This window comes from Coregonus clupeaformis, unplaced genomic scaffold (genome assembly GCF_020615455.1).
Source record: "Coregonus clupeaformis isolate EN_2021a unplaced genomic scaffold, ASM2061545v1 scaf0041, whole genome shotgun sequence".
NCBI classification, from domain to species: Eukaryota; Metazoa; Chordata; class Actinopteri; order Salmoniformes; family Salmonidae; genus Coregonus; species Coregonus clupeaformis.
Genome location: NW_025533496.1, coordinates 53 through 71638, shown reverse-complemented (window position 1 = coordinate 71638; position 71586 = coordinate 53). Strand labels below are relative to the sequence as shown.

At 42.1% G+C, this 71586-nt stretch overlaps 4 protein-coding genes across 5 annotated transcripts; 2 read left to right on the top strand and 2 right to left on the bottom strand.

The window, feature by feature from the left end:
* The first annotated feature begins 12127 nt into the window (after positions 1-12127).
* On the top strand, positions 12128-15821 carry LOC121552625 (proteasome subunit alpha type-6). Its single transcript, XM_041865595.2, has 7 exons — positions 12128-12304; positions 13007-13101; positions 13228-13309; positions 13514-13669; positions 13776-13954; positions 15220-15314; positions 15618-15821. The coding sequence occupies exons 1-7, from the start codon at positions 12229-12231 to the stop codon at positions 15673-15675; spliced, it is 741 nt and encodes a 246-aa protein (XP_041721529.1). The 5' UTR covers positions 12128-12228; the 3' UTR covers positions 15676-15821.
* A 1705-nt stretch (positions 15822-17526) lies between these two features.
* LOC121552951 (NF-kappa-B inhibitor alpha) lies at positions 17527-20035 on the bottom strand. The gene is made up of 5 exons (XM_041866063.2): positions 19712-20035; positions 19085-19193; positions 18542-18838; positions 18162-18419; positions 17527-17946 (listed from the first exon to the last, which is right to left on the bottom strand). The coding sequence occupies exons 1-5, from the start codon at positions 19957-19959 to the stop codon at positions 17914-17916; spliced, it is 945 nt and encodes a 314-aa protein (XP_041721997.1). The 5' UTR covers positions 19960-20035; the 3' UTR covers positions 17527-17913.
* A 21587-nt stretch (positions 20036-41622) lies between these two features.
* On the top strand, positions 41623-48134 carry LOC121552952 (heat shock protein HSP 90-beta). Its single transcript, XM_041866064.2, has 12 exons — positions 41623-41729; positions 43055-43198; positions 43305-43511; positions 43620-43779; positions 43958-44091; positions 44238-44546; positions 44739-44904; positions 45335-45525; positions 45944-46091; positions 46204-46472; positions 47104-47437; positions 47553-48134. The coding sequence occupies exons 2-12, from the start codon at positions 43055-43057 to the stop codon at positions 47663-47665; spliced, it is 2175 nt and encodes a 724-aa protein (XP_041721998.1). The 5' UTR covers positions 41623-41729; the 3' UTR covers positions 47666-48134.
* Positions 48135-61730: 13596 nt separating this feature from the next.
* Positions 61731-70624, bottom strand: LOC121552458 (adenosine 3'-phospho 5'-phosphosulfate transporter 1-like). 2 transcript variants are annotated; one of them, XM_041865395.2, is made up of 4 exons: positions 70395-70624; positions 69086-69297; positions 68680-68840; positions 61731-63720 (listed from the first exon to the last, which is right to left on the bottom strand). In XM_041865395.2, the coding sequence occupies exons 1-4, from the start codon at positions 70412-70414 to the stop codon at positions 62788-62790; spliced, it is 1326 nt and encodes a 441-aa protein (XP_041721329.1). In that variant the 5' UTR covers positions 70415-70624; the 3' UTR covers positions 61731-62787. The 2 variants fall into 2 exon arrangements, with proteins under 2 accessions (XP_041721329.1, XP_041721330.1); XM_041865396.2 differs by having other exon boundaries at positions 69107-69297; positions 70395-70623.
* Between the last annotated feature and the right edge of the window lie 962 nt (positions 70625-71586).

Here is a 71586-nt window from a genome sequence, read left to right as displayed (position 1 = left end):
TTGCAATTGATGAAATGTCAATATTTCTCTGTGTTTTAGAATGAGTTGCTTATTTGGCTATATATTGATGTGTGCCCAATGCCGCTCCTCATCTCTGATTCTCCGCTGGGCGCGCAATATCAAGTGCGCCAATAGGCTATTTAGTGTAGTCTCAATCAAATGATCCATAGCTTATAGGCTATAGGCTACGAAGTGCATGCTCTGAGAAGCACAGAGCAAAGTTATATTTCTAAGATAGCTGCTGGGATGATGTAATTAAAACTAGGCTGCATTACACACTGCAATGGATATTTCAACCCTGAGCCCCGGCCTGCTTTGCTCTTGCTGAACAAAAATGTTTTTGTGTGCTGCCTAATCAATGGCTATATTGTGTTGGGCAATGGTGGCAGTTCAGGAGAGTCAAAGGCTTCTTCTGTAAATTATTTTTTGATTAGGCATAGTCCAAAAAATGCAATATCTTGAACGCGGACAAGCCTGTAGCCTATGTTCTGTTCAGTTTAAGAAGGAGAGCAGGAAGATTAGGTGGACTGGAGGTCAACTTTGATAGCTTTCTACTACTATAATAGATGTTTTTATTTATATTTGTTATTTTTTGCTTATTATGTATTTATCAGAGTTATTGACCTCGGAAATGGACAGCTCATGGTGCTGTCCAATCCGAGTAGGCATAATTAATTTCAACGTCTTCATTTGAATTAGACTTAACTAACAACAAGAGGGCTTTGTGTTGGAGCTTAATTCTTCCTATTTAAGAAATAAGAGGTAGGCCTACCTGTTTGACAGACGAAATTAGGCTATAGGCTGCTATATCCACAGATTTGTCGGCCAATTCCACCACCCACCATGCACTCTTTAAATTACCTACCTCCACAATGAAGGGATGTTCAGGTAAAACCAAGACTCAAATTGAGGGGGTATGAGAGGGTATGCCATAGGCCTACCTTTTATTAAAGAAAATGGCAAAAAGCACAGGCCTACCCCTTGTTAGCTTAAGATCTTGAAGAAAATAAAACAGATTTGATTATATAAAGTGATCTATAACAGCGCTTTGGTCTGCAATGCTTTATGCTAGAAAACAAGCTGTAAAATACCCGGGAAAGACTTGACTCCGATGGATATGGGGATATCATTGTTTAGTTTCTTTGACATTCAGAGGCTGGGCTACAACCTTCTATAGCCGAGGAAGCAAACAAATGACTTTGCTTGATGATTAAGCTATTCATTTTCTGTACAATAGAAGATGTTTAAACCCAGACAACTTTTAGGGAAACACTTGTGGCCTTCTCTCGTTGGGTTAAGCCATGGAAGAAGAGTAGCCAGCAGTTAAATCTTAAATTTTTCTGCATCAGTAGGCCTACTCTGTCTGGGGTGGAAAGGTATGTATAATTTACCATGCTCACATTCCTAATGACGTGTCAGATTTAATTATTTGCAAACAGGGACAGTTTCGTTGCAAACAAGACACACTGATTTGGCATTGGAGAAATATGATAAGATAAACACATAGGCCTATCTCTGTCCATTCTTTTAAAAAGATTCTGCTAATATGTAAAATGACATAAAATTGCATGAAATGTTTATGACAGACTATTTTTTCTCAGACCTGCAAATACGATGATAGATTCATGCAATGCTTTTACTATAAAGGAGATATTTCCACCCCTACTCTTGTCCACGGTGGTCTGTGAACACACAACCTTCTGGCCCACAGCCCTGTGCGCTATCAAAATTCCTGCTTTGCCATGTAATGCTTACAGGACGAAGAACAGTTCCTAAAAGGCTCTGGTCTGTCATAGTGAGGGTAAACTGTAGGCATGTTCTCAGCTATCCACTTTATGTTTTAATTATTATTTTGGGTATAGGGGAGGGCCATCCATTTTCATTCCAGCGAGGTCAGATTCACTCCCTTATTAGATTCAACACAAAATTGCTCGCAAGACACTGAGTATGGTTAAGTCCCAAATGCCAAATGGCACCCTGTTCCCTATATAGTGCACTACTTTTGACCAGAGCTACTTTTGACAAGTGTACTATATAGGGAATAGGGTGCCATTTGGGACATAGCCTATATATTACCCTTCCCGCCAGGAACAACTGTGCTCTAGGATTAATCTGAAAATGTCTTAGATTAACACACTGAGCATGAGTATTACCCTTCCCCTATGGGTTTGTTTAAAGTGGTTTTGTTCTCTGATTTCAGCACAGGACTGGATGAGCAATGCAACGACTTCAGTATCAGAGACCCCCATGCAGTGGAAGCTGGTGGACAGGAAAATGGGGAGGATGGCTGGGCTCATTGTGATGGCACTGCCCTCAGGGTGTGAGGTCATCTAACAGTCAGAGAGAGAGAAAGAGAGTGACTTATACTTGCAGCAACACTTCATGTGTTACAGACGGCTATCAATGATGAGTGATTACGGACTACGGCCTGTCTGAATACGCCTGAGACCCAATGCTCCCTCTGGGGTTCAGAGGCTCTGTTGCTACTCTGACTAATTGTTTCTCATCCTGCAAAAAAAAGAGAGAGGGTGAGAGAGAGAGAGAGAGAGAGAGAGAGAGAGAGAGAGAGAGAGAGAGAGAGAGAGAGAGAGAGAGAGAGAGAGAGAGAGAGAGAGAGAGAGAGAGAGAGAGAGAGAGAGAGAGAGAGAGAGAGAGAGAGAGAGAGAGAGAGAGAGAGAGAGAGAGAGAGAGAGAGAGAGAGAGAGAGGAGAAGGAGAAAAGGGTTTTAGGTTTCCTGCTGCCCTGTGGCACAGCAGCACCAACGTTGTTTACTTCCTCAAGCAGTTTGACACTTGACGTAAATCTGTCAGTGAGAGAGGCATTTTGTTGACATTTTGAAAATAATTTGTTACACATGTACATACACTACCGGTCAGAAGTTTTAAAAAACTACTCATTCAAGGGGTTTTCTTTATTTTTAATATTTTCTACATTGTAGAATAATGGTGAAGACATCACAACTATGGAATAACACATATGGAATCATGTAGTAACAAAAAAAGTGTTAAACAAATCAAAATACATTTTATATTTCAGATTCTTCAAATAGCCATCCTTTGCCTTGATGACAGCTTTGCACACTCTTGGCATTCTCTCAACCAGCTTCACCTGGAATGCTTTTCAACAGTCTTGAAGGAGTTCCCACATATGCTGAGCACTTGTTGGCTGCTTTTCCTTCCCTCTGCGGTCCGACTCATCCCAAACAATCTCAATTTGGTTGAGGTCGGGTGATTGTGGAGGCCAGGTCATCTGATGCAGCACCATCATTCTCCTTCTTGGTAAAATAGCCCTTATACAGCCTGGAGGTGTGTTGGGTCATTGTCCTGTTGAAAAACAAATGATAGTCCCACTAAGCCCAAACCAGATGGGATGGCGTATCGCTGCAGAATGCTGTGGTAGCCATGCTGATTAAGTGTGCCTTGAATTCTAAATAAATCACAGACAGTGTCACCAGCAAAGTACCCCCACACCATAACACCTCCTCCTCCATGCTTTACGGTGGGAAATACACATGCGGAGATCATCTGTTCACCCACACCGCGTCTCACAAAGACACGGCGGTTGGAACCAAAAATCTCAAATTTGGACTCCAGACCAAAGAACAACTTTCCACTGGTCTTTGCTCGTGTTTCTTCGCCCAAGCAAGTCTCTTCTTATTGGTGTCCTTTAGTAATGATGTCTTTGCAGCAATTCGACTATGAAGGCCTGATTCACACAGTCTCCTCTGAACAGTCGATGTTGAGATGTGTCTTTACTTGAACTCTGTGAAGCATTTATTTGGGCTGCAGTTTCTGAGGCTGGTAGCTCTAATGAACGTATCCTCTGCAGCAGAGGTGACGCCTGTGGCGGTCCTCATGAGAGCCAGTTTCATCATAGCGCTTGATGGTTTAGGCGAATGCACTTAAAGAAACTTTCAAAGTTCTTGAAATGTTCCGTATTGACTGACCTTCATGTCTTAAAGTAATGATGGACTGTTGTTTCTCTTTGCTTATTTGAGCAGTTCTTGCCATAATATGGACTTGGTCTTTTGCCAAATAGGGCTATCTTCTGTATACCCCCCCTAACTTGTCACAACACAACTGATTGGCTCAAACGCATTAAGAAGGAAAGAAATTCCACAAATTAACTTTTAAGAAGGCACACCTGTTAATTGAAATGCATTCCAGGTGACTTCCTCATGAAGCTGGTTGAGAGAATGCCAAGAGTGTGCAAAGCTGTCATCAAGGCAAAGTGTGGTTATTTGAAGAATCTCAAATATAAAATATATTTTGATTTGTTCAACACTTTTTTGGTTACTACATGATTCCATATGTGTTATTTCATAGTTTTGATGTCTTCACTATTATTCTAAAATGTAGAAAATAGTAAAAAATTAAGAAAAACCCTTGAATGAGTAGGTGTTCTAAAACTTTTGAACGGTAGTGTATGCTGTATATATATATATATATATATATATATATATATATATATATATACAGTATATATATATTATTACATTGTTTTAGGTCCCGTGTCTCTCTGCATGTACTTAGTTTCAGTGCGCAGTGCAGTTACCCTTGTTTCTATGTAAAGATATATATTTTCATATATAACCAGCTGAACAGGCCTGCAATGATATAACACAGGGAAATGTGTTGGCAGACAATATATCTGCGTCCCAAATGGCACCCTATTCCATACATGGTGCACTAGTGTTGACCAGAGCCCTATTGGTCAAAAGTAGTGCACTACATAGGAAATAGAGTGCCTTTTGGGTCGGCCCTATGGCCTACTAAACTCGCCCACCACACTGACGTCTAGTGTTCCTGTGGCTTTGTTCATTTGTGTTGGATATTTTATTATGTGGGACCTTAAATGATGCTGAGCCCATCAGTCCATTGTGGCTATACAGTAGATAGCTTCCCTGAAGGGTTGTGTCAACGTCTGTCTGGGGGGTTTTCATTGGAGTTATTTAAAAGTTTTACTGTGACATTCATGGTAGGATATGTGAGGTAAACCACATATATTCCCCTCTATGGCTGGCCTATTTTTGCTGCCATCACCTGGTAGTTGGTACACAACATTAGCTCATTCATTCAAGCTGGGTAAACAGTGAATCTCTAACTCACATGCAAACAGAAACCCTACTCAGAGGTGATTCATGGTTTACTCACTAATTTCTCAGAGAAACCTGTTTAAGATCAGTTTTCGATCTGAAAAAGCAAAGATGAGGTGGGAGTGAGGGATAGATAGATAGATGTCACAGAAGGCCATAAATTCATCTCAAAGACATGTCCTTTTTTGATAAAGGGCCATGTGAGCCCACTGCCTAAAAGCCAGACAGGACTTGCCCTTTGTCTATTTGTGGTGAGGTAATAGACAGTGTTAGACTTCTGTTTTACCGTACCACAGTCTGGTTCCTAAGAATAAATTAACTTCTGTCTTTATTGATACAGCATCTCACATTAGCCAAGAGGCTATTGACTGTACCGGCCCAAGCACATTCCTTATTTCTGCTGAAATTCAGCCCTAACAAGAAAGATACCGGACACCTTGAAACACTGGAGGATGAGATGGATGTAACAGAGTACACTGACCCAGCTGGCACTAGCCCAGGTCAAGGAGCCGAAAACCCTGGCTGGGTTTACCAGGTATAGACAAAACCCTGAGATTTACTGCACTACAGATCCTCCAGGTCACAATGTACTGTTTACCTGACTCTGGCTACACTGTCGACAAATATGCCAGCCTTTGTTTGTTTACAAGTATCTTGGATGAGTTATGTTGGATATCAAATTGAATGCATTATAATTGCTATTACTCAACTTACTCAACATACTGTGCATTGAACACCTAACAACTACAGTGGGGGAAAAAAGTATTTAGTCAGCCACCAATTATGCAAGTTCTCCCACTTAAAAAGATGAGAGAGGCCTGTAATTTTCATCAATGGTACACGTCAACTATGACAGACAAAATGAGGGAAAAAAGTCCAGAAAATCACATTGTAGGATTTGTAATGAATTTATTTGCAAATTATGGTGGAAAATAAGTATTTGGTCAATAACAAAAGTTTCTCAATACTTTGTTATATACCCTTTGTTGGCAATGACACAGGTCAAACGTTTTCTGTAAGTCTTCACAAGGTTTTCACACACTGTTGCTGGTATTTTGGCCCATTCCTCCATGCAGATCTCCTCTAGAGCAGTGTTTTGGGGCTGTCGCTGAGCAAAACGGACTTTCAACTCCCTCCAAAGATTTTCTATGGGGTTGAGATCTGGAGACTGGCTAGGCCACTCCAGGACCTTGAAATGCTTCTTACGATGCCACTCCTTCGTTGCCCGGGCGGTGTGTTTGGGATCATTGTCATGCTGAAAGACCCAGCCACGTTTCATCTTCAATACCCTTGCTGATGGAAGGAGGTTTTCACTCAAAATCTCACGATACATGGCCCCATTCATTCTTTCCTTTACACGGATCAGTCGTCCTGGTCCCTTTGCAGAAAAACAGCCCCAAAGCATGATGTTTCCACCCCCATGCTTCACAGTAGGTATGGTGTTCTTTGGATGCAACTCAGCATTCTTTGTCCTCCAAACACAACGAGTTGAGTTTTTAACAAAAATATCTATTTTGGTTTCATCTGACCATATGACATTCTCCCAATCCTCTTCTGGATCATCCAAATGCACTCTAGCAAACTTCAGACGGGCCTGGACATGTACTGGCTTAAGCAGGGGGACATGTCTTGCACTGCAGGATTTGAGTCCCTGGCGGCGTAGTGTGTTACTGATGGTAGGCTTTGTTACTTTGGTCCCAGCTCTCTGCAGGTCATTCACTAGGTCCCCCCGTGTGGTTCTGGGATTTTTGCTCACCGTTCTTGTGATCATTTTGACCCCACGGGGTGAGATCTTGCGTGGAGCCCCAGATCGAGGGAGATTATCAGTGGTCTTGTATGTCTTCCATTTCCTAATAATTGCTCCCACAGTTGATTTCTTCAAACCAAGCTGCTTACCTATTGCAGATTCAGTCTTCCCAGCCTGGTGCAGGTCTACAATTTTGTTTCTGGTGTCCTTTGACAGCTCTTTGGTCTTGGCCATAGTGGAGTTTGGAGAGTGACTGTTTGAGGTTGTGGACAGGTGTCTTTTATACTGATAACAAGTTCAAACAGGTGCCATTAATACAGGTAACAGTGGAGGACAGAGGAGCCTCTTAAAGAAGAAGTTACAGGTCTGTGAGAGCCAGAAATCTTGCTTGTTTGTAGGTGACCAAATACTTATTTTCCACCATAATTTGCAAATAAATTCATTAAAAATCCTACAATGTTATTTTCTGGATTTTTTTTTCTCAATTTGTCTGTCATAGTTGATGTGTACCTATGATGAAAATTACAGGCCTCTCTCATCTTTTTAAGTGGGAGAACTTGCACGATTGGTGGCTGACTAAATACTTTTTTCCCCACTGTAAGGTTCCAATAATTAATATAGTGAACAAAATAATCATTACTTATGTTACCATTATTTTTTACACTAACAAATCTTTCAATGGATTGGAAAGTAAATGTCACTGAAGCATAATATCTCTCTTTAATTGTCCAATGCATGTAGCTCCACTCACTCAGATGTAGGATCTTGATTTGATCACTCTTTTGTTGCTGAGAAGGATATGCAAACTTGTAGTGTATTCAATGTTTAAAAAGGCTTCTAAAGTTTGTAATTTAAACTTTAAAATGTTAGACTTGATTTGCCTTAACGAAAAATAAATCAAACCCTACAAAAAATGTCCATGAATTATAATCCACATAATAATTTACATTTCCTGCTGCAGGATTATTTTCCTGCTGTAGCAAACTGGCTCAAATTAAGGTCCTACATCTGTAGTGCAACTATGTAGTTATATGGGATTACTAAAGAGAAGAATACTAAATGGGCCATATGTAATAAATTCATTAAAAATCCTACAATGTGATTTTCTGGAAAACAAATTCTCCATTTGTCTGTCATAGTTGACGTGTACCTATGATGAAAATTACAGGCCTCTCTCATCTTTTTAAGTGGGAGAATTTGCACAATTGGTGGCTGACTAAATACTTTTTTCCCCCACTGTATTTGTATCCCTGAATACATGCAGGTGGCTGTACACATTATTCTTAGCAGAAGGCACTGTGAAGTCACTGCAGGGTGAATTCACACCCCCAACAACACCATCCCACAGAGAAAGGTACAGTGGTGTAAAGTACTTTTTGACAAGTTTTACTTTTACTTCACTACATTCCTACAGAAAAGTAGGTAATTTTTACTCCATACATTTTCCCCGACACCCAAAAGTACTCGTTACATTTTGAATGCTTAGCAGGACAGAAAATGGTCCAATTCACACACGTATCAAGAGAACATCCCTGGTCATCCCTACTGCCTCTGATCTGGCGGACTCACTAAACACAAATGCTTTGTTTGTAAATGATGTCTGAGTGTTGAAGTGTGACCTTGGTTATCCATAAATGTAAATAAATAAAAAAAGAAAATAGTGCCGTCTGGTTTGCTTAATATAAGGAATTTTAAATTATTTGTACTTTTACTTTTGATACTTAAGTATATTTTAGCAACTACATTTACTTTTGATACTTAAGTATATTTAAAACCAAATACCTTCAGACTTTTACTCAAGTAGTATTTTACTGGGTGACTTTCACTTTTACTTGAGTCATTTTCTATGAAGGTATCTTTACTTTTACTCAAGTATGACAATTGGGTACTTTTTCCACCACTGGATAGGTGCTATGTCTGAGTGGCAGGCGTGGTGGCACAAAGCCAAGCCAACCCTCTCCATGTTCCTGGTGAGTTTAGAAGGGACTGCTCCTGTCCACAGGGAAAAATATGAAGAGACAGGGAGGTCAAAGCTCTGCTCAGTGTGGGTGGTAGTTAGGGGTTTGGGACTCAGGACCAAATGTAGCTTATCTTCAGATACCCACAGCGCAACACTCTGAGGCAGAGGACTGCAAACAGGGGGTTTCAATAAGGGTAAATCAGGGGTTCTCAACATTTACTGTTCCGAGGCCCACTAAAACGCTTTTTTTTTTAAAAGGCCCCCTGGTTGAGAATGACTGAGGTGAACCATCAAAACGCCAACCTTTTCACACACCTTTTTGTGATGATGACATTTTAATGAAAAGCACGTTTTAGTATTTCGCAACCGTGCCTCGATGCCCCACCAATCAAATACCTCTCCGAAAGTTTATTCTCTGAATAAATGCTTGTAATGAGTATCAATCTGTTGTATAATGATGTGACTTGCTGATAACAAACCATCAGCCGCTGTTGTGAAGGGACGGACATACATTTTGAAGGAAAATATTTTAAGTCTCAGTTAATCAAAAGTAAAAACGAAATGTGTAATTTAATCTCACTTATTAACCAATCTTATTTTTTATTGTTTTATCTATGTTCAAGACATTCTCAGAAACTCCTTCAGCGATCAATTTCTAAGAAAATATGTGGTAAGTGTACTGCACAAACATAGACAAGATTAGATTCTTATCTCAAGAAAGTATCTCAGTTCTTTGAGATTTCTTCAATAATCTTAATTTCTGTGGTGAACAAGAGTAATTTATGAAGAAGAACTATTCCTATTTCAGAGGAGATCCCCCAGCACCCCATGGGTAGGTCTGTGACTTTCTGTCCCACACATCACTACATGAGAAATGGGGGTGGGGGGTCTTTCCTCTCAAAAAGGGTAGGTAGGCTATAGTCTCCAATGAATGAAAATACTGCTTCCTTTGATATAGAAAGAACAGAAGTGAGAAGGACAGAATACAGGAAAGGGGGAAGACAGAATGAGAGGTACCAGGTCTGTTTGGTGGGTTATGCAGGTGGGGGGAACTGTCTGTGTACACTGTGAAATATTAAAACAAGGTGGCAGGTGGTGCTTTTCAACAGTCATTTTCTATTTCCCAAATAATATTTTTAACAGGATCTATTGCCATCATATCCTCTTTATTGCAAGTGTCTGGAGGTTTCTGAAAAGTAGTGTCTGACAAGTTTAGACCTATACTCTGACATTTTTCAAACACTTAAACCACTTCATATTTAAAACATTTAAACCACAATAGGGAGTCTGGAGTTGTGAAATCCTTTTTGGGCATTTCAGTCTTTCTAAATAAAGCCCTATCTCTCAACATTATTCAACCCGAGGCAACATTTAGTTACAAGGTGTGACTATGGCTATAGGCCTATGTGGTGAGCTTTGGGTGCGAGCTATTGAATGGTGTCTTACCAGCCTTACAACACCAAATGGAAGCCACCTTGGGATTTCTTGCTACTGTGTATTATCGGAAGAAGGGAGAAGATAAGGCGGTGGTGTGTGTGTGTGTGTGTGTGTGTGTGTGTGTGTGTGTGTGTGTGTGTGTGTGTGTGTGTGTGTGTGTGTGTGTGTGTGTGTGAAAGAGTGAGCAAGTGGCACGTGATGTCACACACATCTCAATTAAATGACAGTCCTCTCATCACTATTTTATAATTTTTTCAAATATATTTGATTTACGGGTTTGATTCATTGAGAACATATCAAAAGCATCCAAAACATTTAATCTTAATAGTTTTACTGGTTGTCAAACTATACTGTAGCTAGTCACCTGAGTCATTTGATCTGAATGTACCAGAGTAGTAACACATGCTGAGGAAGCAATTCAATCCAGCCACGAGCCTAACTTGCAGTTAAGTGGGACAAAAGGGAAATAACCTGCATGCCAAGTACAGTACAGATGTAGGAAAATAATCCTGCAGCAACAGAACATGTTAATTATAATGTGGATTATAATGAATGGACATTTTTTCTAGGGGTTGATACATGTTTCATTAGTGCAAATCAAGTCTGACATTTTAAATGGAAATTACAAATTTTAGAAGCCTTTTTAAACCTCGAATACACTACACGTTTGCATTTCCTGCTGCGCAGGTCCATTCTCAGCAACAAAAGAGTGATCAAATTAAGATTCTACATCTATAAATAGTCCAATTATTAACCTAGTATAATCCCTGTTCTCAAACACTCAGTCAGGCCTACCAGGAACAGGGAAAAGGAAAGTACTGTATGTTCTGGCACAGGGACTAGGCTACTTGTTGTTTATTGATGATTATGCACAAACATGTCATGAGAAAACGTTTCCCTTCAGCTATTGCGTGGTTTGCTTCCTTCAAATAAACAGTTTCTCATTGTCTTACGTCAGATGGCGTCACTCGTCCGTAAACCGATCCGTGCAGGCGGAATCGACGCGCTATCTGATTAAAGACAAAGCTGTTTCCTTTTTCTTTGCCTGATAAAATTCCTGGCAGGAACTCCCTTATATCTCTAGAGCAGCACACTGAGGCCAAAGAAGAAATAGTGCTTTCAACACAACTGGGAACTCAGAAAAAATAAGAGGTCAACTCATGACGTAAGTGATCTTCAGGTCGGAAAGTGGGTGCTCTAGAAAGAGACCCGAGTTCCCGACTTCCGAGTTGGATAACCGTTCAAAACGATTTTCCCGTGAACGCACTGAAGTCGGAAGTAGGAGATTTCCGAGTTCCGAATTCCCAGTTGTTTGAACGCAGCAAGAGACAAACACATTGAGGATCATGACAACACTCCCCTCTGAATAGTAGCCTATCAGTAGGGACAGATATTTATGCTACCGTAAATACCTGATGAATGACGAAGAGTGTGAGTAGGCCTATCGATACAGAGAAAATGGGCTGCTCATCATTGCAGAAAAATGTGGTCTCTCACCTTTACCTGTTGGAAAAGGTGACATTCATTGTGTCCAATTAATGCCCAGAATTGGCCAATCACGTAGGCCCTATGCCTAGAATATAATAGAGAATAGAACAGAAATTAAATAATAACTTTAACTTCTATTTTATAATACTCTATTATATTCTATAATATTCCTAAATATAAAAATGATGAACAGTAGGGCCTATGAGTGAGCAAGAGGCCTATGTTGAGGTGAAGAAAATAAAGAAAAAGGGATGTTTGTACTTTTTACAAGGTCTGTATTCTCCTGACATTTATAACGTTTGCATACTCAGTTGTATACTCAAAATAAAAAAGTATATGTTACCATGGCAACCCGGGATCACTGCCTCTTTGACTTCGGATGTAGTTACAATTTCTGTTTTACTTCTTCCGGGTGAACATAATTTTTTGTATGAAGTGAGATTTGTGCATGATAAATATTTGGGACTAGCTAGCTTTTTAGCTAACTAAATTCAAACCAAAATGTCCCGGGGCTCAAGTGCAGGTTTCGATCGTCACATCACCATCTTCTCTCCAGAGGGTAGACTCTACCAAGTTGGTTAGTACAGTGTATTTTCAATCGTATGCCGGCTAGCTAAATGCTCAGTCATGGTTCCTAGCTAACTGCTAAATTAGCGCTAACTGTAACCACAGACAAAATGGGAAACCTATCTTTGCTGTAACTAACTACAAGTTGCTAGCTAACAATAAGCATACTTTCCATTTTGAAAGTTATTTTGAACTAACTAATATTCTAGCAAGCTACACCAGTTAAATATCCGCATATTTAAACAGAATGCTAACTAGCTAGGCTAACACCCGCCACATGTAAACTCAAGAAACACAATTAACATAGCTAGCTAGTTAGCTAATCAACATGAAGTTAGTTGTCATTTTTACAAGATAGCTACTGAAAACATGTAGCTAGCCAAATAGCATTTGAGTACATCTAGCTAGCGAGTTATGTTGTTAGTAAGCTAATCTCGCGAGGCTAGCGAGTGTGGCAGTTTATTATCATGGTATCCCATTTTTTTCTCTGACAGTCTTATTAGTATGAGTCCATATAGTGGGACTGCTTTTATTTACATTTACATTTTAGTCATTTAGCAGACGCTCTTATCCAGAGCGACTTACAGTTAGTGAGTGCATACATTTTCTAAATCTGATGAACTGCTTTTGATTTTTGTTGTATGCAGTGATCCAATCATTAAAAGTATGTAATGTCCTGAATAACCCTGTTTTATGTATTGTTTTTGACAAGAGTATGCTTTCAAGGCCATAAACCAAGGTGGTCTCACGTCAGTAGCAGTCAGAGGTAAAGACTGTGCAGTAGTCGTCACACAGAAGAAAGTACCGGTAAGTTCAGCTGTAAAACTCATGCCTGTTTACCTAATTGTTTTAGGCTTCTCACCAGTGGAGGACTAATTTAGTACAACAATTGTATTTCTTAGAAATGACGTCACCTCGTTTTGTCTCCACAAGGACAAGCTACTGGATTCCTCCACAGTCACTCACCTGTTCAGGATAACGGAGAACATCGGCTGTGTGATGTCAGGGATGACAGGTAGGCTACAATACAACAGTCTTCAGCAGAGTGATGGACCATCCAGCCTTCCTTGCAGACAGATTGCTATGATGGTTACTCACAACATCTCAACTGCATGTGTATCTCAAAACACACACTAGCATGTGCATGACCTTTACCTTGTCCTGAACAAGTCCCAGCGTTGTTTCTAACTGCTTGTCTCTGGTCGTCTCCTACCCCCAGCGGATGGCAAATCCCAGGTCCAGAGAGCACGCTACGAGGCAGCCAACTGGAAGTACAAGTACGGTTATGAGATCCCAGTGGACATGCTGTGTAAAAGGATTGCTGACATCTCTCAGGTGTACACACAGAACGCTGAGATGAGGCCACTGGGATGCTGTAAGTGCATGTTTATTCATGTTCGCCGTCACTGGATGTAAGTTCTACAGTGAAAGAAATGCAAAAGTAATGATCTGTGTTGTACTAATTTCATGTCTCTCCTCAGGCATGATAGTGATAGGTGTGGATGAGGAGTATGGTCCCCAGGTGTACAAGTGTGACCCTGCTGGATACTACTGTGGCTTCAAGGCCACCGCTGCAGGGGTCAAACAGACAGAGGCCACCAGCTTCCTGGAGAAGAAAGTAAAGAAGAAACTTGACTGGACCTTTAAAGAAACTGTCGAGGTAGAAATGCCCTTCCACTCCACTAACAGTACATACAGTACAAAGTTTAGTGAGACATACACCACCGTTCAAAAGTTTTGGGTCACTTAGAAAAGCAAATTTTTTGTCCATTAAAATAACATCAAATTGATCACAAATACAGTGTAGACATTGTTAATGTTGTAAATGGCTATTGTAGCTGGAAACGGCTGATTTTTTTATGGAATATCTACATAGGCGTACAGAGGCCCATTATCAGCAACCGTCAGTCCTTTGTTCCAATGGCAAGTTGTGTTTGCTAATCCAAGTTGATCAGTTTAAAAGGCTAATTGATCATTAGAAAACCATTTTGCAATTATGTTAGCACAGCTGAAAACTGTTGTGCTGATTTAAATAAGTAATAAAACTGGCCTTCTTGAGACTAGTTGAGTATCTGGAGGATCAGCAATTGTGGGTTCGATTACAGGCTCAAAATGGTCAGAAACAAATAACTTTCTTCTGAAACTCGTCAGTCTATTCTTGTTCTGAGAAATGAAGGCTATTCCATGCGAGAAATTGCCAAGAAACTGAAGATCTCATACAACGCTGTGTACTACTCCCTTCACAGAACTTAATTAAATAGTACCCACAAAACACCAGTCTCAACAGTGAATAGGCGACTCCGGGATGCTGACCTTCTAGGCAGAGTTGCAAAGAAAAAGCCATATCTGACTGGCCAATAAAAGATGAAGATGGGAAGTCTGAGATATGGCTTTTTCTTTGCAACTGCCTAGAAGGTCAGCATCCCGGAGTCGCCTCTTCACTGTTGATGTTGAGACTGGTGTTTTGTGGGTACTATTTAATGAAGCTGCCAGTTGAGGACCTGTGAGGCTTCTGTTTCTCAAACTAGACACTCTAATGTATTTGTCCTCTTGCTCAGTTGTGCACCGGGGCCTCCCACTCCTCTTTCTATTCTGGTTAGAGCCAGTTTGCGCTGTTCTGTGAAGGGAGTAGTACACAGCGTTGTACGAGATCTTCCAGCTACAATAGCCATTTACAACATTAACAATGTCTACACTGTATTTCTGATCAATTTGATGTTATTTTAATGGACAAAACATTTGCTTTTCTTTTGAAAACAAGGACATTTCTAAGTGACCCCAAACTTTTGAACGGTAGCGTACATTGAAATTAAAGTGAAATTAACTAGTAGGCGAAATGTTGTACGGTCAGTATTTGTTTCTCTCCTCTGCAAAAAAAGTGGATGAGATTGCATTGTCTCTTTCTTTCCTTCTTTCTTTCTTCAGACCGCCATCACCTGTCTGTCAACAGTCCTGTCCATTGATTTCAAGCCCTCTGAGCTGGAGATAGGAGTCATCACAACAGAGGACCCTAAGTTCAGGTGACACACCACTCTGCTCTGAACACTCTCACTTAGCATCATTAGTCCCCAGATAAAATACAGTAAGACCTTTGTTGTTTAGAAAGTGTGTAAAAGAGGTACAGTTTAGATGTTGGGGTGCTATATTGGGCTGTCCCACTAATGAATCACCAGAATAGTGTTGTTGTTACAACAACAAAAAATAGTGAGACATTTAGAATTTCATAATCCTTTCTGTAAGGTGATGACTAAGAAAACAGTCCATCCTGGATGGACAAAGGTATATTCTATTCTATTAGTCTGTCTTGTCTTTTCTGCTTGCAGGATTCTGACAGAGTCTGAGGTGGACACCCACCTTGTGTCCCTAGCGGAGAGAGACTGAGCCCAGAAATACTAAAGAGAGGCCCAGAGAGATGTGTAAGACCCAGTTAGAGAATGATGGGATTTGTAGTACCCAAATTGAAAAACAGTGTTAATCCTTGTTTGCTGTATATTTGCCCCCTGTTCCATTAAACATTTCAAGTAAAATATTTGGTTTTGATTAATTTGTTTTCAGTTTGAATCACTCAATGCCAGAACGGGTTTTCACTCAGGAACTAGAGTAACAGACTGCACAATATTTTCTGTGTGCATTATTCCATCTTGTTATTATGAAGTTTAAACCCTTTTCTAATGTATGCTTATGCCATTTTTCATTTTTGTATTTAAAAAAAAGTATGCTCAATGTGTGCCCATAGATTTGACTGAATTCTGTGCACCAGGCCATGGTTATATGTCCTAGTACAAACTTGAAAATGTTTGTACCTAAATTGGGTGCCTTGACTGTGAGACGTTTTGAACATTGCTGCAGAGTAAAACATGAACTTCCTGTTGTGGTTCTCCTTACTTTTAATCACATGACATACTATTGCAGAGCTGTGGTAAAGTTTATTTACTACAATCAGTCAAAACTGGTTGTGACCTGTTTTCCGCCTCGTATCATGATTTCTATGCATTCTCCACTTCCTTCAAGTCCGAAATAAAATGCACCTCAGGCGACAATCAAAAGGCAAACTGACTTGAGAGAAGAGTGCAATATTTCTATGTGATGAGGGAATGTCATACCAGATGGGGATATTTTCCTATTGGAAAATATCACATATCAAATTAGGTTTAGATAAGAGGCTAAAAGACTAATCCGAAGTCTCAGCATTTGTTTTGCTGACCCATCATGTTAGTTCTATGTCCAGAGGATATGAATAGATCACATGCAGAGATATTGGAACTGTTGTGTTCTTGGGTGAGGCTGAGTCACATTCCTTAGGAAATCCTCTGAGAATCCAGAGGTTAATAGGCCAACTGACGTTTATGGCTCACAGCGGATGGGCTGCAATTAGAGGGTCCATTTTACACTGCCATTACAACTAGCCAAGGACCATATCTTTCTCTACCACTGACTATAATAGTGTGCCACTGGGAGAAAGGGTTGTAGAAGATAAATGAGCCAGTCTATCCAGGAAGATAATAGGCATGGATAGTCCGGTAAATTTCAAGAATTCCCATATTGGTGAACAGTAGGTTCTTCTACAGAAGGAGTCGTCACTTCCCATTTCCACACAGACACTTATTCAGCAGCACTTCCAAGGTGGAATGTTTTGTACAGAACAGTAGTTCCTCTTACACATCTAATCCGGGGGGACTTTTAACAGTGTGACTCACTGATAGTGACCTCACCCCATCCAGGAAACCCCAGACTGTACTAATGCCGCATTCACATGTTCTTTGGAACTAGGAAACTCAGACATTTCCGACTTGCTGATTCGTTTAACACGGCACGTGTATAACTACAACCAGTTAGCAAGTCGGACATTTCTGAGTTTCCTAGTTCCGACTAGCACATGAACGCGGCATAAGGGCCTGTGGGAAGATCTCAATTGCATACTCCAGGCTTTCTCATCCAATGGGTTTTGAAATGAGGAGAGAGGGTATGCAATTGAGATCTTCCCTCTGTGTTTGTGTTGAGTAGGGGAAGGGGACTTCCGTTGTCTTGCAAGTCAATGAAAAATGAACATGACTCTTGTGTGGGATTTTCCTTGTCAGTGAGTGAGTAGCGTTGGCTAAGTGAGACAGTTTACTGAGGGTTCGATACTGTATATTGCTGTGTAGAAATGGCCATGAAGAATTACTAGTGTGACAGAAAATGAACTAAAAGCAGAGGGTGTAAGAGTAGGAAAAACAGCAGTCAAGGTCCATGTATATTATAGATGCATATTTTAATGATTCTTTTCAATAGTGTTTCACTCACATTTAATAAAAAATTCACAAGTATAAAAAATTATATCTCTGTATTTACAATATATGATGTCTGATATATACATGAAAATAAGAGAATTCTCTCAGAGGTCAGGGCTCATATTATGCCTCCCGGTGTGTTTGATTTTCACTGACCACCAGACTTCCACCCTGGACAAATGCCGTCTTCAGCCTCGTCTCTCTGTTGCCTTGTCTTTAGGCCAGCTCTATGTGGCTCTCCCCCTAAAGGCTTCTGGGACCTGGAGTTCCCACTGTGCTTTGATTGGACTGGACTGGCCAGTAGCAGCTTCATCGACTTGACTTCACACCACCACGTGACGCGACCGCTTCAATTCTGCCCGAATGTAATGTCATCGTATATCTGTGGAGAATAAAAGTAACAACATTAGGAATCTAATCGCAACTGTCATTTAAATAGAAGACAATATTCTTTTGGTACTATAGCCAATCCATTTGTCCAGATAGAGCCTTTGCCCAATCCCCCTAGTACTGCAGTTTTTTATTAATTTAACCTTTATTTATACAAATATAAAATCTTTTTTACAAGAGAGACCAGTGTAGCTGTTAGTATCTCACCTGTTCATCATCAGACAGGCACTCCTCCTCACTCTCTTCTGATTCGCTCTCAGGCAGCTCTCTGAGTTCCTGGGCCGTCTTCTCGTACAGCTGGTGGTGGATCTCAGCGTTCTGACGCCCGTAGGTCAGGTGGAAAGGCGTGTAGCCCCCGTATGTCACACTGTTGACGTCTGCCCCCAGGGAGAGGAGCCGGTGGACCAGGGATGGGTTCTGGAGGTCCACGGCCAGGTGGAGCGCTGTACGACCGCTACAATGTTCCTGGGGGAAACAAAAATACACCAAACATTAGTTCCTTTGGTCTGTAAATACATTTAGGTTTTAATTCATAAATGGGGATTCTTGATTCTTGGCAAAAGAACACCTGTGTGATGAAACCTTACCTGTGCATTGATGTCAGCACCAAGCTGAACCAGACTCTCCACCATGGAGAGGTATCCGTTAATGGAGGCGAGGTGGAGGCAGTTGTGTCCGCTGTAGTTGGGGAAGGTGAGGATGGAGCCGAGGTGGCGGGGGCAGTTCTGGGTGATCACACTGAAGGAGGCGAGAGAGCCCTTCTTACAGGCGATGTGGAGGGCGGTGTTCCCTCTGTCGTCTGCTATCCGCGGGTCACACCCAGCCTTCAGTAGCCTCTCTACCAGATGGGGCTGTTCTGTGATCACTGCCAGGTGGAGCGCCGTCTGAGAAGAATAAGAAAGTGGTAAGCTATTGTTTTCAGGTGTAAATACCACCATTTAGATGGCTTGTTTATAACTGTTAATAACTATGTAAGTGTAGTGATGTTTTACCACCCGTTTCAAAAGGACTGTTTTATCAACCAATTAATTTTGTTTTAATTAACCAATTAAGTATGTGTTTTAATTTACCTATTTTTGTGTTCTTCAATTAGTCAATTATAAAACAATTCATTGGTTATCTTTAATTACCTGTCTCTGATTGTTCTGTGCATCCAGGAATAGATCATCATTGTGTGACAGTTTTATCATCTGCTCAGCATGTTCTGTGGCTTCATGAATAATGGCCAGGTGGAGAAACCTGTGTGGAGGGGCAAAATAAAGAGTTAAAAACGGCTGCGCTTCAAATACGCACATCGCAGAGGAAGTGGGTGGGGAAAAAAAGAACAAAGCGCGAGCACAGAGCATTGCGCAAGAATGGATTTTTTTGGGTTATTTCCACCAGTTGCGGCTTGACACATCTGATACATTATCAGTTCCTGGCACCTTGCCAGGGACTTTCCTAACTGCGCATAGTTGATTTTAGTGCTGCGCAGGTCAGCTCTTAGCCAAAGTACACACTCAGCGGACAACGAAATCCAAAAGTCCTTTGTTTACTTGCAAATTCTGACTACCAGCTGCTTAATTTTACATATTTTGATAACAGGAGTATATCTGTGCGTTTTAAAAGTAATTTAGGCCTATAATGCAAATGCAAAAAAGCTCATTGAAAAAGTCTAATTATAATCCAAAGCAATGTTTTGAGAATACAGCACTTTATGCAAAATCATATGCATTCATAAAACATGCAACATTCCCCAAAGATAAAAGTGAACTTACGTGTCTCTGTCCTCGGTCACTGTTTTCCTCCAGGGTTCATTACTGCAGGAGTTTGGCGTGACTTCGACGGCGGCCACTCGCAAGTCCTCCAGCTCCTTCACAAGGTTCCCATATTCATCCTCTTTTAGCGAATCCAGACCGCTATCAAAACGGTCTTCTTGGATTGATATCATTTTGCCATGTTTCGATACCATGTCATCGACGTTATAATCCATTTGGTTATCGTTTGAAACTCTATAAACATCCATATTGAATAGACTGACTGACTGACAAGTCGACACTACTCTGCTCCCTCTCAAGTCTGGAATGGAGTGCGTGTTGGAGGGAGGCGCCAGTGGCTTAAATGTTCTAGGGGGGAGGAGACAGAGAACGGGGGATTTCCACGTTGAGTTATCTCGACACAACTAGGGAAACTCATAGACCGGGCTTTTATGAGAAAAATTCCCTCTCGAATGAGCCCCATACTCACAGAGTAAGAATGAAAACTTGTAGTTTCCTATTAGACATACCTGTGATGCATACATAAATACGTTCAATGAATGAGATAGAATATGAATGAGAGACAGACATTAGAGGGGCCTTTGACTGCTTCTTGAAGAATTCCCTTTTCACTTGGGGAATTAATGTGTCATAACAAGGTAATTGAGGGACATAATTGTTCCTCACCTTTTGACTGTAATACCATCATCAGATAACTGTGCAGAACCAGTGTTAAATGGAATGTCAATTGAAGGTCAACCACAGTGTGAAATATCAAATTCGTTTATTATTAGGCCTGCCATATTATTGTGCTATTACAATTCTGCACCTCACCTGGCCTCATATATGAACAGCTATTATACATGGATAAAATGCATCTCTGCAAGCATAAACAGATAATAAATTGCCAATGTAATCTCCATATGTGGCCAGGTTTTATTCAGGTTGGGATCCCATGTTTGAGGGATGTTTGCAGCCTTCATATAGGAATACAGAACAAAAGTCCAGTATGGGGAAACGAAACCAAAATATTTATTGCGGTTTTATGGTTCACAGGGACTCTCTGATTGCAGAATAATTCCCGGGGGCATGGTACATTTTAGTCATTTAGCAGACGCTCTTATCCAGAGCGACTTACAGTTAGTGAGTGCATACATTTTCATACTGGCCCCCTGTGGGAATCGAACCCACAACCCTGGCGTTGCAAACGCCATGCTCTACCAACTGAGCTACACAGGATGGTACAGAGGTGGAAAAAGTTACAGACTTTCCAAATGGAGATAACCCCACCATGACGCGGCTGCATGTTCCTCCATGGGATATAGATATAGCCTGATGGACAAACCCTTGATGTGCTGCACATACCTAATGTAATATTTATATGGCATGGTATTTTGGTATTTTTATTATGATCCCCATTAGCTGTTGTGAAAGCAGCAGCTACTCTTCCTGGGGTCCACACAAAACATGAAACATGACATAATACAGAACATTAATAGACAAGAACAGGTCAAGGACAGAACTACATACTGTACATTTACAAACGGCACACATAGCCTACATATCAATACATACACACAAAATATCTAAGTCAAATAGGGGAGAGGCGTTGTGCCGTGAGGTGTTGCGTTCTCTATTTTTTGAAACCAGGTTTGCTGTTCATTTGAGCAATATGAGATGGAAAGGAGTTGCATGCAATAATGGCTCTATATATTACTGTACGCTTTCTTGAATTTGTTCTGGATTTGAGGACTGTGAAAAGACCCCTGGTGACATGTCTGTGGGGTAAGTGTGTGTGTCAGAGCTGTGTGTAAGTTGACTATGCAAACAATTTGGAATTTTCAACACATTAATATTTCTTATAAAAAGAAGAAGTGATGCAATGAGTCTCTCCTCAACTCTTATCCAAGAGACACTGGCATGCATAGTATTTATATTCGCCCTCTGATTATAATGAAGAGCAAGACGTGCCGCTCTGTTCAGGGCCAGCTGCATCTTAACTAGGTCTTTCTTTGCACCACTTGACCACATGACTGGACAATAATCAAGATAAGTCAAAACTTGATCCTGCAGGACTTGCTTTATGGAGTGTGGTGTTAAAAAAGCAAAGCATTAAAAGGGTTTCTCCAACTTTGTTGGCTTTACCTTGCGTGACAACACGTATAACTGTCTACCTGGGCTAGCCTCACCCTAGCTGACATATGAACTGAAAACTCCCTGTTTGCACAGGGAAGGACGCTTTTAACAACATAGCAACCGTAACCACAAGCAGTAAGCATTCACACCTCTGTGGGGCGATACTGGGCGCAACTGTACACACACAGTCTCACACACCTTCCTAAAAAGGACAAGCCAGATTACATATAAATGACTTCAGTGTGAGTGTGTGCGTCAGACCACCAGGAGTCATGGCGACAGGCAGGTACACACTTCTATCTGTGGGACTGTGTTTGGTCTGCTGTGAATTCCACACATTCTTTCATCTCCGCCAAGTGAAGCATCACAATAATGAGTCTAGGCTGGGAACATTATGTGCATTTTCTGAAGGGGAGTAACCCATATTTCATGTTGTTATCATGTCTGTTGATGGTGAGATTTTTCAAGGGAAATGCCTATTAATTTGTAAATAGGAAGTTCCTACTCATTTGTTGTAGTAAAATGTAACATCCTTCCTTTGACCACTTTGTTCTGTGTTTACTGTGGATTTCATGCGCACAATTTCTATCACCTTAGACTCCCCAATCTCCCTCTAGATTGCCCTCTATCAGGTTGCAGTTGTAACAGCTACTTCATTACTTGACAATTACACAAGCAAAATCATTGCTCAAGGCACCACGTACACTCGTTTGCAAAGATAGTCCCCTTACGATGTTTCCACTGACCTAATCATTTTAACATTTAGCTTTACTCCAACTTTTAACTTTACTTCAACTATCTATTTATTGGACATGATCACATCTTATATTCAGCTGATTGTGTAGTTTCAGTGTTAATCATTGTTACATAAGTCACATGAGATTTCCCAGCCAGTCTTGCGTTACTGCCTCATTTTGCTGTTCCGTTTTATTAACTTTGTACAGAAATGTCCTGTCTGTTTTCCAATAACACTGCAAGGCAAGTTCCCCTTTGTAGGAAGAATGAGATATTCCAGTCTTAAAATAGAATGATCACACTGCATTCTATCACTGTTATGACACAATGACTCAGCAGTTATACTGTAACGTCTCCTACTCTTCCATAGTGGTCAGTGGTCAGTGGTCAGTGGTCAATTGTGTGTGTGTGTGTGTGTGTGTGTGTGTGTGTGTTTGTGTTATATTACCACACAGATTTATTTAGTTGATAATAATGCCTTCCACTTTCTATTGCAGGAGCTTGACCTGCGGAATTGGTGGCACCCCCCACTCCACTCCACCCCACCCCACCCCACACACACACACAGTTCTTACTGACTTCCCACACTTTATGTTTTATGAGTGTGTGGTCAATGTGAGAATGAGAGGGCACTTTAATATGGCAATGACATGGCATCATTTCTGTTCCACTGTCTGAGTAGTATTAAATAGTCAACCTTTCTGCTCCTGAATCGACAGGTCTGAAGTGACTCTCATCTGACTCATTCTATGGCCACCATGTCCAAGGGACTTCACCCTTCCCCTGTCCACACACATATATTTACAACGTAAATTGAACTGATGCAATTTGACATAATTGTGGATGTGTGATGAGTTATCTTCAGACACAGATTACAACAGGGTTTCAGTTAGAGAAGACAGTGAGGACATACACTGAGTGTACAAAATATTAAGAACACCTGCTCTTTCCGTGACATAGACTGACTAGGTGAATCCAGGTGAAAGCTATGATCCCTTATTGATGTCACTTATTAAATCTACAGCTAAATTTCAGGAAGGTATTCCTAATGTTTGGTATACTCAGTGTAGAATAAATATCAAGACGTGTTTCTAATAGGATAGGTATGAGGCAAGTTTTACCTCAACATGAATAATGAAGTTATGTAGGGGGGGGAAATACATTAGATCATCACCCTGTCTTTGTCAGTTTCCTCTAAACAAAGATTTGATTACAAATCATTTTACCTAGAAACAGGTGTATTTCCTGATGAATTAACGGATTGCCCTGATTTCTTGTAAAATAAATGTGGTAATACAGGTATTGTTCTTATCTTTTCATCTTTTCAAGCTGTATGACATTATATAAATGACTTCAGTGGCACATTGATTCACCGAAACTAAAACTAATTCAGTCCCCGTGTAGCTCAGTTGGTAGAACATAGCATTTGCAACGCCAGGGTTGTGGGTTCGTTTTCCACGGGGCCAGTATGAAAATGTATGCACTCGCTCTGGATAAGAGTGTCTGCTAAAATGACTAAAATGTAGTGCCTCTCCCCTCATTGTTCTCAGGGTTTCATGCTGAGTGTGTCGTACTCCTGTGTGGTGCACATTTTCAGGGAAACAGATTCATTTCGGAGTAGGGGTAATACCTTTTACACTCAAGCATTCCCACGGTCGGATGGTGGCAGACCTGAGGTCTGGGTGTGAGACAGACATGTCATGAGGGCCTCCCTCTCCCTGGCTGACCCACTTCTCCAATGATACTGGAGGTAAACGTCTCTCAGTTTACGGCTAGGTCAAGGTACAGTAGCAGTTTAATCACTTCCAGGTCAAACTCTGTAAAGTGTCCCATGTCATCATATCTCATCTTAGCTCTAAGGCGAATATATGCCCCAAAGGTCTATATTTCAAAGTCTATACTAGCATACCACTTGGTAGGCTATGCATGTCTAATACCCAGCTAGCACATAACGTTCTGAGAACCATATGTTTCTTAGAGCTGGGTGAGAGCGTGGTTGTCCTGTGGTTATTTTGCCTAAAACCTTCCCTTAACTTTCTTGGAATGGTGCAGGATAGTTGCTTGGCTTTGGAACATTCTCAGCACATTTAATGAACTTGACATTGATATTTCATTACTTTAACAGAATGTTTCCTAAAAGTTCAAACATGGTTACATTTAATTTCAATTTTGGTAATGTTCTAGGAACGTTCTACAACTGGTTTGACATTGGGAATGTTCTCAAGTAGTTCAGAGAACGTTAAGAAACAACATACTTCTGTGGGAATTTCAGTACTTCAGCATAACATTTCCTACAGGTTTCCTCATGGTTCAGAGAATGTTAAGAAAACTATCCATAAAAACCACTAGAAAACATTAGTAACGTTCAGAGAACATTCTAAGAATGTTATTTGTAAACACATACATTCTGTTCTCATCATCAACAAAACTCTATCTTCTATCTTGTTATGTATGTTCAGGTGTGTTGGCCACAACCACTAATTGGCCACACCTGATCTTAATGAGTGATTGTTCCCTTTGAAATGGGGTCTGTTTGAATAGACTACAATTAACAGCTTTGTATGTGTAAAAAAAACATGGCATGCAAGCTCCATCCTGGTGGTGCAGTGGACTAATTCCATGGATAAAGAACAGAAGAGTGTAGGTTTGAATCTCATTGATGCTGTGTCACGATAAAAAATAAATGTGTTTGCATGGTTAATGCCGAAGGAAATTAATTTATATGTGTGCTTGGAGTTCAAAAGAGTTAAGGCAACAGTATTATTGAAACTTTTAATGAAGTTATTAAAAAACCAAATAACGTATAATTTCAATTCTCATGAGCGTTAATAAAACCTCCTAGGAGAACTTTCAAGGAACCAGACTAAAACATTCTCAGAACCTCCCTGCAACCTAACACAAAAACATTCCCAGAATGGGCAACATTTTCACTTCTGTTTATAGAACGTTTTAAAAACATTCCATTTTACCGGTCAGGAAACGTATGGCTTTGTTCCTTCCAGTTCTCTGCTGCCAATGACTGGAACGAACTGCAAAAATCTCTGAAGCTGGAGACTCTTATCTCCCTCACTAACTTTAAGCGTCAGTTGTCAGAGCAGTTTACCGATCACTGCACCTGCACACAGCCATTCTGAAATTAGCCCACCCAACTACCTCATCCCCATATTGTTATTTATTTTGCTAATTTGCACCCCAGTATCTCTATTTGCACATCATCTTTTGCACATCTATCATTCCGGTGTTAATACGAAATTGTAACTATTTTGCACTATGGCCTATTTATTGCCTTACCTCCATAATTTACTACATTCGCACACTCTGTATATATATTTTCTGTTGTATTTTTGACTTTGTTTTGTTTACCCCATATGTAACTCTGTGTTGTTGTTTTTATCACACTGCTTTGCTTTATCTTGGCCAGGTCGCAGTTGTAAATGAGAACTTGTTCTCAACTGGCTTACCTGGTTAAATAAAGGTGAAATAAATAAATAAACAAAAATAATGTGAAACCAAAAACATCCGTTCCCACAACTTAATTGGGCTCCCAAGTGGCGAGGCGTCACTACAGACCCCCTGGTTCAATTCCAGGCTGTATCACAACCGGCTGTGACTGGGAGTCCCATAGGGTGGCGCACAATTGGCCCAGGTTTGGCCGGTGTAGGCAGTCATTATAAAGAAGAATTTGTTCTTAACTGACTTGCCTAGTTAAATAAAGGATAAATAAAAGAAACCAAATGTGCTAGCTGGGTACATTGCTTCATTCTAGGTAGTATGCTAGTATTCCTTTTTTTTCTCTTTTTTTAACAAGATCAGCTTTAAAACCATTTATTTTCTCTTTCATGAGTTACAGACATTTATTTTGCATCATCTCTTGTTTTGTTGCTTCTTTAAAAAAAAATATATAATATATTTATTACACATGCCATTTAATAGGCTATATATTTGTTGTTGTTGGTTATATTTCGCTAGTTGTATGGGATCAAAAAGATAAATACAAATAACATCAATACAAAACAATACATTACATTTAACAGCATTTGTAACTTGAGTCTGATCATTTTCAGTACAAAACAATCTGATAATACTAAATAAAAATACTTGCTTGATATGTTTTCCAGTTTCTGAAATACTTTGCAAATGCAACTTAAGTCTAATTGAAAACTGAAATGGTCTATTCATTCTCTTTACATTTGAGTAGACGCTCTTTTCCAGAGCAACTTACAGTAGTGAGTGCATACATTTACATACTTTTTTGTACTGGTCCCCCGTGGGAATTGAACCCACAACCCTAGCGATGCAAGCACCATCATATCACATCGTCACAAACCACTTGATGTCTCAATGTACTAAATTATTGTATTGTGCAATAGTTTTTCTTCATGGTGATGGAAAGTCTACAGGTACAAACCTAGATGACCAGCCTATGTACAATACAGTAATTACATTTACATTAAGTGGTTTGTAAGGATGGTAAATTAATACTGCACAAAAGTGGTTGTTTTCTATGTTATTTGATCAAGAAAAATATTTAATTTGATGTGGATGTTTTAGTATTTGCCCATAACTTTGCACCTTTTGATGTAAATGTTTGAGGACATGGTTTTGTTCTTTCTGGATTCCATTAGAATGACGATCGCAGAGAAAGCGACAGAGCAACAACTCTTACAATTCCAGCTATTGAATCCTGCAAGATACTGTTCTTAATTATACAACTACCTTTTTTGGCAAACAAATGTTTTTGCCCGTGCTACAGACGTCTATATCGGTCCGCTAATACAAGACTAGTAAATGCACTACTTTTGTGAAAATGTCACAAAAAAAATCTGGAGGCGCTGCAGCGCCCTCAGCACCCCTCCCTCCATCAGCCATGTTTACAGTTCATGATACAAAAAGATTGTGAATGATTATTAGGAATTCAAATGTCAAGAATCTTCCACCTAGGCTATTTCATTTTCCAATTCATATAAATTCCCTTTTTTCAAATGTAGTTGTACCTCTTTAAATTCAGATTAAGATATCATTAAAATGTCTCCATATAGGCCTACCTATTATATTGTGCTTTATCTAATCTAGTGTTACCACCTGCAGAATGGAAATCTGAGAGCAGCAGGATAGTAACCTGAAATACAGTGGGAAAAGGAAGCACATGAGAATGATTCAACTTTATCAAGTAACTCCATTTTAATAATCAAGCCAGCTCAGAAGTCCCTTGATCCCTAGTCCAACACATAGTAAGAGCGCCCTCATGTGTCCTAGCTGTAATTGCATCTACTGCATAATGAATGTCTGACTGCTTAAGAATGAATTTGAAGCCTTTGAGTTGACCCTAGAATACATCCCACACAGGATATAATGCTGCGATTGGCAGTCTGGTATCTCCAGTATCTTCCTGTTCTCTCTGATGTGTGTGTGAACACCCAGATACGTACGGCAGTCATACATCGATCGTCATGTCACCAGAATAATATTTATTGGAAAGGAGCATCAAACTCATCACCGTGCACTTTCACCTGTGAAGTTCGTCATAACTTATTTAATCTGTAGCCTAATAAACTGCATGGTTTCATAGCGGGAGGACCACACACCATATCATCGCGTGAATCCAAGTTTACTTCAATATGATGGTTATTATATCAATATCTGCGCATAAAGCCATTTCCACCGCCATTTCTCGCATACTTAATTTAACCGACACAAAAAGATCGGAAGTTACGAATGTAACTATGGTTCTACGAATACCTGGAAGACCGTCAGTACGGTTGAAAGTATGGATTATATCCCTCGTGCTCCACACAGGTCGAGTAATAATAACAACAAAGTTACGCCGGTGACGTGGGAGGACGTGCCCCTGCGGTTCATATAAAACCGTACGTCAGACCATGCACTGTCTCAGAGAATCTTCTCGCCCAAAAGATTCATAGTGACAGGAAAGTACTGACGGTCTTCCAGGTATTCGTAGAACCATAGTTACATTCGTAACTTCCGTTCTACTTCATACCTTTCAGACCGTCAGTACGGTTGAAAGTATGGATGACTCAAGGTCACGAGGAATAGCACTACTAACCTCTGATTAATGCACCAGTGCCACTGGAAGAATGGCAGAGCCCATGGTGTGGCAGGATGCAACATTGACCTTGTAAAATCTTGAGAAGGTAGCAGCTGCACATATCTCATTCAGGGGGACGCCTCTCAGCGCAGCCCAGGATGTGGCGACACTTCTTGTCGAGTGACATATCACACCTTCTGGGACAGGGAGCCCTACACCGTTGTAGGCCTGAGGGATGACATCCACAACCCAGTGTGAAAGCCTCTGCTTGGACAATGCAAGGTCTTTTGACTTCCCACCGAAGCACAGAAACAGATGGTCTGACTTCCTGTAGTGCTCTGAGGCTTGCATATAGCGTTTGAGGGAACGGACTGGACACAGAAGATTTGCTTGGTCCTCCTACGCATTCTGGAAAGGAGGGGGGCAGTAGGCTGCCAGCTCGATGGCTTGATTGATGTGAAGGGCTGATAAAACCTTAGGCAAAAAGGCTGGATTGGGCCATAAGGTCACACCTAGGTCGTCTGCCTTCCATCGTAGGCAGACCGGGCTCATAGAGAGCGAGTGGAGCTCACTCACACATTTTGTTGATGAAATAGCTAAGAGGAAAGTCGTTTTCAGAGATAACCATTTTATGTCTGGCTTCTCCGTATGCTCGAAAGGAGGTTTCGTCAAAGCCTCCGATACTAGTGGCAGGTCCCAGGATGCCGCGCAGACAGTCCTGGGGGATGCAGCCAGCGAACACCTTGTAAGAATTGGCAGATGAGGTAGTGGGCCCCTGCTGATTTTCCATTGATGCGTAAATGGTTAGCCGATATGGCTGAGGCACACACCTTCAAGGTAGATGCAGAGCGACCTGAGTCCAATAGTTTCTGAAGGAAGCTCAGTATAACAGGTACAGAGCAGGACACCGGTTCCTCCGCCCTGGTAGAGCACCATTCGGTAAACAGCTTCCAACGACCAGCAAACATCATCCTGGTCGATGGGGCTCTGGCGTTCTGTAATGTCTCGATAATAGCAAGATCGCAGCTGATCAGTAGAGGGTCAGGCTCTTCAGAGGCCACACCCATAGCTGTAGTTGGTCTGGGCTGTGATGCCATATCCTGCCGTCCAACTGTGAGAGCAAGTCCTGTCTGTGAGGAAGCTGCCATGGTCTTCCTCCAGAAGACTGAGGGTTGGAAACCCAAGCAGCAGCCTGTACTGAGCCTGAGAGACCCTGTGCAGCATTGCTAAGATCAGGGGGGGTCGGAGGGAAAACATACAGTAGGCCCTCTGGCCATGTGTGAGCTAAGGCGTCCATGCCCAGGGGGCTAACGGACTCTGCCAGAGAGAACCAGACGGAGCAGTGGGATGTTTGCTCTGAGGCGAACAGGTCCACGTGTGCTGTTCCGAACCGCTGCCATATCATCTTCACTACTTGTGGGTGAAGTCTCCATTCCCCCGGGGGCAGTTTATGTCGCAACAAGAAATCTGCCACCTCGTTCACTTTGCCTGGGAGATGAATGGCTCAGGACATGTTTGTGTTTGAGAACCGGCAGAAAGTGATTCAGGGCTAGGTAAACTGTCTGAAGTTCTAGCACGTGGATGTGCTCTTTCCTCCAGCGGGGGCACCACTCTCCCTGTACAGACCTGTGTTGCCACACTGCTCCCCAGCCTGATAGTGAAGCGTCGGTCGTCACTACTTCCCGCCTTGCCGGAATTTATCCGAGAGGGACACCTGTAGTCAGGTAGGCTCTCTTCCTCCACGGCCGCAGAGTAAAGTAGCACACCCTTGTCACCTGTATTTTGGTGTTTCTGTCTCACTTGGGGTCCAAGCGGAGGTCATTCAACCACACTTGTAGAGGCCTTAAAGACAGCAGGCCTTACGGTGTCACCTCGGAGGCCGCCGCGAGCATACCCATCAGTTGTTGGAACGTTCGTACCTTCACCAACGCATTCAACTGGAATTGTTGCAGAAGAAGAATGCTGTCCACGCGCTGAGGTGTTATACATGCCCTCATAGTGCGGGAGTTCAGAGCCATGCCAATAAAGGTGACTTTTTGGCTTGGTGTGAAGTTGCTCTTTTCGTTGTTCACGGTAAGACCCAGTGCGGTGACGTGGGTCTGTGTCAGCGCTGTGCCCTGGGCCGCACACTCGCAAAAGGGGGCGCAGATGAGCCAGTCGTCGAGGTAAGGAAGAATCTTGATCCCCTGTAGGTGGAGGGAGCTCAGAGCTGCGTTCACGCATCTTGTAAAAACGTGAGGAGCCAGGGAGAGACTGCAAAGAAGGAGTAAAAACAGGAGTAAAAACAACAAAATAGAACTATTGTAAAATTGACTGTGTCCATAAAATGTATATAGTATTTATAAACTGGAAGTAGAGGCCTAAGCGTTGTTGTTCACTAGTTTACAACAATTTGGGGAGGGGTGGAGGGGTTGGAAAGTAATAAAGGAAAATATGTTTTTTTTAAGGACATGTATATATATATGTATGTAAATGTATTTATATGTATGTATGTATGTATGTATGTATGTATGTATGTATGTATGTATGTATGTATGTATGTATGTATGTATGTATGTATACAGTGAGGGAAAAAAGTATTTGATCCCCTGCTGATTTTGTACATTTGCCCACTGACAAAGAAATGATCAGTCTATAATTTTAATGGTAGGTTTATTTGAACTGTGAGAGACAGAATAACAACAAATAAATCCAGAAAAACGCATGTCAAAAATGTTATAAATTGAATTGCATTTTAATGAGGGAAATAAGTATTTGACCCCTTCTCAATCAGAAAGATTTCTGGCTCCCAGGTGTCTTTTATACAGGTAACGAGCTGAGATTAGGAGCACACTCTTAAAGGGAGTGCTCCTAATCTCAGTTTGTTACCTGTATAAAAGACACCTGTCCACAGAAGCAATCAATCAATCAGATTCCAAACTCTCCACCATCGCCAAGACCAAAGAGCTCTTCAAGGATGTCAGGAACAAGATTGTAGACCTACACAAGGCTGGAATGGGCTACAAGACCATCGGCAAGCAGCTTGGTGAGAAGGTGACAACAGAAGAAACACAAAATAACTGTCAATCTCCCTCGGCCTGGGGCTCCATGCAAGATCTCACTTCGTGGAGTTGCAATGATCATGAGAACGGTGAGGAATCAGCCCAGAACTACACGGGAGGATCTTGTCAATGATCTCAAGGCAGCTGGGACCATAGTCACCAAGAAAACAATTGGTAACACACTACGCCGTGATGGACTGAAATCCTGCAGCGCCCTCAAGGTCCCCCTGCTCAAGAAAGCACATATACAGGGCCGTCTGAAGTTTGCCAATGAACATCTGAATGATTCAGAGGAGAACTAGGTGAAAGTGTTGTGGTCAGATGAGACCAAAATCGAGCTCTTTGGCATCAACTCAACTCACCGTGTTTGGAGGAGGAGGAATGCTGCCTATGACCCCAAGATCACCATCCCCACCATCCAACATGGAGGTGGAAACATTATGCTTTGGGGGTGTTTTTCTGCTAAGGGGACAGGACAACTTCACCGCATCAAAGGGGCGATGGACAGGGCCATGTACCGTCAAATCTTGGGGGAGAACCTCCTTCCCTCAGCCAGGGCATTGAAAATGGGTCGTGGATGGGTATTCCAGCATGACAATGACCCAAAACACACGGCCAAGGCAACAAAGGAGTGGCTCAAGAAGAAGCACATTAAGGTCCTGGAGTGGCCTAGCCAGTCTCCAGACCTTAATCCCATAGAAAATCTGTGGAGGGAGCTGAATGTTCGAGTTGCCAAACGTCAGCCTCTAAACTTTAATGACTTGGAGAAGATCTGCAAAGAGGAGTGGAACAAAATCCCTCCTGAGATGTGTGCAAACCTGGTGGCCAACTACAAGAAACATCTGACCTCTGTGGTTGCCAACAAGGGTTTTGCCACCAAGTACTAAGTCATGTTTTGCAGAGGGGTCAAATACTTATTTCCCTCATTAAAATGCAAAACAATTTATAACATTTTTTACATGCGTTTTTCTGGATTATTTTGTTGTTATTCTGTCTCTTACTGTTCAAATAACCCTACCATTACAATTATAGACTGATCATGTCTTTGTCAGTGGGCAAAATCAGCAGGGGATCAAATACTTTTTTCCCTCACTGTATATATATATATATATATAGTTGAAGTCGGAAGTTTACATACACCTTAGCCAAATACATTTAAACTCAGTTTTTCACAATTCCTGACATTTAATCCTAGTAAAAATTCCCTGTTTTAGGTCAGTTAGGATCACCACTTTATTTTAAGAATGTTTAATGTCAGAATAATAGTAGAGAATGATTTATTTCTGTCACGATCGTTAGAGAGAGTGGACCAAGGCGCAGCGTGAGATTTGTACATCTTATTTAATTAAGTGCACATACAATAAACAAAACAACAAACGATACGTGAAGTCCACGGTACAAACACAAAACCAACTGGAACAAGATCCCACAACTATTGTGGGAAAACAGCCTGTATAAATATGGCTCCCAATCAGAGACAACCAGCAACAGCTGACACTCGTTGCCTCTGATTGGGAACCACTCTGGCCAACACAGAAATACAAAACTAGAATCCCGACATAGAGCAACAACACATAGAATCTACACACCCTGGCTCAACATATAGAGTCCCCAGAGCCAGGGTGTGACAATTTCAGCTTTTATTTATTTCATCACATTCCCAGTGGGTCAGAAGTTTACATGCACTCAATTAGTATTTGGTAGCATTGCCTTTAAAATGTTTAACTTTGGTCAAACGTTTTGGGTAGCCTTCCACAAGCCTCCCACAATAAGTTGGGTGAATTGTGGCCCATTCCTCCTGACAGAGCTGGTGTAACTGAGTCAGGTTTGTAGGCCTCCTTGCTCGCACACGCTTTTTCAGTTCTGCCCACAAATTTTCTATAGGATTGAGGTCAGGGCTTTGTGATGGCCACTCCAATACCTTGACTTTGTTGTCCTTAAGCCATTTTGCCACAACTTTGGAAGTATGCTTGGGGTCATTGTCCATTTGGAAGACCCATTTGCGACCAAGCTTTAACTTCCTGACTGATGTCTTGAGATGTTGCTTCAATATATCCACATCATTTTCCTTCCTCATGATGCCATCTATTTTGTGAAGTGCACCAGTCCCTCCTGCAGCAAAGCACCCCCACTGCATGATGCTGCCACCCCTTGCTTCACGGTTGGGATGGTGTTCTTCGGCTTGCAAGCCACCACCTTTTTCCTCCAAACATAACGATGGTCATTATGGCCAAACAGTTCTATTTTTGTTTCATCAGACCAGAGGACATTTCTCCAAAAAGTACGATCTTTGTTCCCATTTGCAGATGCAAACCATAGTCTGGCTTTTTTTATGGCGGTTTTGGAGCAGTGACTTCTTCCTTGCTGAGCAGCCTTTCAGGTTATGTCGATATAGGACTCGTTTTACTGTGGATATAGATACTTTGGTACCGGTTTCCTCCAGCATCTTCACAAGGTCCTTTGCTGTTGTTCTGGGATTGATTTGCACTATTCGCACCAAAGTACGTTAATCTCTAGGAGACAGAATGCATCTCCTTCCTGAGCGGTATGACGGCTGCGTGGTCCCATGGTGTTTATACTTGCGTACTATTGTTTGTACAGATGAACGTGGTACCTTCAGGCATTTGGAAATTGCTCCCAATGATTAACCAGACTTGTGGAGGTTTACACATTTTTTTCTGAGGTCTTGGCTGATTCCTTTTGATTTTCCCATGATGTCAAGCAAAGAGGCACTGAGTTTGAAGGTAGGCCTTGAAATACATCCACAGGTACACCTCCAATTGACTCAAATGATGTCAATTAGCGTATCAGATGCTTCTAAAGCCATGACATCATTTCCTGGAATTTTCTAAGCTGTTTAAAGGCACAGTCAACTTAGTGTATGTAAACTTCTGCTGACCCACTGGAATTGTGATGCAGTGAATTATAAGTGAAATTATCTGACTGTAAACAATTGTTTGAAAAATTACTTGTGTAATACACAATGTAGATGTCCTAACCGACTTGCCAAAACTATAGTTTGTTAACGAGAAATTTGTGGAGTGGTTGAAAAATGAGTTTTAATGACTCCAACCTAAGTGTATGTAAACTTCTGACTTCAACTGTATATATTTGCGAGAAAAAAAAATATATGGTGGATTGGAAGTGATGCAGACAATTACATTGATGGAAGTTACAATCTATCTGCAATATTAAAGCTGATCTACCCCCTAAAAAATAAAATATCTAAAAATACATAAAAAAATAAAAATAATTAAATAGAAAACTAAACTAAAAAAGCCGCAAAGAAGGCGAACCGCAGAAAACGCCTGTGTTCCGGTATCACAGGAACGTGAAAGTAAGCATCTTTTAAGTCCAGGGACTTGAACCATTCCCCTGTGGCTACGGTTTGGAGAACGTCGACTGTCCGCAACATATGAAAGGGGAGAACTTTTAGGAAAACATTGAACCGTTTTAAATACAGAACTGGAAGGAAGCATCCGTCTTTCTTCGGAACCAGGAAATAGGTTGAGTAAAAGCCATCTTGCTGTTCTGATGCGTTTACTCTTGTGATCGCGCCCTTCTCCAGGGGAGATGTAGTCTCCTAGTTGAGGGTGCAAGCTTTCAGGGGTTCTGTGACTGAAGTCATTCTGATCCCTGAGAATGGTGGGGTTGGGGGGGCGCTGACCACGACCACAGCCTCTTGGGGGTTGGGGGGGTGGCTGCATCGCCGTCTGGGGCTGGCGAGCACCTGTGTTAGGCTGGTGGTAGGACCAAGGGCGTGTGTAGGGCTGGGCGGAGTGAGAGCGGCGAGGTTCACGCGCGTCAGGCCTCCCTCTGCCACGACTCTGTGATGCCTGGTTTCTGGGCTGTGGGTTCCACAGCGGTGTAGCCTGACAGCAGCGGGACCGAAGAGCAGCCCAGGGACTACTGGGAGCTTTCTCAGCGTCCGTCTGGAGTCATCGGACATTGGGGCTTGGGCGAGCCAGACCTGGTGACGAGTCACAACAAGGGTGGACATCAGTCTGCATAGCTCTCTGGTCATGAACGCAAACGCTTGAAGAGATGCGTCATTCAGGTTGCAGAGGTCCAGGTCTGCGTGCTTCAGCTGGAGCATCATGTTCTGTGCTAGCATGAGCACTGAGAGGGAGTTCCCATTGCAAGCCATGCGGGCCGCTGTGTCGTAGGGCCGTGACAGTAGCTCATCTGTGACCCTGCACTGAGGTCTGGGGCAGCGGGCATCATCCTTCAGTGCTTTATCTGGGGAGAGCATCAGCTCTGTTATGCATTCATCCACCTTAGGCATATGGTCCAGCCCATGTTGTTTTGCGTCGCGCATGGCAGATAGCGTCCTACTGTCCTTGCCGGGGTGGGCAAGAGCCCGCGGATCAGCCCAGCATCTCTGAACCTCAGTAAAAAAAGCTGGTGAAGGTGGCACACTGAACGGTGTAGCTGCCGGGGTCTTCTTAAAGAATGGGTTAGCCTAGCTAAGGCCGCACGCAGGACAGCACGTAGTGAGACAGAGCTTTATTCTGACTCTGTGTGATCAGAGTCTCGGAATGACTCCTCTGACCCACCTTTAGCGTTGAGACTGAATGGGTCCACAACACTGGTTGGCACCTCCTTCACCATGTTGGGCGTGTGTCTTCATCCTGGTCACTAAAGTGCCGGTTGGATGCCCGAGTGGACAGCAGGTCATCATCCGGCTATCTGAGTCCTTTGTTGCGTCACCCATGCTGTAGGGTGTGCTAATGGGCCCCAACTCAGAGGGCTTGAAGGAACGCAAAAGCATTTTTAGCTGCTCTATCTCAGAGTATAAGGATTCGACCTTCCGAGTGAGGCTCTTATTTTTTTTACTTTTTTACCGGGGGGCACCATCGGTTTCGTGGGCTTTCCCTCTTTTCGAGGCCCTGGGTGGGTACTTGCGAACAACGCCGGACGCTAGTAATTTATCTGTGAAAACCAGGCCCTCAACTATGACTAGCCGCACTTCCTTCACCTTCACAGGCAGGATGGCGCAGTTAATGCAGGGGTCAGAAAGGGCCTCACGCAGGTGGCCAACGCCTAGGCAGGCGGGGCACATGTCATGACCATCTTCTACTTGTAGTTCAGCTCCACAAGAGGAGCAGCCATGCATGCCCATTATCATGGAGATGTGCTGTTCTCTCAGCTCAGAATGTGAAGAAAAAATTAAATATAAATATAAAATATTTCTTATGCAATACACTGATTCATCAATTAACTGATATAATAGTAACCGGAGACTGTATACAACAGCTACCACAATACAATGTAAGGGTAGAGAGCTACAATAATCTGGCGGGAGCATGCTAGTAATACCAGGGGAGGGAATACCAGGGGGAGGCAATCCGAATCTCACGTTTTATAGCTGGTTAGGCTAACAACCTTCCTAGATGTGGTTATCTAGGGAAGTGACCCGTTTGAGTTTTAAATAGTCGAAGGATGACTAGTGCCCGGTGGCCTCGATAACGAGCACAGCAGTGGAGGATATCTTGACAAGGTTAGCACCAGAGTACGGTGGCCAACACACACGCTAGCTGGTAGGCTAAGTCAGCACAAGACAAGGAAGCCCGATATCCTCAGATAAAAAGGGATAAGTAGGGGAGAGCTGTCACACAGCCTTGGAGAGCGAATTTCGCACTCTGACCCACAGGTCACAGGCTGTTGGTGACAGACTGACAGTACACACAACTCACACAGAGTTTAGCTTACCCTACTGGGACCTGGGAAGGTGCAATCCGAAAAACGGGAGCCGCGGAGCAGTCAACTTGCGCAATACGCTAAGGCAACTTTGCGATAAGAAATAAGAGACAGTGTGTGGTCTGACGTACGGTTTTATATGAACCGCGGGGGCACGTCCTTCCACGCTGTCACGTCACCGGCGTAACTTTGTTGTTATTATTACTCTACCTGCGTGGAGCACGAGGGATATAATCCATACTCTCAACCGTACTGACGGTCTGAAAGGTATGAAGCAGAACCCACCATGTCAAACGAACAAAAAAGAGCTGATTGTATATGCTGCCAATGAGGGTGTCTGTGGCCATGTTTGAGAGCATCAAATCCATGATGCATTGTGGGTAATTGGTGACTAACTGACTGATCTACAAATAATAATGAGTAGTTATTTATGATGCAAGGTGATTTGTAGATCAGTCAGTCGCCTACACTGTCGGCTGCAATGTTGAACAAGCGCTGTGTCCTGCTGCACTCAGTGGAAACTGCAGTAAGCTGGGCCCTGGTCCGGATCCACCACTACTAACATTTATTACAAGTAATTATATAATTTATTTTCACATATTTTTCATAATCATGAATAATGGGCAGATGGACCAGAGTAGCATTGGATTGCAAACCTTTGATTTGTTTGATTGGAGAGACTTACAATTATGCATAAAGCCTCTTATTTGTTGGCAGACAACAGTCTCACAGTCCCTGGGTACACGTTTTGGTTTTTGCCCTAGCACTACACAGCTGATTCGAATAACCAACTCATCATCAAGCTCTGATTATTTGAATCAGGGGAAACCTTGTTCTAAAGGACTACAATTCCGTACTGCTGCACTTCCTGTTGCGCAGCACACACAGCGTGATTGCAATGCCACATGGGATAGGAGTTCTTTGCCTTCTTTTCTTTTGCCCTGTTGTTCTTCTTGCACCTTCTCGGTTCTTCTTTGGTCAGAGATGGTTGTCTTTGCTTTGGTTTGGACACTTTTGAATGGGTTGCATGAAATGTTCCTTATAATAACTCCTTTATTGAAAAATATGTATACTTCCACTATCAATCAATGAAAAAACAAATGCAAACCCTTTGGCCTGGTGCATTGGATGAGTAGCCCACATTGTACTGTCTGTAATGCTAGACTGGGTAGATATGGCCCCATGGGTGGACGAGAGCTAGGTAATGATGTGATGTGAGCATTTGCAGAATGACTTTGATTATTTGTGACAGTGAGATTACACCATGGATTACACATGTTGTGCATTGTACATCAAAAGCATTCATTTTGTTAACCCCCAGAAGAGGAGACTTCAGTTTAGTTTGCCTTTTGTAAAGTTATGATTGCAACATTGATGTGATAGGGATTTTTGAAAGTCAGGACAGTCCTTTTATAGTTGAAAAAAATACATGTTGTTGCATTATTTGACCTTAAAATGTACATTTAGGGGGACATATTTGTTTTGGGAATATTCAAAATACTTTCAATATTATTTATTTCCATGTTGTCTCTATGCCTGGAAATGCCCTTGTCCGGAGCAAAATATCCCAATTTCAAACTCACCAAAAACAAATACTATTCTAAAAACGGGCAAAAATGTATATTAACTGAGAATTGATAGTATGTAGTTACTTGCAATAGCCCCGTGCGACTTTAAAGAATATTTCTCTCAAAACTAAAAGATGTGTCCGGATGTGTCCGGAGATTTGGTTTACTCTGTCATATTTGTCTAAAATTAATCAGGAATGAGCAGGGTCAGCTATACCATAAGGACCCCTTATACATGTCCTCATTACATGTAGTGCAACAAGAACACTCATGGTCTGTAAAGTTCTCTACTTTTGATAGATTTAAACAAACAATATTGGAATCACTGTGGTCACAACCATAAACTGTCAACTCCATCAGCCTGATAGATTAAAATAGAATATGAATTTTGGTTCAAATATGTTACATTTAATTATTAGTTATTAGTTAGTTATATAGTTAATTAGGTTTTAGAGTCATAAAGAAACTGAGGGAAAACTAAATTGCTACTGTGTTTGCTACTTCACAACAGTGGTCATTCTTCTGTGAGCTGCTCCATGCAACAACCAGTGAAAACTGCCAGCTCTTGATAATATTCCGCTGTAAGTAGGCTATGTGTGCGGCCCACATGTGAATATATTTCACGTAGTTTGCATTTGTGTAGGCTACTATCTCTACTGTACTAACCACAGACTTTCTAAACCCAGAGAAGCAACATTCCGAGACTTCCGGATATGCATGCGAAACAGACCAAGCAGACAAGGCCGGGGTTTGGAGTTGAGAAGTCAATAAGGGAAGTGAAACATTCTTCCTTAGTTGTTAATTTTCTCTAAGTCTAAATGCACAACCTAGATTCGAGCTAATGTCTTAAGTAGTTGAAAATGTTATTACTCCAACCTCGTGAAAATGACAAACTCACACGCTTTCATTTTCGTCAAAAACAACTTTATATCTAAGGAGTGCCTTTGATTTGACGGCATGCACATGCGCAGTTCGGCACGAGATAACCGTTAGACCCGATGACGTGTTTCTGCGCATGTGCTTAGCTAGCCAACGTCGCCAAGGCATCGCCTAGAATTTGATGATCGGGGATTTCTATTGGATAAGCAGTTTCTGCCTATCTTCATACTGTACTGTCTTTGACTGTAATACATAATTGACACGGCATATACCTCTGCTACATTACTTTTATACACATCAGTGGATTAAGAAGTGAGTATAAACAATGCCCACTGAAAAAAAGTGGGTACAGTATACCGCACACTGTACCTGCGTATAGCCTCCACCACACCACTGCTTCCTTGCCATTCTTTGTCTGTCACCTTCAGCAACGAGTTGTCTTTTCATTATAAGGCCTATAGCTACCTGTATTCATGTACGTTACAATTTGGTTACCATAGTATTTGTCTGTGTTTGGACAGTTTGTTTCTCATTTGTGGTAATCAGAGTAGCCTACTCTACGGCGCGACCAATGTGCACGACATCTGTGCCGCGAGGACTGCGTTTGACACTCACGTGACGTCACTTTGTAGGCGGGTTTTTCATGGAATGTGCTGGAAAAAACGAAGTACACCCAAAAGAGCTGACTGATATTCTTCCGTGAGAGTAAAAAGATCCATAATTTCCACATTTTTATACATTTTATATGTGGCAATTTCTTACTGCACTGTCCGATTGAAACAAAATGTGACATTATGGTTTTATATCATATATGTTTCCCCATTCACGGTGTCCACTACTAAATGATGAAGATTTGCTTTGAATAAAGCTGTAGTCTATCATCGTGCCATGTAATCAAAAGTCAAAAGCCGGCAGTTCAAACAACTATATATGTATTCCCTATCAAGTCAATAGACTTTCCCAAAGATATTTCAGATAATTTACAAACTATTCCACACGCTAGAGAATGCGAAGGCAATTCAAGTTTCAAATGTTAATGTCACATGTACAAGTACAGTGAAATGCCTTTCTTACAAACTCAAAACCCAACAATGCAATAATCAATAACAATGTAATACTAGAGAGAGAAAAAACACGAGAAATAATAAGAAATATGAAGAACACAATAAGTAAGCGTACTATATACTGGGTCAGTTCAAATACCATATTTACAATGTGCAGGGATACTGGAGTGATAGAGGTAAGGTGACTTAAACAGAGTAGCAGCAGCTTGTATGTAAGTGGGAGTGCGTGTGTATAAATGTATGTGCATGTTATGTGTGAGTGAGCAGATGATGGAGTGAGTGTGTGTGTAGGGCCCTGTGAGTGTGCATAAAGACAAAAATATAAATAAAAAGGTAAATGGACCACTATGGAAATAAGCTTTATTGTGTTATCCTTGATGATTTTCTTAAATTGTATGTGGAGGCGACACCGGCTGGAGCGCCCTTATGTATGTATTTAAAAAAAAAAAGTATAATAATTTAAATCAATCAATACAAGGATACAAGGTTAACTCATAGTCCGTGTACCTATTTCATGATGCAAATGGTTCATAATGGAAATGGATGAAGATCATCATAATGATAGAAAGGGAAAAAATAACTATCACTTCGATTAAGTTATTTATATTTATTTTAATGTGACAAGCATTTACATGCAATTTAACTTGAAAGTGTTTGGTTCCTTCATAATTGTTGGGAGATGCTGCACCCACTGATGCCGCAACAACACAGCTGCGGATGGATACGTCCGCACAACCAAACACACAAGAGGGTATAAAGATATCGGTCTTTTAAAAGGAAATCCCTTTCTATTTTCCTGCGTCAGAGAGCAGAGGGGACTGGAGATATTGGTAGCATTTTATTCAAGAGAAGTCAACGGAACAAATAAAGGTATATATATTCACGTCTTAATAAGTCTTAAGCTCAGCCATGTACTCATATTGTTGGTTTTATGAAATCAGCGCTCAACTGAAGTATTCATCTTCATGTTGACTACAGTAACGCGTTGCCGTCTCTGGCTTGGTCCAGCGTCCATCAGTCGAGAATGTTCGATTCAGGAACTAACGTTACTGTAGCTAGTTTACAAACGTCTGTTACATTTTACGTAGCTACATAATAATTTAATTCGTATTCCGTACTTATACACTAAGTTATCTAGCTGACGTTAACTACATTTTGCGGCAATTTTCAGTCACCACTCATTCGTCTCACCACACCTGATTCCGTCTTTCGTCCTAGATGTGTGTACTAGCTAAAGTTAGCTAGATTGGCTAACTTTTGGAAAAGCCAATTTCTAGGGTACGGTTAACGTTACTAAGTTAAGTTGGTGTATAACTGTTATCGTTAACAGGATTGGCTGTCGAACTAGCTACTGTCAACGTTTCGCTCAGCAGCCATTTCCTAGCTTTCATTTTCCATCTGGCTAATGCAGCTAGCTAGCAGCGGGTAACATTAACTAGCTACACTGCATAGCTTCTGACACTTTGCAAATTGTTGCAGTGTCAATTTAGTGGCCATTTGAACTGCCCCGAAGTTGCAATTGGTTGTGCCATGCACCTTCTGAGTGTAGCTAATTAAACATTGTATGCAATGGTTGACCTTGTCCTTTATGACTCCAGTAACGTTAATTGTACATTCAGGCAGCATGACTTCGCGAGACAGTATGCTAGCTAACATTAGCTACTTCCTCGTGCATGTCTAGCATTGCGGAATCGTCACCTTCCACGATATTAGCGATTTGATATCCACGTGCGGACAAGTTTAAATTCGGTCAACGTTCTGGAAGTCAATTTGGCGTAGACTCCTTTATGGATTTCCAGAAATCCTTCCACCAACATTGTAAAACACGTGCTGGAGGGAACGTCCATTGTCTCAGGATGTCGCCATGTTGGCTGCTGGGTCCTCGACCTCCGGTAGCTGGTTTATCACGAGTGAATGATTGGTAGAGAACACTTGTTAAGCCCCAAAATTGAGTTTCTTGTATTGATGCATAATTTTATAGTCAATTATGCTGTCAGATTGGCATGGCCATTAACCTTGCTAGATTTGTTGACTTTACTATGGAGGTGTTAAATGACTTACATTTGAACTGAAGGTAATGAACTCCCCTTGTTACTAACGGCACTAGATTATGCATAACATTGCTTAATTTAAATCTGTATTTACTATATTTGGGCATTTTTCAGATTTCATAACATTGCTGCTTTTGCCCTCAGATGCCTGAAGAAATGCGCCAAGAGGAGGAGGCTGAGACCTTTGCCTTCCAGGCAGAAATCGCTCAGCTCATGTCCCTGATCATCAACACCTTTTATTCCAACAAGGAGATCTTCCTCAGGGAGTTGATTTCCAACGCCTCTGATGTAAGTGGGAGGGTTGTGGATTTTGCCCCATGTTGGATATGTAATAAAACACCCCTCTTTGGACTCAATAATATTTTGATGATTTACTTTGTTCAATGTCTTTCAGGCTTTAGACAAAATCCGATACGAAAGTCTGACAGACCCCACCAAGCTGGACAACGGCAAGGAACTGAAGATTGACGTCATCCCCAATGTGGAGGAGCGCACCCTGACCCTAATCGACACTGGAATTGGTATGACCAAAGCTGACCTCATCAACAACCTGGGTACCATCGCAAAGTCTGGCACCAAGGCCTTCATGGAGGCCCTGCAGGTATGTCCATTGGATTACAGAAATATTCACCATAATGCATTTAAATACTATTCAGATGAGCAGGGAGAGTGAACATGTTGTGATGAATTATTTCCCCTTCTTTGCTAGGCTGGAGCTGACATCTCCATGATTGGGCAGTTTGGCGTGGGTTTCTACTCTGCCTACCTGGTGGCCGAGAGGGTGACTGTCATCACCAAGCACAACGATGATGAGCAGTACATCTGGGAGTCCTCAGCCGGAGGCTCATTCACAGTCAAGGTCGACAGTGGTATGTGTCCCACTCAATAAAAGCGGGGTGCGCACGACAGAACAATCGAAAAACAATAACATAAAGTACCTCTGCATTGTTTTTAGATGGTATAGTGGATCACAGGTGTTTTTACACTACGTGTCTTGTGGTGATGAAATGGGCAAATGGTTTTCTATGGTGTTTAATTAATTTCCAGGGGAGCCCATGTTGCGTGGAACTAAGGTGATTCTCCACATGAAGGAGGACCAGACTGAGTATGTTGAGGAGAAGCGGGTCAAGGAGGTGGTCAAGAAGCACTCTCAATTCATTGGATATCCCATCACCCTCTTCGTGAGTATATGTATGGGAGTATTTGACTGAAGTGTGATTAGTTACTATTTTATGTAGACGTGGTTGATGATACAATAGTAAGGGAAAGTTTGACCTTTTATTGAAGGATTCAAATAAACTAAATTGCTCCCTTTGTTTCTGTGCAGGTTGAGAAGGAGCGTGAAAAGGAGATCAGCGACGATGAGGCTGAGGAGGAGGAGAAGGCAGAGAAGGAGGAGAAAGAGGAGGCTGAAGACAAGCCCAAGATCGAGGACGTGGGCTCTGATGACGAGGAGGACTCCAAAGACAAGGACAAGAAAAAGACCAAGAAGATCAAGGAGAAGTACATTGACCAGGAGGAGCTGAACAAGACCAAGCCCATCTGGACAAGGAACCCCGACGACATCACCATGGAGGAGTACGGAGAGTTCTACAAGAGCCTGACCAACGACTGGGAGGAACACCTGGCTGTCAAGGTACTAACAATCACAATGATTTCCCATGTAGGCCTGGATGGCCTGTTCCCAGATCTGTTTGTGATGTGTAGCCAACTCCTATGGTCATGAATGACTGTGGGAATAGCAATACAGCACACAGATCTGAGAACAGGATAAGGTGATGTGAGTGTATTGGTGTTTAGTAACTCTCCTGCTTCTTCCCCTCTGCAGCACTTCTCAGTGGAGGGCCAGCTGGAGTTCCGTGCCCTGCTCTTTATCCCCCGCCGCGCACCCTTCGACCTCTTTGAGAACAAGAAGAAGAAGAACAACATCAAGCTGTACGTCAGGAGGGTCTTCATCATGGACAGCTGTGAGGAGCTCATCCCAGAGTACCTGAGTAAGTAACCCAGTCTACGCTGCTTTCTTTCAGTCTCGGCATTGTCTAGAGATCCAAAATGGCTGTGATTTTTGTCCCCTGGGGTGTAGTCATTCCACCCACTTTAAAATGTTTCTTAAACGGAAGCAAATGAAACTGAGGGACCAATAGAAACTCACTTTAGTTCTTAAATGGTCAACGGTTTCTGTAATGCATACACCCCTGGCCACAGACTATTTCAGTGCTACTGAATGCAAAGACATCGCTGTCTCACGAATGGGTTTATTCACATTTAGGCTAATGGCAAGGGCTGACGATGCTGCTCTGAAATGGTTGGCTACTAGTCTGTTCTCTTAAGCCTACTCATGATGTATATTAATTGTTTTACACACTGAAGTTCTTTCTGTATTAAAGTGAAATTTTAATAAATGTCTGTCTTCTCCCCCTACAGACTTTGTGCGTGGTGTGGTGGACTCTGAGGATCTCCCCCTGAACATCTCCCGAGAGATGCTGCAGCAGAGCAAGATCCTCAAGGTGATCCGCAAGAACATCGTCAAGAAGTGTATGGAGCTGTTTGGTGAGCTGGCAGAGGACAAGGAGAACTACAACAAGTTCTACGATGGCTTCTCCAAGAACCTCAAGGTGACTCATTGCATATGTCAGGAGATGGGTAGATTCTGTTTCAAGTTCCTATCTTTTGAACAAAGATTTTTGCTGCTAATAATTCAACTTGTCCTCTCCCACAATTGCTGTCATCTGGTGTTCTTCAGTGATTCACCGTGGAATAAACAAAGGTTTACCTCACCGTGGATTAAACAAAGTTTGACCTAGAGTAGATTCCTTTCTAGCAATGTAGTTTGCCCAATTTCTTAATTGAAATATTAGCGAGATCTTGCTCCTCATACCCTGTAGGGCTAGTTTCTGTACTGTGTTCCAAACCAGTATCCAGCCTATATAAGCTAAATGAGTGCATTAAACAAACTTCCCCAGGCAGTAGTTTAATGTGTAGTGGTCTCGTATTGACTACCAGGTTATACTAATGGTCATTGTTTCTCTACAGCTGGGCATCCACGAGGACTCCCAGAACCGCAAGAAGCTGTCTGAGCTGCTGCGCTACCACAGCTCTCAGTCCGGAGACGAGCTGACCTCCCTCACAGAGTACCTCACCCGCATGAAGGACAACCAGAAATCCATCTACTACATCACTGGTGGGTCTAGTTAGACATTCAGCCCCAATAACGTAGAACTCCAAACCCAGTGGCAGACAGTGAATCACTTAGACCCAGAAGGTGACTGACATTACATTGTTTTTTTTTTTAGGCGAGAGCAAGGACCAGGTGGCCAACTCCGCCTTTGTGGAGCGCGTGCGCAAGCGTGGCTTTGAGGTCCTGTACATGACGGAGCCCATCGACGAGTACTGCGTCCAGCAGCTGAAGGAGTTTGATGGCAAGACCCTTGTCTCCGTGACCAAGGAGGGCCTGGAGCTGCCGGAGGACGAGGAGGAGAAGAAGAAGATGGATGAGGACAAGACAAAGTTTGAGAACCTCTGCAAGCTCATGAAGGAGATCCTGGACAAGAAAGTAGAGAAGGTAGGTGACTGGAACAACCTGTGATTTCTGCAATTATTTAACCATTAATTTAATAAATTTCTGGTATTTGTGCTCTATTTTGGAGAGCGTATCACAGTTGACGTTTTACTTTTATTTCTGGTTGTGAACAGGTGCCCTAGTTCATCATTAGCTAATATTGATCCTGGTGAGTCCATTGTCAATGTAGCCTGAAGTGGGCCTGTCCTGTTGGGCTCCCGTGGTGTGTTGTGACGCTAACCTGGCTTTGGCATTGACTTGAACGGGAATGCCCAATGTGCTGTAGTTTTTGTCCCCAGGTGTTCGTGTGGCATTACCCAGAGACTCTAGAAGACATTGTGAATTTGTGACGCAGCATTCATTTAGTGGTGGTGACTGCTTGTGGCGATAATGTTCTAACACTGACACACCCTCATTCAGACTTGAGAATTTGCCTGTTTCTGACTACATTTAGGATGTTGTGCTATTTGAGTGAAATCTAACAAGACTTTCCTGCACGATATTTAACTGGATTTTGTCCATTTTTTAGAACTCATCTTTTGAATATAAATTAAACTTGCCTACACAGGTTCTTGCCGAACTAATCTCCCATGCTGTTACCTTGTGAACGAACACTCTGCTTGGTGTTCCCCAGGTGACCGTGTCAAACAGGCTGGTGTCGTCGCCCTGCTGCATCGTGACCAGCACGTATGGCTGGACGGCCAACATGGAGAGGATCATGAAGGCCCAGGCCCTGAGGGACAACTCCACCATGGGCTACATGATGGCCAAGAAACACCTGGAGATCAACCCAGACCACCCCATCGTGGAGACCCTGAGGCAGAAGGCTGACCTGGACAAGAACGACAAGGCGGTGAAGGACCTGGTTATCCTGCTTTTCGAGACCGCACTGCTCTCCTCTGGCTTCAGCCTGGACGACCCTCAGACTCACTCCAACCGCATCTACAGGATGATCAAGCTGGGCCTGGGTGAGGATGCACTCGCAACTAGCGGGGGGGGGGGAACTGTTCTCTAAAGGGGGTCTTAGTTGATTATAATGGAAATGTAGGCTGGATCTCATGTCCCTTCCTCCTTCCCCTCCAGGAATCGATGATGACGAAGTGATCCCTGAGGAGCCCACCTCTGCACCCGCCCCAGATGAGATCCCACCTCTAGAGGGAGACGATGACGCTTCACGCATGGAGGAAGTGGATTAAATACCACTTAAAATCTACCCCTTATATAGCCTCACGTTTTTCCAATCGAACATGTTTATTTGCCCTTTTTAAACGGGTAACCTGGTCAGTGTCCTTTATGGTATAAAAGTCTTAACTCATGCTGTCCAGTCGACCAGTGTTGCTCTCTTGTCTTGAGCCTTCAGCAAAAATTATAGAAATGCGGTTCATTTTTGTTGTACAAGCTGTATGTAATAGTTAATGGTGGGCAACGCATCTGAAAAAAACAGTACCCTGTTGCACTGAGTTTTAAATATTGGACTGGTAGATGTGTGTGAACAATGGGAAATGGAACATTCCATTACTGACACGGTGTTGGGTTGGTTCTTATGTGCAACATAACATGCACGCTGCATGGAGCGTTGACTGCAAGGTTCCTTTGCCTGAGTCCAGACCTGTCTGTATTCAGTCTTTGTTTTGCAGAAATTAAAAGATGTAATACCTTAAACGATCTAATTTGCTGCCTGGACTACTTTGTTCTTCCAAACATTAGAAACTGTTCACCTGTCATATCATCAACCACTAGGTGTCCCTGTTTCTCTAGTTAAACCTAGTCCTTCACAATTAGGCTTATCAGTGGCAAGGAAGGTACATTACTTGTTTGGACAGTTGACACATCGGTCCCTAAGCTACTGCATTTATCACGGAAAATCTAACTTTGTATTTTTGGCTTTATAGTGGATTCTTTTATCTTGACTACAGAACATTGACACATGCAGATGCTGGAGATGGAGGTTTCATTAGAGGTAAATTACCCCTTTTCTATGCAGCAATCCATTGAAGTTGAGGCTTACTCCCCACCCATTTCAGGATTGGACTGGAGAAATGTAACAATTCATAGACTGCTAGATGCAAGGCCTGACCATCCATGATATCAATTATAGTTTGAACCATGATGAGGCTAGTGTTTAGACGGAGTAAAACAAGCATTGGGTTCTGGTGGGGTACGACAGTTGAACGCGGCAACAGCGTTATTCTTTAAGAATCACTGGGTACATACAGTGCCTTCGGAAAGTATCCAGACCCCTGTGACTTTCCCCACATTTTGTTACTTTACAGGTTTGTTAAAGTATTTTTTTTTTTTTTTTTATCCCTCAAATCTACACAATACCCCATAACAAAGCAGAAACAGGCTTTTATACATTTTTGCTAATTTATAAAAAATAAACCTGAACGATCACAACTACAAGTACTCAGACCATTCAATCAGTACTTTGTTGAAGCGGCATCGAGTCTTTGGTATGACGCTACAAGCTTGGCACACCTTTATTTGAGGAGTTTCTCATCTCTGCAGATCCTCAAGCTCTGTCAGGTTGGATGGGGAGTGTTGCTGCACAGCTATTTTCAGGTCCCCAGAGATGTTCGATCGGGTTCAAGTCCATGCTCTGGCTGGGCCACTCAAGGACATTTAGAGACTTGTCCCGAAGGCACTCCTGCGTTGTCTTGGCTGTGTGCTTAGGGTTGCCCCAGTCTGAGGTCCTGAGTGCTCTGGAGCAGGTTTTCATCAAGGATCTCTCCGTACCTTGCTCAGTTCATCTTTGCCTCATTCCTGACTAGTCTCCCTGCCGCTGAAAAACATCCCCACAGCATGATGCTTCTTCACCTTAGGGATGGTGCCAGGTTTCCTCTAGATGTGATGCTTGGCATTCTGGCCAAAGAGTTCAATTTTGGTTTCATCAGACCAGAGAATCTTATTTCTCATAGAGTCTTTAGGTACCTTTTGGCAAACTCCATGCGGGCTGTTGTGCTTTTTACTGAGGAGTGGCTTCAGTCTGGCCACTCTACCATAAAGGCCTGATTCAGGGAGTGCTGCAGAGATGGTTGTCCTTCTGGAAGGTTCTCCCATCTGCACAGAGGAACTCTAGAGCTCTGTCAAGAGTGACCATCGGGTTCTTGGTCACCTCCCTGACCAAGGCACTTCTCCCCCAATTGCTCAGTTTGGCTGGGCGGCCAGCTCTAGGAAGAGTCTTGGTGGTTCCAAACTTCTTCTATTTAAGAATGATGGAGGCCACGTTGTCTTGGGGACGTTCAATGCTGCAGACATGTTTTGGTACCCTTCCCCAGATCTGTGCCTCGACACAATCCTGTCTCTGAGCTCTACGGACAATTCCTTTGACCTTATGGCTTGGTTTTTGCTCTGACATGCAGTCAACTGTGGGACCTTATATAGACAGGTGTGTGCCTTTCCAAATCATGTCTAATCAATTGAATTTACCACAGGTGGACTCCAATGAAGTTGTAGAAACATCTCAAAGATGATCAATGGAAACAGGATGCACCTGAGCTCAATTTTGAGTCCCATAGCAAAGGGTCTGAATACTTATGTAAATAAAGTATTTGTTTTTTATTTCGAATACATTTGCCTAAGTTTAAAAACAAAACTTTTCGCTTTGTCATTATGGGGTATTGTGTGTAGATTGCTGAGAAAAAAATATTGAATCCATTTTAGAATAAGGCCGTAACGTAACAAAATGTGGAAAAAGTCAAGGGGTCTGAATACTTTCCGAAGGCACTGTAAATCAGTGGAAGTAGCAACTGCAGATTGCCCTTTTAAGTTAGACCTTGCATAAAACTGTCTAGAATATAGGTTTTCAACTTGAACCATAATGGTAGTGGTTCGCACCCTGTGAATGTCTGTTGCCACTCAAGGCATTAACCCACAAAGATATGTTCCGAGGTTACGGGTTATTCATCAATCAGTGAGATGCATGAAAAAGTCAAGGTGAATTCTTTGAAATCACATGGTTTATAGTATAAAGCAGAGGCCTAGTGAGGGGGTGGTGATAAAGGTAGATTTGCAGTTTTCAGCTATTGTATGGAGGATATGTGTTAACTTGTGTGGGTGTCTTATTCACCCCTGACCCCTTCCACTTCTCAGTCATTCTGATACTGAGTGGTCTCACCAGGCGAGGGACTTGCACAATCGTGTCAACAGAAACACGATGCTAGGCTACTATAAATATCAGAGGAGTGAAAAGATCAGAACGCAGTAGTAGATTTTTAGACGTTTGAATTTGCCTTCTCTTTTACCACTGCAACTAGAGATTTCACATGTAGTAAAGATTTAACTCATGTGACTTCAGGTTCAACAAATGACTTCCTGTGGAACTTGTTCTTCTAAAGATATGTGGTTGTTGTCTTCATTCTTCATACTCTTAGTGGTGACAAAATATGTCCCCAAGTAGGAGGTGATATGTTCATTCACACTGTACCACACCTCCCTACATGATCTATAGAAATTATAAATCAAGATCTGATTAAAGAAATGTCCTCATGGGGGTGATGAAGGTCAATTGTGTCGGGCAATTGAGCACACTGGTCGATTCTGAATGGGGGTGATAAAAAAAACTGCTCAATGTAACGTGTGTGATATTTGCTTTACAGTAAATTGAAACCACGAGATGCAATACAAGGAGCACAACTTTCACCCCACAAGATTACAATCGGTCTTTGTCAATGTCCACCGTATCTGTCACTGCAGCTCTCGTGCACAATACCAGTGTTGTATTTACGTTTCCATTACATTATGAGCCCTGAGAATGAGTAGACCAACAGAGTGACAGGATAGAGAATCTAAATAGAATAGCTTAATGATATCAGAGATTACTATCTTCAATATCTGAAGGGAGAAATATTTGTTTACGCACGCTCATAAGTTATCTAAACATCACAGACAGGAAATCGATCAACCCTAAAGAGGAAGGTGGAATTCAGATGACATAACTGGAGAGGTGACCTAAAATAAACGACGAGAACTGGACCCACCAACTAATAATCTTTCCAGTTGGGTGGAGGGGGATGTAGAACATTACACACAGAGGCGTAACACTTCATATCTGTTTTGTTCCACTACTACAGTAAGCGTTATCACCAGTTAACCCTTTCCTGCCACTCACAGTGAAAGCTTGTAGTGACTGGTTGGTTTCCCCAGGAGTGGGAAGGTTGACTGAGGGTTTGAGTGTGTAGCCTTTTGCTCCTTTACACCAGTGAAGAGAAGCATGGAGATGCCCACGTCTTCACACACTGATCCGGACAGTTTGGGAGTAGGTGGTGTTGTCATGGCAGCCCAGGGGGAAGTTCCCCCCATGTGGCTGTGTCTATTTCACACTGATTAGATATCACACAATACCATAATAGCTTCAACTCAACAACACACACTAACAGACAACTTCTGGAGAAGATCATCATTCTGTTCTCTGGTAATTTATAGTTTAATATCAAGAGGTCATGACCTTTTAAAGGTCAATAATCAATATGTGCAAGAGGAAATAATGTATCAGTGTAGTCAGCCCCCCTAGGTCACAGCTACATCTCATAGCACCCTCTGACCTTTTCACACAAAAAAACAACCCATTCAAGGTGGAAATTACACATACATCCATTCCAAGTGTTAATTTCATATATTTACATTAATTTAAATGTTGTTTTAATTATCAATACAGCCTACTAGTTGAACTACTACAATGATAAAAACAGAAAGTACTGGTTACATTGCATTTCTGTTGTATGCATTCAGGAGTTCTAAGCCAAACCCCAAGCCTGTCCAATCAATCCTTCACATTCTTAAGAGAGCATCAACCACCATCACCATCCATTCAGGCCACATTAAAACATTCACGCATCAAAAAGCAGCTCTCCTGAAAATGAGCACATCATTACAGACAGATAAAAATGTTTATGACTCCATCATAAGAAACACGTACTGTATGCGACTACGCTCCATGTGTCCAAAAAGGTTACAGTTTCAAATGAAGCCAAAGATCCAAAAGACAAATGTTTACATTGCATTCTTCCCTAAGTCACTCCCCCGGGCAACATTGAAGGCTATGTAAAAACCATTGAATTATCATGAATATGCCACGTCCCATGACCCATTCTATGACATTTGCTTTGCTACTAGTACTTTACAGTTGTTTTAACTGTAGTCCTTGTCTAGACCAGATAGAGGTGGGGCCAACCGTCTATTCAAACATCACCATTAAACCAACTGACATTTCAACAAAGGTGTTAAGCTAACGCAAACAGAACATAAAAATATGACATTTGTAAAGCCTATACATAGAACATTAATATTGTTTTGAGTCATATTCATCTAAAGTGTTACAGCAAGAGCAGATGGACGTATGGACCATAGTTAATGACAGAGTGCTGTATATTTGAATGTTTTATATTTGAACTTCATGAAGTGATTGCGGTTTGACAAATCAACACCATTCATTGACAGGGACTGTACACACTATGCCCTATGGGTGATTACTGACTATGGCTTGTTTGAATACAAATTCCAATCTTGATAATCCAGAACAACTGGTCCATGTCCTGTTCCAAATTACACACTGAGTGTACAAAACATTATGAACGCCTACTCTTTCCATGACAGAATGACCAGGTGAATGCTATGATCTCTTATTGACGTCACTTATTAAATCCACTTCAATCAGTGTAGATGAAGGGGAGGAGACAGGTTAAAGAAGGATTTTTAGGCCTTGAGACAACTGAGACATGGATTATGTATGTGTGCTATTCAGAGGGTGACTGGGCAAGACAAAATATTTAAGTGCCTTTGAACAGGGTCTGGTAGTAGGTGCCAGGCGCACCGGTTTGTGTCAAGAACTGCAACGCTTCTGGGTTTTTCACGCTCAACAGTTTCTCGTGTGTATCAAGAATGGTCCACCACCCAAAGGACATCCAGCCAACTTGACACAACTGTGGGAAGCATTGGAGTCAACATGGGCCAGCATCCCTGTGGAACGCTTTTGACACCATGTTGAGTCCATGCCCCGACGAATTGAGGCTGTTCTGAGGGAAAAAGGGGGGGGGGTGCAACTCAATATTATTAAGATGTTCTTAATGTTTTGTACACATGTATGTATGTATATACACTCATATATAAATATATATGCACAGATACAGTACCAGTCAAAAGTTGACACACCACATTCCAGGGTTTTTCTTTTCTTTTTTAAAACTATTTTCTACATTGTAGAATGACAGTGAAGACATCAAAACTATGAAATAACACACATGGGATCATGTTGTAACCAAAAAAGTGTTAAACAAAACAAATATATTTTATCTTTGAGATTCTTCAAAGTAGCAACCCTTTGCCTTGATGACAGCTTTGCAAACTCTTGGCATTCTCTCAACCAGCTTCATGAGGTAGTCACCTGGAATGCATTTCAATTAACAGGTGTTCCTTGTTAAAAGTTAATTAGTGGAATTTCTTTCCTTCTTAATGCGTTTGAGCCAATCAGTTGTGTTGTGACAAGGTAGAGCTGGTATACAGAAGATAGCCCTATTTGGTAAAAGACCAAGTCCATATTATGGCAAGAACAGCTCATCATTTGGTTTCAACAGGAGAATGACCCAATACACCTCCAGGCTGTGTAAGGGCTATTTGACCAAGAAAGAGAGTGATGGAGTGCTGCATCAGATGACCTGGCCTCCACAATTACCCGACCTCAACCCAATTGAGATGGTTTGGGATGAGTTGGACCGCAGAGTGAAGGAAAAGCAGCCAACAAGTGCTCAGCATATGTGGGAACGCCTTCAAGACTGTTGGAAAAGCATTCCTCATGAAGCTGGTTAAGAGAATGCCAAGAGCGCGCAAAGCTGTCATCAACACAAAGGGTAGCTAATTTGAAGAATCTAAAATATATTTAGATTTGTTTAACCCTTTTTTGGTTACTACATGATTCCATTGGTGTTATTTCATAGTTTTGATGTCTTCACTATTATTCTACAATGTAGGAAATTGTAGAAATTATGAAAAACCCTTGAATGAGTAGGTGTGTCCAAACTTTTGACTGGTACTGTATGTATATATATATATATATATATATATATATATATATGTATTTTTATTTTTTTTGTCATTTAGCAGACGCTCTTATCCAGAGCGACTTACAGTTAGTGAGTGCATACATTTTCCATTTAAATATATATAGCGTATCAATTAATGATAATTAGTGTAAATTAGCCAAACAAATATATATACATAGCGCCAATTAATTTGCCTGGCTAAGCGAACTGGAAGTCCTCCCCGTGGTCTGGGTCAGCCAGGCCACTTAATGAATGCCACAATACTTCAAAAACTAACATACAGTATAAAGATTTATGGCATTTATGCTAATCAAATATGTCAATATGGTTTGCTAAGTTGAATCCTAAACTAACAAAGCAGAGAGCAAATAATTGTGCAGGCTGATTGTTCCAAAAGCTGAATCATTCCGTCTGGCTGCAACTCTTGCTGGCATTTGACAGTAAATTGTCTTTTGTATGACCAACGTTAGTGCGTCCTATTCAAAAATAAGATGGGCATCTTGAATACTGCTTGATAAGCATCTGTTGACCTAACTAATATATATATATATATATATATATATATATATATACAGTGGGGAAAAAAAGTATTTAGTCAGCCATCAATTGTGCAAGTTCTCCCACTTAAAAAGAAGAGAGAGGCCTGTAATTTTCATCATAGGTACACATCAACTATGACAGACAAAATGAGGAAAAAAATCCAGAAAATCACATTGTAGGATTTTTTATGAATTTATTTGCAAATTATGGTGGAAAATAAGTATTTGGTCAATAACAAAAGTTTCTCAATACTTTGTTATATACCCTTTGTTGACAATGACACAGGTCAAACGTTTTCTGTAAGTCTTCACAAGGTTTTCACACACTGTTGCAGGTATTTTGGCCCATTCCTCCATGCAGATCTCCTCTAGAGCAGTGATGTTTTGGGGCTGTCGCTGGGCAACACAGACTTTCAACTCCCTCCAAAGATTTTCTATGGGGTTGAGATCTGGAGACTGGCTAAGCCACTCCAGGACCTTGAAATGCTTCTTACGAAGCCACTCCTTCGTTTCCTGGGCGGTGTGTTTGGGATCATTGTCATGCTGAAAGACCCAGCCACGTTTCATCTTCAATGCCCTTGCTGATGGAAGGAGGTTTTCACTCAAAATCTCACGATACATGGCCCCATTCATTCTTTCCTTTACACGGATCAGTCGTCCTGGTCCCTTTGCAGAAAAACAGCCCCAAAGCATGATGTTTCTACCCCCATGCTTCACAGTAGGTATGGTGTTATTTGGATGCAACTCAGCATTCTTTGTCCTCCAAACACGACGAGTTGAGTTTTTACCAAAAAGTTATATTTTGGTATTCTCCCAATCCTCTTCTGGATCATCCAAATGCACTCTAGCAAACTTCAGACGGGCCTGGACATGTACTGGCTTAAGCAGGGGGACACGTCTGGCACTGCAGGATTTGAGTCCCTGGCGGCGTAGTGTGTTACTGATGGTAGGCTTTGTTACTTTGGTCCCAGCTCTCTGCAGGTCATACACTAGGTCCCCCCGTGTGGTTCTGGGATTTTTGCTCACCGTTCTTGTGATCATTTTGACCCCACGGGGTGAGATCTTGCGTGGAGCCCCAGATCGAGGGAGATTATCAGTGGTCTTGTATGTCTTCCATTTCCTAATAATTGCTCCTACAGTTGATTTCTTCAAACCAAGCTGCTTACCTATTGCAGATTCAGTCTTCCCAGCCTGGTGCAGGTCTACAATTTTGTTTCTGGTGTCCTTTGACAGCTCTTTGGTCTTGGCCATAGTGGAGTTTGGAGTGTGACTGTTTGAGGTTGTGGACAGGTGTCTTTTATACTGATAACAAGTTCAAACAGGTGCCATTAATACAGGTAACGAGTGGAGGACAGAGGAGCCTCTTAAAGAAGAAGTTACAGGTCTGTGAGAGCCAGATATCTTGCTTGTTTGTAGGTGACCAAATACTTATTTTCCACCATAATTTGCAAATAAATTCATTAAAAATCCTACAATGTGATTTTCTGGATTTCTTTTCCTCAATTTGTCTGTCATAGTTGACGTGTACCTATGATGAAAATTACAGGCCTCTCTCATCTTTTTAAGTGGGAGAACTTGCACAATTGGTGGCTGACTAAATACTTTTTTTCCCCACTGTATATATATATATATACATACACTGCTCAAAAAAATAAAGGGAACACTAAAATAACACATCCTAGATCTGAATGAATGAAATAATCTTATTAAATACTTTTTTCTTTACCTAGTTGAATGTGCTGACAACAAAATCACACAAAAATTATCAATGAAAATCAAATTTATCAACCCATGGAGGTCTGGATTTGGAGTCACCCACAAAATTAAAGTGGAAAAACACACTACAGGCTGATCCAACTTTGATGTAATGTCCTTAAAACAAGTCAAAATGAGGCTCAGTAGTGTGTGTGGCCTCCACGTGCCTGTATGACCTCCCTACAACGCCTGGGCATGCTCCTGATGAGGTGGCGGATGGTCTCCTGAGGGATCTCCTCCCAGACCTGGACTAAATCATCCGCCAACTCCTGGACAGTCTGTGGTGCAACGTGGCGTTGGTGGATGGAGCGAGACATGATGTCCCAGATGTGCTCAATTGGATTCAGGTCTGGGGAACGGGCGGGCCAGTCCATAGCATCAATGCCTTCCTCTTGCAGGAACTGCTGACACACTCCAGCCACATGAGGTCTAGCATTGTCTTGCATTAGGAGGAACCCAGGGCCAACCGCACCAGCATATGGTCTCACAAGGGGTCTGAGGATCTCATCTCGGTACCTAATGGCAGTCAGGCTACCTCTGGCGAGCACATGGAGGGCTGTGCGGCCCCCCAAAGAAATGCCACCCCACACCATGACTGACCCACCGCCAAACCGGTCATGCTGGAGGATGTTGCAGGCAGCAGAACGTTCTCCACGGCGTCTCCAGACTCTGTCACGTCTGTCACATGTGCTCAGTGTGAACCTGCTTTCATCTGTGAAGTCCACAGGGCGCCAGTGGCGAATTTGCCAATCTTGGTGTTCTCTGGCAAATGCCAAACGTCCTGCACGGTGTTGGGCTGTAAGCACAACCCCCACCTGTGGACGTCGGGCCCTCATACCACCCTCATGGAGTCTGTTTCTGACCGTTTGAGCAGACACATGCACATTTGTGGCCTGCTGGAGGTCATTTTGCAGGGCTCTGGCAGTGCTCCTCCTTGCACAAAGGCGGAGGTAGCAGTCCTGCTGCTGGGTTGTTGCCCTCCTATGGCCTCCTCCACGTCTCCTGATGTACTGGCCTGTCTCCTGGTAGCGCCTCCATGCTCTGGACACTACGCTGACAGACACAGCAAACCTTCTTGCCACAGCTCGCATTGATGTGCCATCCTGGATGAGCTGCACTATCTGAGCCACTTGTGTGGGTTGTAGACTCCGTCTCATGCTACCACTAGAGTGAAAGCACCGCCAGCATTCAAAAGTGACCAAAACATCAGCCAGGAAGCATAGGAACTGAGAAGTGGTCTGTGGTCACCAACTGCAAAACCAGTCCTTTATTGGGGGTGTCTTGCTAATTGCCTATAATTTCCACAGCATGTGAAATGTATTGTCAATCAGTGTTGCTTCCTAAGTGGACAGTTTGATTTCACAGAAGTGTGATTGACTTGGAGTTACATTGTGTTGTTTAAGTGTTCCCTTTATTTTTTTGAGCAGTGTATATCTATATCTATCTATATACACACAAACACATACAGTACCAGTCAAAAGTTTGGACACACCTACTCATTCAATGGTTTTTCTTTATTTTTACATTGTGGAATAATAGTGAAGACATCAAAAATATGAAATAACACATATGGAATCATATAGTAAACAAACAAAGTATTAAACAAATCAAATAGCCACCCTTTGCCTTGATGACAGCTTTGCACACTCTTGGCATTATTTCAACCAGCTTCACCTGGAATGCTTTTCCAACAGTATTGAAGGAGTTCCCACATATGCAGAGCACTTGTTGGCTGCTTTTCCTTCACTCTGCCGTCCGACTCATCCCAAACCATCTCAATTGGTATGAGGTTGGGGGATTGTGGAGGCCAGGTCATCTGATGCAGCACTCCATCACTCTCCATCTTGGTCAAATAGCCCTTACACAGCCTGGAGGTGTGTTGGGTCATTTTCCTGTTGAAAAACAAATGATAGTCCCACTAAGCCCAAACCAGATGGGATGGCGTATCGCTGCAGAATGCTGTGGTAGCCATGCTGGTTAAGTGTGCCTTGAATTCTAAATAAATCACAGTGTCACCAGCAAAGTACCCCCACACCATAACACCTCCTCCTCCATGCTTTACAGTGGGAACTATACATGCGGAGGTTAATCTGTTTACCCACAGTGTCTCACAAAGACACAGCGGTTGGAACCAAAAATCTCAAATTTGGACTCCAGACCAAAGAACACATTTCCACCGGTCTAATGTCCATTGCTTGTGTTTCTTGGTCCAAGCAGGCCTCTTCTTCTTATTGGTGTCCTTTAGTAGTGGTTTCTTTGCAGCAATTTGACCATGAAGGCCTGATTCACACAGTCCCCTCTGAACAGTTGATGTTGAGATGTGTCTGTGACTTGAACTCTGTGAAGCATTTATTTGGACTGCAATTTCTAAGGCTGGTAACTCTAATGAACTTATGCTCTGCAGCAGAGGTAACTCTGGGTCTTCCATTCCTGTGGCGGTCCTCATGAGAGCCAGTTTCATCATAGCGCTTGATGGTTTTTGCGACTGCACTTGAAGAAACATTCACATTTCTTGACATTTTCCGGTTTTACTGACCTTCATGTCTTAAGGTAATGATGGACTGTCGTTTCTCTTTGCTTATTTGAGCTGTTCTTGCCATAATATGGACTTGGTCTTTTACCAAATAGGGCTATCTTCTGTATACCCACCCTACCTTGTCACAACACAACTGATTGGCTCAAACACATTAAGAAACTCCACAAATTAACTTTTAAGAAGGCACACCTGTTAATTGAAATGCATTCCAGGTGACTACCTCATGAAGCTGGTTGAGAGAATGCCAAGAGTGTGCAAAGCTGTCATCAATGCAAAGGGTGGCTATTTGAAGAATCTCAAATATAAAATATATTTTGATTTGTTTAACACTTTTTTGGTTACATGTGTTATTTCATAGTTTTGATGTCTTCACTATTATTCTACAATGTAAGAAAATAGTAAAAATAAAGAAAAACCCTTGAATGAGTAGGTGTGTCCAAACCTTTGACTGGTAGTGTGTGTGTATATATATATATATATATATATATATATATAAAAAAATTATCGCCCAACATCAGTGCCCGACCTCAATAATGCTCTTGTGGCTGAATGGAAGCAAGTCCCTGCAGCAATGTTCCAACATCTAGTGGAAATCCTTCCCAGAAGACTGGAGGCTGTTATAGCAGCAAAGGGGGGACCAAATCCATATTAATGCCCATGATTTTGGAATGAGATGTTCGACGAGCAGGTGTCCACATACTTTTGGTCATATATATATATATATATATATATATACACACACATACACACACATATTTATACATATATATGTATGTATTGTGTGTATATCTAGTGTGTGTGTGATATATATATAGTGCATTCGGAAAGTATTCAGACCCCTTGACTTTTTCCACATTTTGTTACGTTACAGCCTTATTCTAAAATTGATTAAATAAAATGTTCAATCTACACACAATACCCTATAATGACAAAGCGAAAACAGGTTTAGACATTTTTGCATATTTAAAAAAAAATTATAAACAGAAATACTTTATTTACTTTAGTATTCAGACCCTTTGCTATCAGACTCGAAATTGAGCTCAGGTGCATCCTGTTTCCATTGATCATTCTTGAGATGTTTCTACAACTTGATTGGAGTCCACCTGTGGTGAATTCAATTGATTGGACATGATTTGGAAAGGCACACACCTGTCTATATAAGGTCCCACAGTTGACAGTGGATGTCAGAGCAAAAACCAAGCCATGAGGACGAAGGAATTGTCAGTCGAGCTCCGAGACAGGATTGTGTCGAGGCACAGATCTGGGGAAGGGTACCAAAAAATTTCTGCAGCATTGAAGGTCCCCAAGAACACAGTGGCCTCAATCATTCTTAAATGGAAGAAGTTTGAACCACCAAGACTCTTCCTAGAGCTGGGCGCCCGGCCAAACTGAGCAATCGGGGGAGAAGGGCCTTGGTCAGGGAGGTGACCAAGAACCCGGTGGTCACTCTGACAGAGCTCCAGAGTTCCTCTGTGGAGATGGGAGAACCTTCCAGAATGACAACCATCTCCGCAGCACTCCACCAATCAGGCCTTTATGGTAGAGTGGCCAGACGGAAGCCACTCCTCAGTAAAAGGCACATGACAGCCCGCTTGGAGTTTGCCAAAAGGCACCTAAAGGACTCTCAGACCATGAGAAACAAGATTCTCCGGTCTGATGAAACCAATATTTGGCCTGAATGCCAAGCGTCATGTCTGGAGGACACCTGGCACCATCCCTATGGTGAAGCACGGTGGTGGCAGCATCATGCTGTGGGGATGTTTTTCAGCGGCAGGGACTGGGAGTCTAGTCAGGATTGAGGGAAAGATGAACAGAGAGATCCTTGATGAAAACCTGCTCCAGAGCGCTCAGGAACTCAGACTGGGGCGAAGGTTCACCTTCCAACAGGACAACGCAGGAGTGGCTTCTGAATGTCCTTGAGCGGCCCAGCCAGAGCCCGGACTTGAACCAGATCGAACATCTCTGGCGAGACCTGAAAATAGCTGTGCTGCGACGCTCCCCATCCAACCTGACAGAGCTTGAGAGGATCTGCAGAGAAGAATAGGAGAAACTCCCCAAATACAGGTGTGCCAAGCTTATAGCGTCATACCCAAAAAGAATTGAGGCTGTAATCGCTGCCAAAGGTGCTTCAACAAAAGTACTGAGTAAAGGGTCTGAATACTTATGTAAATGTAATTTTCATTTTTTTAATACATTTGCAAACATTTCTAAACCTGTTTTTGCCTTGTCATTATGGAATAGTGTGTATATTGAATAGGGGGAAAAAACGATTTAGTCCATTTTAGAATAAGGCTGTAACGTTACAAAACGTGGAAAATTTCAAGGGGTCTGAATACCTTCCGAAGGCACTGTATACACACACACACTCCCAGTTCCATATAAAATAGAACATTAATTGCTGCAAAGTGCTTTTTGATGGTTTGCTGGTAAGCTGTGCATTTATTCTTGTGATGCTGTGAGGAAAAGGGTTTAGTTCTCTCTGTGGGGACACTATCAGTAACATTCCTTATCAGACATACTATGGTAAGCCATGAGGGACAAAACATCAAGTCAACTAAAGATGTATGAACTGTTTTTTCTATTATCTGAAAGGGCGGTATTTTGACTTGAGATATGGGTTTGCACAGCTCGGACGTTCGCGTAAATCCTTAATTCATGTCAATGGTAGACTTGCGAAAATGTAAGTTAAGTGCGTAAATCTCAAGTCAGAATACTGCCCAAAGTGAAGCGCCCTCAAACATACCAGCTTCTTTATACAGAACAAATAAAATACTCTCTAGCAGAATTACCGGATCATTGGCTAGTAACAATCACCGAACATTTCTCTCATGCCATGTCCAAAAAGTAGAACAATGCAATAATTACATAGTTTTTAAACTAAATTGGTACAGTATCTAGACAGAGATTATCCATAAATGGGACCTTGGGGCCTGCTCACCACTATCTCATGTTCTCTCACTGTCAAAGTCACTTTTCAGAGGCCTTATAAGCCACTTAATATGGTGCCATTCGCAATGTTACATTACCAATAGCTGGAGTCTTGCAGTACAGAGTTCATGTCCTAGCGCTTACGGCAAAACTATACCGCAAATGTCAAATGTATGTTTTCTGAGCGCTGCTCCAGAAGCATATCACGGAGGCAGAAATCAAAGGCGTCAGCCATTTTATCAGTTGTTTACATTTCAAATGCCAATGTTGTATGCTTTTGAGCTGGGTTTCAGATACAAAACGGACAAGCGACGGTTGCTGTGTAATTTAAACGCCTGTGACTGCTGATTGGTTTAGTCTAATAACTCCCGTTGACCTCAGACGACGGCATTAGAATCCCTTTCTGTACCTATCCTATAAAGTAGAAACCCATAAAATGTCAAACTGGACACACAGACAGACGAGAAAAAGCACCACCAAAACGTGGCTTCAGTTCATTTTCCAGTTCCCTCCAACTCCTCCTCCTAGACCTTCTGCACCTGTGGCTGTGGCGCCTTGCGTCCCGCCTTCATGCGGCTGCGGGCGTAGACACGCATGAAGAGAGCGAGGAAGACCACGGCCATGCCAAAGCCTCCCACCTTGGTGACGGCGTGGCCGTACAGGAAGCAGGAGAGCAGGATGGCGATGGCCTGCCGCAGGGTCATGATGATGGTGAAGATGGCGGCGCCGAACTGCGCGATGGTGTAGAAGATGAAGAGCTGGCCACACGCCGAGCACACCGACAGCAGCATGGTGTGGAAGGCGAACTCTGAGTGGCGCATCATGAAGGCCAGCGAGTCGAAGAAGGCGCCCTGCTCCAGCAGCGAGCCCATGGTGAAGAGGCAGGAGAAGAGGTTGACGCCGAACATCATCTGCACAGACGACATCTTGTGCTTGAACAGGTTGTCCTGCCAGTTGGACGTGAAGCTGTCGAAGACAATGTAGCCACCCAAGATGACCACGCCGCTGAACGTCGTGACCGTAGACGGGTGCTTATCGGTCGCGCTCGTCAGCAAGAACATGCTGACGCCCAGCGAGATGAGCGCCGCCGTCAGGTACTCCCAGTACTCGTAGCTCTTGTGCGACACAATCTTTCCCATGAGCATGACAGGAATCACTTTAGAGGCCTTGGCCAGCACCTGGGTGGGGAAGCTGATGTACTTGAGGGCCTCGTACTGGCACCAGCTGCTGAGGACGTTGGAGAGCGAGGCGAACGAGTACTTGTACATGGGTGCGCCGTGGCGGGGCTGCTTGAACAGGACACACCACAGGCCGGACACGGTCAGCGCCAGGATGCGGTTCATGAACACCAGGAACTGGGAGTCCTTGAAGCGCTCGCCCTCCTCCTCGGGGGTGGAAGCCCCGTACGAGCGCGTCATCACCCTCTCCTGTAGGACACCCCATGTCAGGTAGGACGCCTGGAGAGACAACAGGATAACAGAGAAGGAGACTAAACAATATGAAGTGCATTAGATATGAATGTGAATAGGTCAATATGTTTGCATTGCAGTTTAAAGATATAGAATCTACCCACTCAAATTCAATACATTTTATTTACAGAGCCTTCAGAAAGTATTTACACCCCTTGACTTTTTCCCCATTTTGTTGTTACAGCCTGAATTTAAAAGTGGTTAAATTGAGATTTTGTGTCATTGGCCTACACACAATACCCCATAATGTCAAAGTGGAATCATCTTTTTAGAAATGTTTTTATTTATTTATTTATTTGATTTATTTTTTTATTTTTCGGGGGGAATGGATCAGCTTAATATTGCAGATAGATTGTATCTTCTATCAATGTAATTGTCTGGATCACTTCCAATCCCCCATGTTTTTGTATATATATATATATATATATATATGAAAAGTATATGCCCAGGCCTCTACTTCCGGTCTATACTTACTATCTACACCTTATGGACAGAGTTAATTTTACAATAATTCTATTATATATATATATATATATATATATATATATATATATATATATATATATATATATATTTTTTGCTCCTGAACTTCTTCTACTCTCAACCTCTCCGATCATTTTCATGATGTCCATCCGGTTTGCTTCTATATGCCATATCTTTCTAACTGTGCTCTTTCCCAAAAGCTCCCAACATACAACCTATATACTTATTATGGACACACTATGCTTACATTATTAGCTATCTTTGTTGTTATTTGTTATTAGTCCCATCCTTCAACTCTATTCAATACCTCCCATCTATCTCTTAACACCATCCATATAGGATTTCTATTTGCCATATATATTTCAACCGTACTGTGATGTTTTACAAAAGTTCTGAACCTTTCTATTCTCATTGCTTCTACAGATTGTGAATTAAAAATAAACATTTTAATAAACATAAACCCTTTTCCTCACAGCATCACAAGAAATGTTTGCAAATTAATAAAAAATGAAAAGCTGAAATGTCTTGCGTCAATAAGTATTCAACCCCTTTGTTATGACATGCCTAAATAAGTTAAAGAGTAAACATTTGCTTATCAAGTCACATAATAAGTTGTGCAAAAATAGTGTTCAACATGATTTTTGAATGACTACCTCATCTCTGTACCCCACACATACAGATAATTGTAAGGTCCCTCAGTCGAGCAGTGAATTTCAAACACAGATTCAACCACAAAGACCAGGGAGGTTTTCCAATACCTCGCAAAGAAGGGCACCTATTGGTAGATAAAAAAACAGACATTGAATATCCCTTTGAACATGGTGAAGTTATTAATTACATGTTGGATGGTGTATCAATACACCCAGTCACTACAAATATACAGGCATCCTTCCTAACTCAGTTGCCAGAGAGGAAGGAAACCGCTCAGGGATTTTACCATGAGGCCAATGGTGACTTTAAAACAGTTACAGAATTAAATGGTTGTGATAGGAGAAAACTAAGGATGGATCAAGATCATTGTAGTTACTCCACAATACTAACCTAAATGACAGAGTGAAAAGGAAGGCTGTACAGAATAAAAAATATTTCAAAACATGCATCCTGTTTGCAATAATGCACTAAAGTAAAACTGCAAAAAATTTGGCAAAGAAATTAACTTTTTGTCCTGAATACATAGCGTTATGTTTGAGGCAAATCCAACACAACACGTCACAGAGTACCACTTTATATTTTCAAGCATGGTGGTGGTATGAAAATGTAAGTCGCTCTGGATAAGAGCATCTGCTAAATGACTAAAAAATTTAAATGTTATGGGTATGCTTGTCATCGGCAAGGACTAGGGAGTTTTGCAGGATACAAATAAACAGAATAGAGCTAAGCACAGGCAGAATCCTAGAGGAAAACCTGGGTCAGTCTGCTTTCCAACAGACACTTTGAGACAAATTCACCTTTCAGTAGGACAATAACACAGAGCAAAATATACACTGGAGTTGCTTACAAAGACGACATTGAATGTTCCTGAGTGGCCTAGTTTCAATTTGGACTTAAAATCGTCATGAAAACCTATGGCAAGACTTGAAAATGGCTGTCTAGTAATGATCAACAACCAACTTGACAGAGCTTGAAGAATTTTTTAAAGAATACTGTACAATCCAGGTGTGCAAAGTTCTTAAAGCTGGCGGATCGAAGGGAGGGCGGTGCGGCAGGTGCCGCTTCTCCTCCAGAATCTGTTATTTTATCTAAAAGATCAGGTATACACCGACCCCAGCTAAGTAACTCTCGCAAAGATTTAAAGTGCAATTATGAGTTTTATCTCCAGTGCATTGCCACAATTGTCAGCTCTGTATGTAGATGCTCTACTGATAATCTCAGTGTGTCCTTGCTGGGATGACAATCTACTGTCGGCGTCGTGTTCTTCTAAAACACATATTGATCTGGTGTTCAGTAATATACCAGAAAGCGTGACTAAATCATTCTATATGGTTACTGGGCTGTCTTACCATAATGTGACACTCATAGCCAGAAAGCTTTCTAATAACAGGTTTAACCTCTCTACTGTTAGAAAGCCTGATCAGCTCAGAATACCTAAGGGTTCAGCGCCAGTGAATAACTCAACCTGTCTTGTCTTCACCATAAGGGAGGTTTCTGAGTCAGAGGTGAACAAGGTGATTAGCTCTCTAAAGACAAAGATGTGTTTGGGCTGGACTCTACCTTTCTTAAAAACTAAAAAAAAAAAAAGTGTCACTCACTGGCCCCATTACTAAGGTCACCAATACATCTATTGGTCAGGGGGTGTTTCCAAGGGTCTGGAGGTCGGCCATAATAACATCCATCTTTAAATCAGGTGACCCATTAGTATACTACCTGTGGTGCTGAAAAGTGTCTAGCAGAGCAACTGATTGCCCAACTCAACAACAGCCCCTTCACATTACACTCCATGCAGTTTGGGCTTCAGAGCAAACCACTCCACACAAAGGGGGCATTGTTGGGGCTGTGTTTCTAGACCTAAGGAACACCTTTGATACTGTTAACCATGAGGTTCTCATCACAAAACTGTCTAGGTTCAACTTTACCACCTCGATGCCTTGAGATGGATGAAATCATACTTTGAAGGCAGAACCCAGTGTGTCAGAGTGAGCAATGAGATGTCACCCACCCTCAGCTATGATGTGGGCATGCCCCAAGGGTCAATACTGGGGCACCTCCTGTTCAACTTGTACATTAATGATCTACTTTATGTCTGTACTGGATCTGAAATACAAATGTATGCAGATGATACAGTGATTTATGTGCATGCAAAGAGAAAACAAGCTGCACAATAATTCACTACGGCGATGGTCCATGTTACAAAGTGGCTCAGTGACTCATGTTTGCATCTCAATGTGAAAAAAACAGTCTGCATGTTCTTTACAAAGAGGGCAACTGATGCTACTGAGGCAGATGTCTATGTGTCAGAGGAGACGCTCCAGGTGGTATCCCATTTTAAATACCTTGGCATCATACTTGATTCCAACCATTCTTTCAAAAAGCAGGTGAAAAAGGGAAATCAAATAACCAAATTCAACCTAGCTACTTTCCGATACATACGAAATTGTTTGACTACAAAGGCAGCAAAACTGTACTTCAATGCTAAGATACTCCCCCACTTAACATACTGCTTGACTAGTTGGGCCCAAGCTTGCTGTACAACATTAAAACCCATTCAATCAGTCCACAAACAGGCTCTCAGAGTGCTTGATAGACATCATCACTATTACATCTTCAGAAAGCATGAGTTCCTGAGCTGGGAAAATCTTTTGCAATACACCGACGCATGTCTTGTATTCAAGATCCTAAATGGTCTGGCTCCCCCCCTGGAAGTCTGGAAGTCTGGAAGACACTGCCATCAGACACACATAACTGCACCACCTATCGCACTTCACAAAAAAACAAAGACATGGCTAAAGGCCAATCAGACTTTTGAACATAATCCCTAGCTGTGTATTGCCGCTTTCCATGTTATCTGTGTTCTGTAGCTTGTGAGGTGTAGAAACACTGTTTGTTGCTTTTATGTATTTTGTTTTGTGGTTTGTCTGCGTGCTACGTGTTGCTTGTCCTATGTTTCTCTGTCTGTCTGCGTGCTACGTGTTGCTTGTCCTATGTTTCTCTGTCTGTCTGCGTGCTGCTTGTCCTATGTCTGTATGTCTGTCTGCGTGCTACGTGTTGCTTGTCCTATGTTTCTCTGTCTGTCTGCGTGCTACGTGTTGCTTGTCCTATGTTTCTCTGTCTGTCTGCGTGCTACGTGTTGCTTGTCCTATGTTTCTCTGTCTGTCTGCGTGCTACGTGTTGCTTGTCAAATGTTTCGCTGTCTGTCTGCGTGCTACGTGTTGCTTGTCCTATGTTTCTCTATCTGTCTGCGTGCTACGTGTTGCTTGTCCTATGTTTGTCTGTCTGCGTGCTACGTGTTGCTTGTCCTATGTCTGTCTGCGTGCTACGTGTTGCTTGTCCTATGTTGCTCTGCATGTGCTCACTGCTCATTGTCTGTCTGTATTGTTATTGTAATAGTTTTTAATAACGTGCCCAGGGACTACGGTTGAAAATTAGCCTGCCGGCTGAAACCGGCACTTTTACTGAAAGGCTGATTAATGTGCACTGTCCCTGTAAAAAATTAACTAAATAAAGTAAAGTGACTTACCCAGAAAGAGTCACAGCTGTAATCGCTGCCAAGGGTGCTTCTACAAAGTACTGACTCAGGGGTGTGAATACTTATGTAAATTTGATTTTCGTATTTAATTTTCAATAAATTAGCATGTTTTACTTTTTCATTATTGGGTAATGTATGTAGATGGGTGAGAAAAAAATCAATTTAATCAATTTTGAATTCAAGCTGTAACGCAACCAAATGTGGAATAAGTTAAGGGGTTTGAATACTTTCTGAAGGCACTGTATAAAGCCCTTTGAACTACACGTCACAAAGTGCTCTACCTGAAGTCCTGCAGCGCAAAAGACTAACTTGAAGGCTTGTCTGGCCGACGAGCCCGAGTCCACGTCATTTCTGGGAGCTAGGGATGCGTCGTCTAGGAGACCAGTCTTCGATTCACTTCCAAACACACAGGCCTTTATGACAGGATAGCAAATGCCTCGGCCTGGGAGGAGGGGAATAAACAAGGTCCGGAACACATCAACCATTCATTGATCCATCAAATTCAACATACTGATCATGTTATGTTAACAGAGAGAAAGTCTGAATTGCAACTTGAAGGACACACTAACTCATATCGGATAGATGGGTAGGTGTTAGTCATGTGGAGAAAAAGTGTAGTCCTATTTGTGTGTGTGTGTGTGGGTCTGCGTGCATGCCAGCATATAAATGCAGCATGTGTGTAATCACCAGTTTGTAGATCATCCACACCTGTTTCGAGGTAGTTGATCCTCTTCAAGTAGGTGACGAGGAAGTAGCCGGGAATGATGATGGTGGTGTAGCCCAGCACGTTGAGGAAGAAGCGGAACAGCCACACGTCGTGCCAGTCCTGCAGCAGCGACGACTCTTCGTCCACCGCCAGCGTAGACGGGAGGAGGATCAGCGCCAGGCCAGGCCAAAGCCTTCAGCGCACGCACACACACAAATACTAGTATTAGTACCAGAGACATGGCAGGTAAGTTATGTAGTGGACTGATTTAACTATAATAAATCAGTCATAGCCATTGAAGAACTCTGTCAGCAGCATGTTTTTCCCACATGGTTTTAGAGTGATGGATTGAAATACTCCAGTAACCTAATCAGGCCTGTGAAAGGTGTGTTCCCAGCCTGCCTGGCTCCTTCTCTGCTTGACAGACAGAGGCTCTTTGTGTGCCGCCTCTACCCCAAGCCAGCCAGCCAGCCAGGCCACTGCAGCTTCTCTCAGTGCAACCTGGGCTGTGAACAAGCAGCTCATTACATGCAGGAATGCAGTCCTCTCTGCACTTCTACCAACCAACCTGCAGGCTGAAGCCATTCACATCAGGGCAGGACTGAAAAATTGCCACATTTAGGCTCCATGAAGGGACAGTAGGCCTAATCGTGCCACAGTTGCCGGGATTTCATGTACTTATCGCATGGTTCATCTTAGAATGTTACACAATTGCAAAGAGGGCCTTGTTGCTTTTATATACAGTAGGTACCCTGCAACAGTTAGCCTAATTGTTGTAAATGGTTAGAATACACACTTGTATGATTTGAGACTAGGATATCGGCCTGGACCCATAAATGCCTTGACTTGTACATGTTTTTTTCACATACCTGACAGGGAGGGATCACATTACAGACTTGTCCTAGAAAATCTGAACTGACTAGTTACACAACCCAAAGAATGGACTAAAAGCTGAAACGTGTTAACAGTTACATGACTAGACCTACATCATGTCAATGGCCACGGCAAGGGTCTTTATTCTGCATTTATTCATTTGGACCTAAGTAACTAGTTTAACTGTTGTCATAACAGCTAGCTCTAGAAGCTAAGTACAATGTTGCAATCTTCCTGAAAACAAAACATATCGTCGCCTGCACAATCCGACTGTTGTTTACAAGGGCACACTCACATTGACAACTAGCAGTTTGCTGTGCCAAATCAACAAAATAATGCTTTACGTTGGGTTTAAAGTGAATGCAATTTCAAAAGACAGTTAACAGAGGCGTCCGCATCAGCGCAATGTGTTCCTACCTCCATGAAAAAGATTGCATTTTCCTCCCACTAACACCAACACCTGGCGTAGACAACACGCCGAACAACTCAACCACTTTCGCAGCAATGAAGCATGTACCGACGCAAATCAACTGTTGGAATCGTTATTATAAAAGCGAGCTTTTTTTTTCTCCCCCCGGTGCCTTCACAACTTATCAATTGCCTATGTGTTCACTTCTACAAAGAATCTCCCCCTTCAGTGGAAAATTAGGTTGTAGTCCTCTTTTGCGACATTGCCACCTGTAGGGCTGGATGAACAGTCCACTGTACTGTAGTAAAGCCCAATTATTGTGCACAGCACCGTACTGTAAGTATCAGCTACAATATGTACAGTAGTTTAAATGAAACAAAAGAGTCAATCAGAAATAATAGCTTGGAAGAATTAAGTTAATTCACAACAACAGAACGCATGTCTATTACCCGATAATGTAATAAAAACAATAAAATCAACATATTTTTTCCAAAGCATGAACAATTTATATTGAGGAGTTTTCATTTATCCACACTGGAAAGCACAAGAATGTAAAGATGCATGCCTCTCACAAAAAAGGAAGCCAGATCAGCCAGCACATGTTTCTCAGCACACCAGCAAACACATGCAGTTTCCTTGACAATGAGGAAGTGTTGCTGTCCAAAAACACAGACATGCCTGTCATTGAACAAGCCCATGCCATGATTAGATAGTGGGAAAACCCACCAATCTCTTTTATAAGTTCTTTCAACAATAAAAGCAAATTTACCAACATTTCTGAAAATGGACATATACTGAACAAAAATATAAATGCAACAAGTGTTGGTCCCATGTTTCATGAGCTGAAATATAAGATCCCAGAAATGTTCCATAAGCACGAAAAGCTAATTTATCTCAAATGTTGTGCACAAATTTGTTTACTTCCCTGTTAGTGAGCATTTCTCCTTTGCCAAGATACTCCATCCACCTGACAGGTGTGGCATATCGAGATGCTGATTAAACAGCATGATCATTACACAGGTGCACCTTGTGCTGGGGACAATAAAAAACCACTCTAAAATGTGCAGTTTTGTCACACAACACAAAGCCACAGATGTCTCAAGTTTTGAGTGTGCAATTGGCATGCTGACTACAGGAATGTCCACCAGAGCTGTTGCCAGATAATTAAATTTTCATTTCTCTACCATAAGCCACCTCCAA

Excerpts from the sequence above, each read along its gene's own strand:
- LOC121552625 (XM_041865595.2), top strand. The coding sequence starts at position 12,229 with ATGTCCCGGGGCTCAAGTGCAGGTTTCGATCGTCACATCACCATCTTC. Across the intron at positions 13,102-13,227 it reads TCACACAGAAGAAAGTACCG|GACAAGCTACTGGATTCCTC; the intron begins GTAAGTTCAGCT and ends TGTCTCCACAAG. Across the intron at positions 15,315-15,617 it reads ACAGAGGACCCTAAGTTCAG|GATTCTGACAGAGTCTGAGG; the intron begins GTGACACACCAC and ends TTCTGCTTGCAG.
- LOC121552951 (XM_041866063.2), bottom strand. The coding sequence starts at position 19,959 with ATGGATGTTTATAGAGTTTCAAACGATAACCAAATGGATTATAACGTC. Across the intron at positions 19,194-19,711 it reads GTGACCGAGGACAGAGACAC|GTTTCTCCACCTGGCCATTA; the intron begins GTAAGTTCACTT and ends CCCTCCACACAG. Across the intron at positions 17,947-18,161 it reads GCCTGTCTGATGATGAACAG|ATATACGATGACATTACATT; the intron begins GTGAGATACTAA and ends TATTCTCCACAG.
- LOC121552952 (XM_041866064.2), top strand. The coding sequence starts at position 43,055 with ATGCCTGAAGAAATGCGCCAAGAGGAGGAGGCTGAGACCTTTGCCTTC. Across the intron at positions 43,199-43,304 it reads TGATTTCCAACGCCTCTGAT|GCTTTAGACAAAATCCGATA; the intron begins GTAAGTGGGAGG and ends AATGTCTTTCAG. Across the intron at positions 46,473-47,103 it reads TGGACAAGAAAGTAGAGAAG|GTGACCGTGTCAAACAGGCT; the intron begins GTAGGTGACTGG and ends GGTGTTCCCCAG.
- LOC121552458 (XM_041865395.2), bottom strand. The coding sequence starts at position 70,414 with ATGCAATCTTTTTCATGGAG. Across the intron at positions 69,298-70,394 it reads ATGCAATCTTTTTCATGGAG|GCTTTGGCCTGGCCTGGCGC; the intron begins GTAGGAACACAT and ends CGTGCGCTGAAG. Across the intron at positions 63,721-68,679 it reads TTTGCGCTGCAGGACTTCAG|GCGTCCTACCTGACATGGGG; the intron begins GTAGAGCACTTT and ends TTGTCTCTCCAG.